The 70,216-nt window shown below is 52.9% G+C and overlaps 1 protein-coding gene across 2 annotated transcripts; it reads right to left on the reverse strand.

The window, feature by feature from the left end:
• Window positions 1–4,485: 4,485 nt before the first annotated feature.
• On the reverse strand, window positions 4,486–43,213 carry VSTM2B (V-set and transmembrane domain containing 2B). Of its 2 annotated transcripts, XM_007996119.3 has the most exons (5): window positions 43,110–43,213; window positions 42,382–42,566; window positions 41,303–41,332; window positions 39,452–39,923; window positions 4,486–5,184 (listed from the first exon to the last, which is right to left on the reverse strand). In XM_007996119.3, the coding sequence occupies exons 1-5, from the start codon at window positions 43,189–43,191 to the stop codon at window positions 5,096–5,098; spliced, it is 858 nt and encodes a 285-aa protein (XP_007994310.2). In that variant the 5' UTR covers window positions 43,192–43,213; the 3' UTR covers window positions 4,486–5,095. The 2 variants fall into 2 exon arrangements, with proteins under 2 accessions (XP_007994310.2, XP_072873375.1); XM_073017274.1 differs by lacking the exon at window positions 4,486–5,184 and having other exon boundaries at window positions 39,291–39,923.
• Window positions 43,214–70,216: the final 27,003 nt, after the last annotated feature.

The raw sequence follows: 70,216 nt of genomic DNA on the forward strand, positions 1-70,216 counted from the left end.
AGCCTGTTTGTGCTTTTCTTACAGATTTCTAGGAATTCTTTGTACATGTTTGATAGTAATCCTTTCTTAGGTGTATTTTGTAAGTCTCTTTTCACTTTCTTTGTGATGGTTTTTGATAAACAAATGCTCTTTGTTATAATGTAGTCAAAATTGTCCGTATTTTCTTTCTTTTTCTTTTTCTTTTTTTTTTTCTTTTTTGAGACAGAGTCTTGTTCTGTCACTCAGGCTGGAGTGCAGAGGTGTAGTCTCAGCTCACTGCAACCTCTGCCTTCTGGGTTCAAGCAATTCTCTGGCCTCAGCCTCTGGAATAGCTGGGACTACAGGCATACGCCACCACACCGGGCTAATTTTTGTATTTTCAGTAGAGACAGGGTTTTACCATGTAGGCCAGGCTGGTCTTGAACTCCTGACTTCGTGATCCACCCGCCTTGGCCTCCCAAAGTGCTAGGATTACAGGCATGAGCCACCACGCCTGGTGCATATTTTCTTTTATAATTACTGCTTTTTCGGTCTCATTTAAAAAATCCTTTCTAACTTCAAATCTGAAGGAGACCACATATACTTTCTACTAAAAGTCCACTTACCATTTCTCCCTTTTAAACAATCAGGTGGAGGGAACACATGTGATCTTTATTGGGTCTTTGCTGGTTGGTGGAAAGTTAAACTCGGTGTGAAGTCATGTTTTCTGTGACTTGAAATATATTTTTGGTGCTCCTTGGGTCTTTGTCATTTAAAAGGGGTCACCTCTGGTGGTGTTTCCAGACTCTACCTCATGTTGTGTCTGCAGCCACAAAGTGGGGCAGGCCCCTCATAAAGGTCGTGGGATTTCCATGTGTTTCTAGGGCCCCTGGCATGAGGTAAAAGGTGTATTTATGCTCTGGTGGGGTGTGCAGGTTCTTCTTGGTTGAGGAAGGTAGGGAGCCCTGAGAGGCAGCAGCTCCATTGTGGGGAGATCGGGCACCCAGTTGGCTGAAGTTTCCCCAGTGCTGGGCTATTCCTGCTGCTGCAGCCTTGGCGGGAAGGAAAGAAATGGTGTTCGAAAGCAGCAGGCTGCTACACACAGGTGTGTGCATGCATGTGGGGCAAATGCACCAAAGCCTCTGGCCACCTGTCCTCCAGAAAAGTGGGAGTTGTATCTTCTGAAATGCAGGCAAAATGAATGCCCAGTGTCGCCCAAAGTGGGGATGGGCCCACTGGAAGAAGCGGTGTAAAAATAGGCAAGAACTCCCTGGGCGCAGTGGCTCACACCTGTAATTCCAGCTCTTTGGGAGGCCAAGGTGGGTGGATTACTTGAGGCAGGAGTTCGAGACCAGCCTGGGCAACACTGTGAAACACTGTCTTTACTAAAAATACAAAAAAAAAAAAAAAAAAAAAAAAAATTAGCTGGGTGTGGTAGCAGGTGCCTGTAGTCCCAGTTACTTGGGAGGCCAAGGTAGGAGAATTGTTTGAATCCAGAGGCAGAGATTGCAGTGAGCTGAGATCACACGACTGCACTCCAACCTGGGCTACAGAGTGGGACTCTATCTCAAAAAAAAAAAAAAAAAAAAAAAAAAAAAAAAGATAGACCGGAGAGTTAAAGTCAGAAAAAAAAAAGTTAGACTGTATCCCTGGCTGGCAAAAGCAGAAGCCCCTTTAGCCATGAGCTCAGCAGCTCACAAATGGCTGTTTGCTGTATTCCAACCAAGGGCAGTCTTGGATCAGACAGAGCTGTTGTTTTCTGAGCCAGAGCTGTAACCAGGAATGTGGGGTTGAGACAGAACTGAAACAGAATGCTGCAGCCTCTGCCCACATCACTTCTGCTCAAATTCTGGGCATTCCTGTCCTTCCTTCCAGGCTATGCCCCCAAATACTGGCTGCTGCCTGGAGGGCACAGGTGGGTCAGCACCACATGAGGGGCTAGAGTCAGGGACAATCCTCATCACCAGGCAGAGCAGGGCTCCTCCACGGAGGTCTGGGCGTGGCTTGGTCTCCCCCACCCCCAAGCCTGGCTGCCCTCCTTCCTTTCTCTGCTGTCACTCAGCCCCAGGCTGGGGTGGAGTTTGCACTCCCTCCGGACTCCTGTCCCTCACTTTGGAGTTAGTTGCTATACAGACCCACAGCTCCACAGTCCCTTCAAGCAGGCGGGGGTACTCTCTGGCTGCACCCGAGCTCCCGAGGCCGCCCACCATGCATTTTTCCCAAACCGAAATAGATCGTCTTGTTCTCCAACCCTAGCCCATGTCTGCCGAGGCTGAAAGCAAACTCCAAAGGGAAAGGCAGTTTTGGGAGTGAGCACCATGCCACGGTTTTTGTTTCTGGAGGGTGCTTCTCTCTTCTGGTTTGTACGCATTCCATAAAACACAGTGCAGGCTGAGCGTTCTTTGTCCTCATTTTCGGAGTCCGTGAGACCCCAGAAAGCATGAGCCCAGGCTTCGTGGATCAGCACTGTGGATTCTTAGGGGTGCACTTAACTTCTTCTTTCTCTGTGTCCAGGGCCCTGGACCAGCGGGACTGCTGGCAGCCGCTCCTTGGGAGCCTGAGTCCAGAGATTGGCCGTGCCTTCCAGCCCGGCAACAGCTCCAGTCTCAGTTCCATTAACTTCTGCTGGAGGCCGGGTTCAGCCTCCCCTTCAGGGAACTTGCTCAGCCTCATGCTCGGCTTCCCACCTAGAAGTGCTCTGTCCCCAGGAGGCAGACATGAGGAAAAATTTTCTGTGTTTGAGGGGAGGCCTCTTTGCACAGAAAAGGTTGGTTTTTCCAAAGCACACCTGCTCCTCTCACCAGGGCCCATCACCCCAGCCCCTCCCCTGTGCCCATCACGGCAGTCCCTCCCCTGTGCCCATTACACCAGCCCCTCCCCTGTGCCAATCACCCCAACTTCTCCTCTGTGCCCATCACACCTGCCCCTCCCTTGTATCCATCACACCAGCCTCTCCCTTGTGCCCATCACACCAGCCTCTCCCCTGTACCCATCACACCAGCTTCTCCCCTGTGCATATCATGTTAAAGTTGGGAGCTTCCAGGCTGGGACCTGACCACCTGTGTTTGTACAGAGGCATCTGGTTTTGATAATGGGGAATGAATCCCCAGCCCTCCGCCCCCTGGAACGATCTGGCACAACATCACCCTTACTGACACATTGTCCCCGTTCCACTGGTATCCGGGAAGTAGGGTTTGCTCTCCAGCACACTGGGCCAGTATTTAACATGACATTAGCTGCTGCAGTATTGAGTTAACTATAAAAGGGGATGATCCTTCTGGACAGAATCACTATCCGCCAGACAGAGTGATTAAATTTACAGCTCGATTGGTGCTGATCAATATAAAGGAATTGTGAAACAAGTTAATGTACCCATCAGAAACAGCCATCCCAACCGTTCTCTCCACACAGGCCTCCCCGGACATCAGCTCCACCCCGGGGTCTCTGTACACGTGGGACTGTCCAAATGCATGATTTCTCCTCCCCTGAGCTAAATACAGTCAGTCAACTACACACTGAGCCAGTCAGGACAGACTGGGTATGCTGCGATAACGCCCGAAGATGAGTGGGTGAAGCGGCACCGTGGACTCCTCACGGGGCTGCACGATCCAGTGCTGGCCACAGGGGAGGCTGTGTTCATCGCAGTCACTCAGGGACCTAGACTGGCAGAACACTTGCTGATGTGAACGCTGTGAGTCGTCACGTTAGAGGACAAGTGCTTTGGAGGGCCTCGCACTAGCAATCCTGTGCCTTGGACTAGGAGCAATGCATGTCCCTTCTGTTCCCAGCTCATGCGCCAGAGCTGCGGCCCCACCTGCCACAGGAGGCCAGGAAGCGCCATCCTGCCGCGTGCCTCACCAGCGGAGAACGGAAGTATTTGGCGAACGACATCAATGACAACCACACTTATTGAAACTGCAGGTGTTAAAATCTGGCTGGGTTTTAAACAAATCCATGGGCTCCAGCTATCTAATGAGATGCTGTCAGAGAATGAAATATACACAGTAGCCCCCACGCAGGGCGTGCCCGTTTCCTTAGGACATGTGTAACCTGCCCCAAACCCATGAGTTTCAGAGGCTCAAAGCAATCTTTAGATGCATGGGAAGGAGTGTGGCAAGTCCTACCTTCTCCCCAAATTCCCCCTTCAAACTAGCAGCAAAGCTAACCACAGTAAATACACCTTGACATACAATCTCCAAGTGGGCGAATGCATTGCATGATTCATTGAAACCAAGTGGGAAGGAGTGTGACTTATTTCACACCTCCTCCTGGTGATCTCCTTTCCTTCAGGACCCAGGCTGGGGGCTGGTCTCACCACCACCTCCATGAGGTGCCCTGTCCCTAAGGGAGGCTGGGCAGGTGCTCCCATCTGCTCAGCGTGGTCTCAGCCAGGTGCCCTGGGCTGTCCTCCACGTCGGGTGACACCCAGCCAAAAGTGCAGCTGGCGTCAGAGCACAGGAGGGGACGGCAGGCAGCCAAGCTGCAGTGGGCACCAACGCTTGACATTCATACATGGCTGTAGAAAGGTTATTTCAAAGTTGTTTTTTATTCAACTGTTCTTCAGCAATATACAATACAATTTATAAACAAGTGTCTGACCTTGTTTCCAATCTTTATTTAAAAATAAATATTATTGACAGTGAATTTTAATTATGATAAGATGTCTTTTTTTAATCAAAATGCCTCAAAAGAAATAATTTAATAAAAAAGAAAAGCCCCCAAAGAAAAAAAGTAAATAAAAAAAATCCTAAACACAATAATCTACTAAAAATATTTCGCTTTGTCAAAAGGCTTTGACCCCAACATTTGTACATATTATCCTAAAGATAACTGCTCAACAGTTCGTGCAAAATGAAGACTTGGAGGGAAAGTGTAGAAAATAAAACTACATTGAAGTAGAGAAATAATCGATTCCCATGCACACTGCATGGGCCAAACTCCAAATTATTTGGAAACTAGATGCATTATTTTAAGTGTTCTACATTTGTGTAACTTCCCCAAAAATATGATTTATTTATTTTCCATGTGGACTTTTTCATGCGTCTCTCAGTTCGTGTCCATTCAGCGACGTGGTCCTCACCGAGGGCCCTGGGCAGGTCATGTGTGGCCTCTGAGATGCTTGGGTTGGCCCTGTCTGTCAATGTCCCACCAGCAGGTGCAGGAACTTATGCAGAGCTAACAGAAGCAGGGACAAGAGCGGGTCTGTGGTGGAGCTACGGCCGGTGCCTGCAGGGGATGAGAAAACAAGCAAGATTAACAGCTGAGTCACAAGAACCTAGGAGCTTACAGCAGACCAGGGACAGTGAGGCTTCCCCAGGCTGGGGCGGCTCACACTCAGCACCCAGCTGGAGGCTGGTGCATGTGGCTGCCTTGGTTTAATGATAAAGCATTTTGTTGCTGCAGTTTGTAATTTACAGACCATACACTTTAGGATCCTAGTGAGATCAGACACAGGCGCCTGGCCTGAAGTGGGGTGTGAGAGCTCTAATTGTCCCAGTCATTACCTTATTTTAACAAAAAGATGATATGAGCTGGGCATGGTGGCTTATGCCTGTAATCCCAACACTTTGGGAGGCTGAGGCTGGAGGATCACTTGAGCCCAGAAGCTTGAGACCAGCCTGGGCAACATAGTGAGACCCCATCACAATAAAAAATAAAAAAATAGCTCTGTGTGATGGCATGCACCTGTATTCCCAGCTGCTTGGAAGGCTGGATTGCTTGAGCCCAAGAGTTGGAGGCTGCAGAGAGCTGTGATCGCACCACTGCACTCCAGCCTGGGAGACAGAGTGAGACTCTGTCTCAAAAAAAAAGAAAAAAAAAGACAATATGCTTCCTTCTCCCCAAATACACACTCCAAAATGTCCTCATAATTTCCGGCCCTGCTTGTCCTCCTCCTCCATGAAGGCTACATGATTGCACACAATTCCGTCCCTTGTGCATCCCAGCATCCCCTCCACAGCCCTGCCTAAACTGCACAGCTTTGCACTCCCATGCACCCTGTCTCGGGCATCCTGATGCTGCTGTGTGTAAGTCTTTTTTCCACAGCAACCTTGTCTGTCCACCCTTTGGGTTGCAGTGTGGAGCTGAGAAATTGCAGGTTGGTGGAGACGAGTGGGCTGGGGTCTTTGAGGAACGACCCCAGCAACATCTGGGTCACTCCCACCTGTCTCTCCAATATGATCATAACCTGGCCCCTGGCCTGCCATGGATGCCGTAACACCTGTGCCTCACCCTGCTTCACCTGGGTTCCCCGCCTGGCTCCCCGTCCGTCTTTAGGGTCTTCATCTGTTGTAAGGCCTCCCGTGCAACTGGGGAAAGCCCACCTGTAAACCCTGGGCTTCTCACCTGGAAAGTGGGATGCTCCCTCCGGGGTTATGAGAGGAGCAAGTGTGGAAGCACCCTACATGCTCCTTGGTGCTGCCAAAACCACAGGGGCACACCATTGCTACTTGCTTAGAGTCAGTGGCATGAGTGGATGCGGTTTCCAGCCCTGCCCTGCTCATTTGCACCATCTTGAGGCCTGTCTCCTCCCTTCTCTTGACCTCACCAGCTGGGCTGCAGCCCCGTGCCTCTGAGGAGAGGTGCGGGACACCCTACCCTGTGTCAGTTTTCAGTAGTGCAGAGGGCTCGGCTGCTTTCACTCCACCACTGCAGCCAGGATGGCTGGTTCCCTCCAGCCTTAATAAACAGAGACTTGAGGCTTCCCTGACAAGGCTGGGCCTGAATGCACAGCTCTCCTCTCTCCAGGTAGCAGCACCCTTAGTCCTTCCTATCCAAGGTGTCTCCTGCTCGTTAATTCTCCCTGCTCTGACCATAGCTGTCTGTGTCATGGAGTTCATGTCCGGGCCCCCATCATCCTCTTTTTGCAGAAAGAGGAGGCTGCACAAATCATCTGGCCTGAAACTCCGGGATTCCACCTGACCACTGTGGGAAACACAGGCTGTGTTCAAACATCTGAATGCAAAGTGGGTGGTGCTGTCCGAGGGACAGGTGAATTGTCCACAGACCATCGCTCCTGCACACAGTTCTGGGGCCTGGGGAAGAAGTATTAGGACACCAAAACTCCAGGTATGCAGATCTTCCTCTCCAGATCTTTATGCTGCAGGCAGACGTCCCTCCTGGCTCTCCTGCAGCACAGCTCAGGCTGGTGTTCCGCCTCTGGGCCCCTTTAGTGGGAAGAATCATCCTGTGGTTGTCACTGCGAAGACTCCAATCTGCTCTCATTCCTTGCTATTAGGCATCACTGGGAAGGACGAAGGGTGGAAGTGGTGATGGATGAGTTGATGGATGCCCAGGTGACTGGGTGGAGTTCACCGAGGCTCAGGTGTGTGGAAAGTGGGGATCCAGACAGGAGATCAGAATACTGCCTCCCGGGTACTTCACCCACAGCCAGACTGGGCCCACGGTCCTCACAGATCTCCTGGCTCTGATTTAATTTATTAATTGATTAAGATGGAATTTTGCTCTTGTTGCCCAGGCTGGAGTGCAATGGTGCAGTCTCAGCTCACTGCAACCTCTGCCTGCTGGGTTCAAGCAATTATCCTGCCTCAGCCTCCCGAGTAGCTGGGATTACAGGCGCCCCATACCATGCTCAGCTAAGTTTTTGTATTTTTAGTCGACACGGGGTTTCACCATGTTGGCCAGGCTTGCCTCGAACCCCTAACCTCAGGTGATCCACCTGCCTCAGCCTCCCAAAGTGCTGGGATTACAGGTGTGAGCCACCACGCCTGGCCTTTGTAATTTTTTATTTTTTTAATTTTTTTGAGATGGAGTCTCACTCTGTCACCCAAGTTAGAGTGCAGTGGCGTGACCTCGGCTCACTGCAACCTCTGCCTCCCAGGTTCAAGTGATGCTCCCGCCTTAGCCTCTCGAGCAGCTGGGATTACAGGTACCTGCCACCATGCTTGGCTAATTTTTGTATTTTTAGTAGAGATGGAATTTCATAATGTTGCCCAGGCTGGTCTCAAATTTCTGAACTCAAGTGATCTGCCCACTTCGACCTCCCAAAGTTCTGGGATTATAGGTGTGAACCACCGCACCCGGCTCCTGGCTCTGATCTTTAGGCTTCTGTAAATCCTGACATGAAGGCAGGTGCAGGTGAGACAGAAATAATCCACAAGAGGTATTTAAAGGTGGATGCACCTGTGCATGGAACTCCAGACACTCAGGATATGCAGCAGCAGGGGAAATGGCTAACAGGAGGGTGAGCCTGGCAACGTTAACCTTGCCTGGTGCCTCATGGGACCGTTGGCATGGAGATTTCAGGAGACATTTAAGATTGCCTCTAAGTACTCCCAACTAGTCATTGGCACTATCACAGCCTCACCTACTCATGTTTAAAAGGTTTTAAATTGCAAGATTTTCAAAACACCGTTGATTGAAATAACCAGCCTGCCACTCTGTGCTGGGCCAGGGTGGAGGCTGCAGTGGCAGTGGGGCTGCAGTGTTGGCTCTTGGAGGCTGAAGCCTGGGGAGGGTTCATCCAGGGCCTGCTGTGTCTCTGCTGGTGGATGTCTGCACGGTGGCCAGGGTTTGGCTCCTGGATGACACTTCATTCTCTCCCTGGCCCAGCACTGATGTTGGGGTGGGAGGGAACCAAGAGAAGTGGGATGGTGCAGTGGGCTGGCACTGGAGAGATGGGCTTCCAAGCCTAGTCCTGTTTCCAGCTTGCTATGTGACCCTGGGCAACATTCTTCACCTGATAAAATGGGATGTGCATATTAATTTAGCTCCATAAATTAATATGTGCATGGCATCTCTCACTGGGTGGGGGTCCAGATTAAGCAATATCATAGTGGTTGATTGCAAAAATGGCTACAAGTCCCCCTTCCCCATCCCAGCATCCCTATCAGAGTGCCCTCCCACACTGACTCTGGGCTTGGCCACATGACTTGCTTTTGCTGATGGAACATTATCGGGTGTGAAGTGAGCAAAGGCCTGAAAAGTGTTTGTGCACTGAGGTTTGCCCTCTCTCATGGCTCCTGGAACCCATTGTCACATGAACAAGCCTGGGCCAGCCTGCTGTAGGATAAGAGCCATGAGAAGTCCTAGCGGACGTCCCTCTAAACGAACCAGGCCTCAATTGAATTAGCAGCTGATTATAGGTGCATGATTGAGCCCAACAGACCAGCAGAAGAACTGCCCAACTGAGCCCAGCCCAAATTGCTGAGCCAGAATCCTGAGCTAAAAATGGCTGTGGTGTTCTGCCAAAGCCACTGAGTTTTGGGGTCCTTCATTATGTATCAAAAGCTAACAATACAAGCATGTAAACAACAGCGCCTCAAACAGAGTCAAGTGCCATGCAAAGAGATGTTACAGAAAAGGGTGACATAGCTTCTTCTCTAAAAGGATTGGAGAATAATCTTTCTCAGGTTGTAGATTTCCTTCTCTCAAGAAGAAAATTTTCTAAGCTAGAACCAGCAGGGCAAATTATCTCCTCAATTACCTACTTATTTATTTGTTTAAAATATTATTATACTTTAGGTTCTGGGATACATGTGCAGAATGTGCAATTTTGTTGCATAGGTATACACGTACCATGGTGGTTTGCTGCACCCATCAACCTGTCACCTACATTAGGTGTTTATACTAATGTTATCCGTTTCCTAGCCTCTCAACCCCCAATAGGCCCCAGTGTGTGATGTTCCCCTCCCTGTGTCCATGTGTTCTTATTGTTCAACTCCCACTTATGAATGAGAACATGCAGTGTTTGGTTTTCTGTTCCCGTGTTAATTTGCTGAGAATGATGATTTGCAGCTTAATCCATGTCCCTGCAAAGGACATGAACTCATCTTTTTTATGGCTGCATAGTATTCCACGGTGTATATGTGCCACATTTTCTTTTTCTTTTTCTTCTTTTTGAAATGGAGTCTTGCTCTGTCACCCAGGCTAGAGCGCCATGGCGCAATCTTGGCTCACTGAAAGCTCTGGCTCCCAGGTTCACACCATTCTCCTGCCTCAGCCTCCCAAGAAGCTGGGACTACAGGCGCCTGCCACCATGCCTGGCTAATTTTCTGTATTTTTTTTAGTACAGACAGGGTTTCACCATATTAGCCAGGATGATCTCGATCTCCTGATCTCGTGATCCACCTGCCTCGGCCTCCCAAAGTGCCGGGATTACAGGCGTGAGCCACCGTGCCCGGCCTGCCACATTTTATTTATACAGTTTATCATTGATGGGGATTTGGGCTGGTTCCAAGTGTTTGTTATTATGAACAGTGCTGCAATACACATACGTATGCATGTGTCTTTATAGTAGAATGATTTATAATCCTTTCAGTATATGCCCAGTAATGAGAATGCTGGGCCAAATGGTATTTCTGGTTCTAGATCCTTGAGGAATTGCCACACTGTCTTTCACAATGGTTGAGCTAATTTACACTCCCATCAACAGTGTAAAAGCGTTCCTATTTCTCCATATCCTCTCCAGCATCTGTTGTTTCCTGACTTTTTAATGATCGCTATTCTAACTGGCATGAGATGGTATCTCATTGTGGTTTTGTTTTTATGTTTCTTTTTAAAAAATTTTTATTTTATTTCAAGTTCTGGGACACTTGTGCACAATGTGCAGGTTTATTACATAGGTAAACATGTGCCATGGTGGTTTGCTGCACCTGGTACTAAGCCCCACATGCATTAGCTATTTATCCCGATGCTTTCCCTCCCAACCTCCCCACCAGCAGGTCCCAGTGTGTGTTGTTCCTCTCCCTGTGTCCATGTGTTCTCATTGTTCAGTTCCTACTTATTAGTGAGAACATGCAGTGTTTGGTTTTCTGTTCTTGTATTAGTTTCCTGAGGATAATGGCTTCCAGCTCCATCTATGTCCCTGTAAAGGACATGATCTCATTCCTTTTTATGGGTGCATAGTATTCCATGGTGTATACATACCACATTTTCTTTATCCAGTCTATGATTGATGGGCGTTTGGGTTGATTCCACATCTTTGCTATTGTGAACAGTACTGCAGTGAACACATGTGTGCATGTATCTTTATAATAGAATGATTTATATTCCTTTGGGTAAATACCCAGTAATGGGATTGCTGGGTCAAATGATGTTTCTTGTTCTAGGTCTTTGAGGAATCACCACACTGTCTTTCAAAATGGTTGAACTAATTTACATTCCCACCAACACTGTAAAAACATTCCTATTTCACCACAGCCTTTCCAGCATCTGTTGTTTCTTGACTTTTTAATAATTACCATTCTGACTGGCATGAGATGGTGTCTCATTGTGGTTTTGATTTGCATTTCTCTAATGATCAGTGATGTTGAGCTTTATATATACATACATATATATATATACACACACACACGTTTGTTGGCTGCATAAATGTTTTCTTTTGAGAAGTGTCTGTTCATGTCCTTTGCCCACTCTTTAATTAGGTTTTTTCTTGTAAATTTGTTTAAGTTCCTTGTAGTTTCTGGATATCAGACCTTTGTCCGATGGATAGATTGCAAAAATTTTCTCCCATTCTATAGGTTGTCTGTTCACTCTGACGATAGTTTCTTTTACTGTGCAGAAGCTCTTTAGTTTAATTAGATCCCATTTGTCAATTTTTGCTTTTGTTGCAATTGCTTTTGACGCTTTCGTCATGAAATCTTTGCCTGTGCCTATGTCCCAAACGGTATTGCCTAGATTTTCTAGAGTTTTTAGAGTTTTGGGTTTTACATTTAAGTCTTTTTTTTTTTTTTTTTTTTTTTTTTTTTTTTTTTTTTTTTTTTTAAGATGGAGTTTTGCTCTTGTTGCCCAGGCTGGAGTGCAATGGCACCATCTCAGTTCACTGCAACTTCTGCCTCCTGGGTTCAAGCAATTCTCCTGCCTCAGCGCCCTGAGTAGCTGGGATTACAGGTATCCACCACCACACCTGGCTAATTTTTTGTATTTTGAGGAGAGACGGGGTTTCACCATGTTGGCCAGGTTGGTCTCGAACTCCTGACCTCAGGTGATCCACCCACCTTGGCCTCCCAAAGTGCTGGATTACAGGCATCAGCCACCACACCCACCTTACATTTAAGTCTTTAATCCATCTTGAGTTATTATTGTATAAGGTATAAGGAAGAGGTCCAGTTTCAGTTTTCTGCACATGGCTAGCCAGTTTTCCCAGCACCATTTATTAAATAGGGAATCCTTTCCCCATTGCTTGTTTTTGTCAGGTTTGTGAAAGATCAGATGGTTGCAGATGTGCGTCTTATTTATTTCTGAGTTCTCTATTCTGTTCCATTGGTCTATGTGACTGTTTTTGTGCCATGCTGCTTGGTTACCATAGCCCTGTAGTATAGTTTGAAGTCAGGTAGCATGATGCCTCCAGCTTTGTTCTTTTTGCTTAGGATTGTCTTGGCTATATGGACTCTTTTTGGGTTCCATATGAATTTTAAAACAGTTTTTTATAATTCTGTGAAGATGTCAATGGTAGTTTAATGGGAATGGCACTGAATCTATAAATTGCTTTGGGTAGTAAGGCCATTTTCACAACATTGATTCTTCCTATCCATGAGCATGGAGTGTTTTTCCATTTGTTTGTGTTCTCTCTCATTTCCTTGAGCAGTGGTTTGTAGTTCTCTTTGAAGAGATCCTTCACTTCCCTTGTCAGCTGTATTCTTAGGTATTTGATTCTCTTTGAAGCAATTGTGAACAGAAGTTCATTCATGATTTGGCTCTATTTTTGTCTACTGTTGCTTGTGTATCACAGGAATATTTGTGATTTTTGTACAGTGATTTTGTATCCTGAGACTGCTAAAGTTGCTTATCAGCTTAAGTAGCTTTTTGGCTGAGACAATGGGGTGTTCTAGATATAGAATCATGTCATCTGCAAACACAGACAGTTCAATTTCCTCTTTTCCTGGATATAGAATCATGTCATCTGCAAACAGAGACAGTTCAATTTCCTCTTTTCCTGTTTGAATACGCTTTATTTCTTTCTCTTCCCTGATTGTCCTGGCCAGAACTTCCAATACTATGTTGAATAGGAGTAGTGAGAGAGGGCATCCTTTTCTTGTGCTGGTTTTCAAGGGGAATACTTTCAGCTTTTGCCCATTCTGTAGAGATTGGCTGTAGGTTTGTCATAAATGGCTTTCATTATTTTGAGGTATGTTCCATTAATACCTAGTTAATTGAGAGTTTTTAACATGAAGTGATGTTGAATTTTATCGAAGGCCTTTTCTATGTCTATTGAGATAATCATGTGGTTTTTGTCTTTCGTTCTGTTTAGAATTGTGTTTCTTGCATCCCAGGGATGAAGTTGACTTGATTGTGGTGAATAAGCTTTTTGATGTGCTGCTAGATTCGGTCTGCCAGTATTTTATTGAGTATTTTTGCATTGATGTTCATCAGGGATATTGGCTTAAAGTTTTCTTTTTCTTTTTTTGTATCTCTGCCAGATTTTGGTATCAGGATGACGCACGCTGGCCTCATAAAATGAGTTAGGGAGAAGTCCTTCCTTTTCAACCGTTTGGAATAGTTTCAGAAGAAATGGTAACAGCTCCTCTTTGTACCTCTGGTAAAATTCAGCTGTAAATCCATCTGGTCCCAGGCTTTTGTTGGCTGGTAGGCTATTTATTACTGCCTCAATTTCAAAACTTATTACTGGTCTATTCAGGGATTCAACTTCTTCCTGGTTCAGTCTTGGGAGGTTATACATATCCAGGAATTTTTTCGTTTCTTCTAGAGTTTTTAGTTTATTTGCATAGAGGTGTTTACAGTATTCTCTGATTGTTGTTTGTATTTCTGTGGGGTCAGCAGTGATATTCCCTTTATCATTTTTTATTGTTTCTATTTGATTCTTCTTTCTTTTCATCTTTATTAGTCTAGCTAGCAGTCTATCTATTTTATTAATTTTTTCAAAAAACCAGCTCCTGGACACTAATTTTTTGAAGGATTTTTCATGTCTCTATTTCCTTTAGTTCCACTCTGATTTTGTTTAACTGTTTCTTTTCTTTTACTAGCTTTGGAGTTGGTTTGATCTTAGTTCTCTAGTTCTTTTAGTTGTGATGCTAGGGTGTCAATTTGAGATCTTTCTAGCTTTTTGATGTGGGCATTTAGTGCTATAATTTTCCCTTTTAACACTGCTTCAGGTGCATCCCAGAAATTTTGGTACATTGTCCCTGTTCTCATTGATTTCAGACAACTTCTTGATTTCTGCCTTAATTTCATTATCTACTCAGGAGTCATTCAGGAGCAAGTTGTTCAATTTCCATATAGTTGTGTGGTTTTGAGTTTCTTAATTTTGAGTTCTAATTAGATTGCACTGTAGTCTGAGAGAATGTTATAATCTCAGTTCTTTTGCATTTGCTGAGGGGTGTTTTACTTCCAATTTTGTGATCAATTTTAGAGTAAGTGCCATGTGTCACCAAGAAGAATGTATATTCTGTTGTTTTTGGGTGGAGACTTCTGTAGCTATGTATCAAGTCCACTCAATTCAGAGCTGAGTTCAAGTCCTAAATAGCCTTGTTAATTTTCTGTCTCAATGGTCTATTATTGACAATGGGGTGTTAAAGTCTCCTACTACTACTGTGTGGGAGTCTAAGTCTCTTTGTAGGTTTCTAAGAACTCGTTTTATGAATCTGGGTTGTCCTGTATTGGGTGCACATGTATTTAGGATAGTTAGCTCTTCTTGTTGAATTGATCCTTTTATCATTATATATGCCCTTCTTTGTCTTTTTTGATCTTTGTTGGCTTAAAGTCTATTTTGTCAGAAACTAGAATTGCAACCCCTGCTTTTTTCTGCTTTCCATTTGCTTGGTAAATTTTCCTCTATCCCTTTATTTTGAGCTTATGTGTGTCTTCACATGTGAGATGGGTCTCTTGAATACAGCACACCAGTGGGTCCTGACTCCTTATCAGCTTGCCATTCTGTGTCTTTTAATTGGGGCATTTAGAGCTTTTACATTTAAGGTTAATATTGTTATGTGCACATTTGATCCTGTCATCATGATGCTAGTTGGTTATTTTGCAGACTTGTTGACGTAGTTGCTTCATAGTGTCATTGGTCTTTGTACTTCAGTGTGTTTTTGCAGTGGCTGACAACAGTTTTTCCTTTCCATATTTAGTGCTTCCTTCAGGAGCTCTTGCAAGGCAGGCCTGGTGGTGACAAATTCCCTTAGTATTTGCTTGTCTGAAAAGGATTTTATTTCTTCTTCGCTTACAAAGTTTAGTTTGGCTGGATATGACATTCTGTGTTGGAAATTCTTTTAAAAATGTTGAATATTGGCCCCAATTTCTTCTGGCTTGTAGGGTTTCTGCTGACAGGTCCACCATTAGCATAATGGGCTTCCCTTTGTAGGTGATCTGGCCTATCTCTCTGACTGCCCTTAACATTTTTTCCTTCATTTCAACCTTGGAGAATCTGACGATTATATGTCTTGGGGTCGATCTTCTCATGGAGTATATTTCTGGGGTTCTCTGGGTTTCCTGAATTTGAATGTTGGCCTGTCTTGCTAGGTTGGGGAAGTTCTCCTGAATGATATCGTGAAGTGTGTTTTCCAACTTGGTTCTGTTCTCCCCATCTCTTTCAAGCACTTCAATCAGTTGTAGGTTTGGTCTTTCTACATAATCCCATAGTTCTTGGAGGTTTTGTTCATTTCTTTTCAGTCTTTTTTCTCTAATCTGGTCTGCCTGTCTTATTTCAGTGAGATAGTCTTCAAGCTCTGAAATTCTTTTCCCCCCTTGGTCAATTCAGCTATTGACATTTGTGATTGTATTGTCAAGTTCTTGTGTTGTGTTTCTCAGCTCTGTCAGGTCATTTCTGTTCCTCTCTAAACTGGTTATTCTGGTTAACAGCTCCTGTAATGTTTTCTCATGTTTCTTAGTATAGCAAAGTTTGTTATTACCCACCTTCTGAAGCCAACTTCTGTCAATTCAACCATCTCAGTCTCTGCCCCATTCTGTGCTCTTGTTGGAGAGGTGTTGAGATCATTTGGAGGAGAAGAAGCACTCTGGCTTTCTGAGTTTTCAGTGTTTTTTCATTGATTCTCATCTTTGTGAGTTTATGGAGCTTCAATCTTTGAGGCTGCTGGCCTTTGGATGGGGTTTTCTTGCTGGGACTTTTTTTGTTGATGCTGTTGTTGTTGTTGCTGCTTTCTGTTTGTTTGTTTTTGTTTTAATAGTCAGGCCCCACTTCTGTAGGGCTTCTGTGGTTTGCTGGGGGTCCATTCCAAACCCTATTCACCTGAGTTTCTCCCACACCTGGAGGTGTCACCAGTGGAGGCTGCAGAACAGCAGAGATGGCTGCCTGCTCCTTCCTCTGGGATCTCCATCTCAGAGGGGCACCAACCTGATGCCAGCATGAATGCTCCTGTATGAAGTGTCTGGTGACCCCTGTTGTGGGGGGTCTTGGTCAGCAGGCATGGGATCTGGTACTGCTTAATGAAACACTTTGGCTACCCCTTGGCAGAGGGGGTGCACTATGCTGGGGGAGGGGATCCCACTTGTCCAGACTACACAGATTCCTCAGAGCCAGCAGGGGAAAAGACTAAGTCTGCTGATCTGTGGAGACTGCGGCCGCCCCTCCCGCTAGGGGCTCAGTCCCAGGGAGATCAGAGCTCTGTCAGTATAGCCCTGGCTGTAGCTGCTGAAATTCCTACAGGGAGGCCCCACCCGGTGAGGATGGAGGGTCAGGGTCGGGCCTAAAGGGGCAGTCTGATCGTGATCTGCCACAGCTGCTGTGCTGCACTGTGGGGAATTCCTCCTGGGTCCAAACCACCTAGTCTCCCCAGCATTGGGAGGGGAAAAACAGCAGACTGGAACTGCAGCGATGACTGCCGCCCTTCCCCCTGGGACCTCAGCCATCTTAGGCAGCAGGCAGCCTCAGTGATGACAGCTGCCCCCTCCCCCCAGAACTTAGTAGTCTTAGGCAGTCTCTAGCTGAGTGGCGTGCTTGGGACCCAAGGCCCTGGTGGCATGGGCTCACGAGGGAGATCTCCTGATCCATGGGTTGCAGAGATCTGTGGAAACAGCATGGTTTTCTGGGTATGGTAGCATGATCACTCACCGCCTCCCTTGGCTGGTGGTGGGTGCTCCCCTTGCCCCATATGGCTCCCAGGTGGGCCACCGCACCACCCTGCTTTTCCTTGCTTTCCATGGGTCTTGCCAATGACCTAGTCAGTCCCAGTGAGAGAACCCGGATACCCCAGTTTCTGGTGCAGGATTCCTCAACCACTTATTTTGAGACATCCCTGGATCTTTGGCAAAAGAAGGGCCTACGATTTGCAACCTTTTACTACCTGATTCATCAGACATATAAACCATTTAGGTTTCCCAAATGAATCGAGGCACACCAAGGAAGACCGGCTTCCAGGCTGGCCCTGAGTAAGTGGGGTCTGTACATCAGCAATGGTTCAGAGCTCTGCAGTCTTGCAGCCCTGTGTCCACCTGCTCCCCAGGCATTGCCTCCCTTTCCAAATGTGACACAAGACCCACAGAGGTGAACGATGCTGCCCAGGGTCACATTGTCTGTTTCATTGTCTAGCACTTGGCCTCTGCTGTCCATTGCTGTCCAGAATGGCAGGTCCCAGGCCCAAATTGACCCTCCAAGGCAGGGCCCTGAGGGTGCGTTCTGGTCAGCTGAGGTAGGATCTCATTCCTATCCCTGTAGCCTCTTTTTTTAATACGGTGTGAAGACATCTGTGTTCCTGGGGGCCGTGTGCTGAGCAGGCTGGCTGGCTTGCAGGCTGATGCATTGATTGGATGCTAATGGTTTCTTTATCTATTCCCTCCTGTCCTAAGGAGTACCAGGAATAGCGCTGGAGCATGTGGAACTTTGTCATGATTAAGCTGCAAAATCAGACTGCTTGAGAGGTGAGGGAAGCCCTCTGATGGAACACTAGCTGATTCATTCCTTATATTAAGCAAGTATCATCATTTTGCTAATCACTCTTCTTAAAGGAACCAAAGCTTCTTTGGCTCAAGATTAAGATAGCAATTAAGATATTAATTTTTATCCTTCAGATAGTGAGCAGGATAAAAGACACGCTGGAACCATTTGAAAGAGATGCTCAAAGAACACAACAGGCATCTCTACCTCCCCCTGCCCCCCACCCCATCATAAGCACACTAAAAGTGCCAGCCCAGCAGCTGCTGACCGGGAAATTCCTCATTTCAATTTATCAAGCAAAAGCAGAATTCCAAATCCCTGCCAGAAAGCAGTATGACAGCTCTCAAGTCATTTTAAGCCTTGTGATAAAAGTAAAGGTGAAGGTTCCTCCAGGCCGTCATCTGACCCAAACTCTGCCCAAGCCTGTGAGTTAGCTTCCTGGAGAGTGGGGAGAAGGGCTGGTAATCCCCATATTGACTGGGACTTCCATAGGCACAGAGTGTCTGGTCTATGCTGTAGAACGGAGTGCAGAGGGGGCCGTTCCTACCCTGTGGGCATTGGGATCATGGTGGGGGGCTCCCAGCTTACCGGTCTGCACAGCTAGCCAGAGCAGCCACTGCTGTCCATGTTTCTAGAAGTACGGATGGCTTCCCTCTGCTTTTGGGGTCATATGGGCCCCGGCTGTGGTCTGCGGCCCTTGTCCTGTGGCTGTGGCTTAGAAGAGAGCTGCAGCCCTCTCCACAGGAACTGAGAGTCTTTGGGCCTGGCTAGGTCCTTTGCCCCTGCAAACCTGCTGGTGGCCTGGGAGCTGCAGCTGGGGGCCGGGGTTTGCAAACAGTGCTGTTTTTGCTTTGTTTTGTTTTGTTTTTGTTTGTTTGTTTTTTTCAGGTTTGAGAAGAGTAAGTAAAATGAAGACACATTTGAGGCCTGGCTCTACATACAAAAATGGACAACAGGCTGGTCTGGCTCTGGCAGCCTGGCTAAGTGGAGGCTCATTTCATAGGCTGATGCTGTAATGCTTCTCCTGTCTTTCACTTGCTCTGTCCAGTATTGCACAGAATATTCACACATTGAGTGCAGGCAGCCACTAGAGAAGAGCTAGTTCAAGGGAAGACATTGTCATCTTCAGACAAAGCCATTCCAACAGTAAGCTTGGATATTCTACCATGAGGACAACCATGGAGGTCTGACGGACAGGCCCCTCCTCTGTCAAGCAGATCAAGGTCACTTGCGCCTGTTCTGCATTTTGTGCCGTCATAGCACATTGATTGATTGACTGATTGACAGGGTCTCGTTCTGTCACCCAGGCGGCAGTACAGTAGTGCAACCATAAGCTCACTGCAGCCTCCAACTGCCAGGCTCAAGTGATCCTCCTGTCTCAGCCTCTTGAGTAGCTGGGACTACAGGCACACGCCACCATGCCCAGCTAATTTGAAAATTTTTTTGGTAACAATGGAGTCTTGCTATGTTGCCCAGGCTGCTCTTAAACTCCTGGCCTCAAGTGATACTCCCACCTTGGCCTCCCAAAGTGTTGGGATTATAGGTGAGAACCACCACTCGTGGCTTATAACAGATCTTTAGTCAGAACAAGGGCTTCTTGGCTAGAAAGGTTAGAGAACCAAGCTGAGGGTCCTGGATAGGGGCCCCTGAAACAAGAGGGCTGTCCCCAAGGGGCAAGAATGGCCTTGATGGGCTGGACTTGAACATCCATTTAGCCATGGGGACACTGGCCTGTCTGCCTGGGGCAGCTGGGAGCAGACCTGCTCTTCCCGACTCCCCACCACCTGCCCTGGGGCCCACTCAGGAGTGCAGCAGAAGGCCATGCCCCAGCTGAAGAAGGAGGCTCCGTCTCTGAGTTTCCTGGGGGCAGGGTACAACGAATTTCTCTGGGTTTGCAGGGGCTTGTGGAATGAGAGTAGGAGAGGGCATTTAGTAGCCATCCTGGCTACAGTCAAACCCCATCCTTTTCCCTCTGGGGAGATGTATATGGTCCAGATGCCAAGGCCAGGGTCAGGGCCAGCATTAGGGCCAGCAGGTGTCTCCTGGGGCAGCACTGGGGCCAGTGTCAGGGGTCTCCTGGGATAGTACTGGGGCCAGTGTCAGGGGTCTCCTGGGGCAGCATTAGGGTAGCGTCAGGGTTCTCCTGGGGCAGCACTGGAGCCAGCGTCAGAAGTCTCCTGGGACAGCAACGGGGCCAGTGTCTGGGGTCTCCTGGGGCAGCCTTGGGGCCAGCATCAGGGTTCTCCTGAGGCAGCCTTGGGGCCAGCGTCAGGGGTCTCCTGGAGCAGCCTTGGGGCCAGCGTCAGGGGTCTCCTGGGACAGCACTGGGGCAGCGTCAGGGGTCTCCTGGGGTAGCACTGGGGCCAGCGTCAGGGGTCTCCTGGGGCAGCACTGCGGGCGTCGGGAGTCTGCTGGGGCAGCACTGGGGGCAGCGTTGGGGGTCTGCTGGGGCAGCACTGGGGGGCAGCGTTGGGGGCAGCGTCGGGGCTCCCCCAGAGGCTAGCCTTTCACTCTTCTTCTCTATTTCCCTGCCTGCCCCACTCCCTGATTTCCTGGTTACAAAACGCTGTATTCTACAGAGTCCAGGGACAAGGTAAAGGCACCAAGTGGCCACCTGAGGGCTGTCTGGTTTGCAGAAGGGTCGAGTTTGGTGCACGCAGAGTCTTACAAATTGTAAATTATAATCTGGCATGTACAAATTGGGAGACTTCTACATAAAAGCAGAGATTCAGGTATTTCCTAGAAAGGCTCCAGAACCAGCAACCCCGGGCCTGCTTTTCCACCAAGCTACAGGACGCTGGGGCGGGCAGGGGCTGGCTGCTCCTCCCAGCAGAAATCCTTCCCCTCATCCCTCCCTGCTAGCCCCCAGCCTGGGCCCAGGGTGAGCTGCCAGTCCCATCCCCGCCTCCTGTGCAGTTGGGCCCCTTTTGCTCAGCCAACCTGGCCCTTCGTGGGTGCCTGAATTCGCACTCTATGTGCCAGGCCTGGCGCAGGACCCAGGAGGCTTGGCTTGCATCCTATCTTTGTCCCTATGCAGTTGTGCGGCCAGGCACGCCCCTTCCTTCATGTCGGGGGCTGGCTCTCCTAGCTCCCACATTCCCGGCTTCCCGATGGGGCCCCTGAGCCTGCCCTACCCTGGGAGCGTCTGGTGGGATCTCCCAGGCTCTGCTGAGAACCTGACTCCCAGCTCTTCCCTGGATGCAGCACTGGCCCAGCCCGCTACAGGGTGAGAACCTCTGCCACCTTGCAAGGAGGCTGCCTCCCTTGCTGACATTTTATGAAAGCCTCTTCATGGACATTTATTCAAAGGGAGTCAGCGAGGAACAACTGAGCACGAACGGAGTTCGGATAGAATCAGTTTCTGCCATAAAATTAATGTGTACTGTAACTGGGGCAGAAATGAGGGGTCACTGATACAGTTGGGCTTAAAGGAAATTGAGATACTTTAGAGTCCAGTGTGGGGTGCGGACCTGCGAAAGCAGACAAGATGTGCACCTGTCCTCCTGCCCTGTCCCTTGCTCCCAGGCCCTGGGCAGTCAGCACTGGGTTTGCAGACAAGCTGTCCTCCTGGGGGTGACGTCATATCCCCTGGGGATGATGCCCAGATGGCTGCCTCCGTGTCCAGGCCGTGGAAGGAGCCGGGGCACTCCTGGGCGAATGTGGCCGGACTGCCTGTTCCCTGCCTGTTTTAGCCATTCCCTACTGTGCCCTCTCTCCCCTGCCATAGCCCCAGTTGAGGCCTCCACCATGCCCAATGACAGCAGTGGCCCCTAAAGCACTCTCCTACCTTCATAACCACCCGTGCCCCACTCCGTCCTTCAGACATACCTGGATACTCTCCCTGAGGTGCAGAACCTTTGATGACTGCGCTCTGCCCACGGGAGAAAGAGCCACTGCCTGAGTGACACAGTTGGGGTTTCTCCATAATCCTCCATCCCCCCACTTCACTCTGGCCACTCCCCTGCTGCAGCCATGTGCTCTGGTTCCCTGCAAGCATCTCCAGGCTGACCCCGCAGAACGACTAGCCCCCTACTTTTCCTTTGTCCAGATGCTGCCTCCTCCAGGCAGCCCTCCCTGAGCACCCAGACACAGAGGGCTTGGCACAAATGTCTGTGTTATTTGTTTAGGTGCCCCTTGCCTCTGCCTTTTTCTCTTCCACTACCCCATAGGTGCCTTCCTCACATGTCCTACCTCTGTTCGTGGAGGAAGCCCACGTGTGAGAGGGCTGGCCTAGGGCCTCCCTCTCTCCTCAGCCCCCAGCAAACAGCCCCACCCACAGCCAGGACATGGTAATTGCCTGGTGTTGCAACTGACGACCTCCAGCTGAGAGCAGGTGGTAGGGACCAGACCAGTCAAGCAGACAGAACATAGCACCTTTAGGATAATGAGGCAAAGGTTGCCAGCTCTTATTAGGGTCAGGTACTGCAGCAAGTACGTGACCTACGTTAAATTCTATCCTTGTAACGGCGGGAGTTACTTTTACCCCTATTTTATAGTTGGGGAAACAGGTCCAGGGAGATAAAGTGATTTACCCCAGGCCTGGGGTTGCCAGATAAAAAACAGGACACTCCATTGAATTTGAATTTCAGAAAAACAGTGGATACTTTTTAGTACAAGTATGTCCCAAATATTGCATGGAACATACTTACGTTAAGATGTTACTGGTGGTTTATCTGAAATTCAAATTTAACAGGGTGTCCTATATTTTTATTTGCTAAATCTGGCAGCCCAACCAAGGCCACATGAGATAAACAGCAGGGCTGGGACTCGAACCCAGGCAGTCTGGCCCCTGTGCACACCTAACCACCGCCACACACACCACCTCTCCGGCCCAAAGAGCCGGAACTCTCCTTCCCTAAGAATGCCTCAGCCCGACCCCGGCCCATGGCTACTTGCAAGGGAAGGAGAATAGGGATGATATTTTTTCCTGAATGTTAACATTCATGGCGGCTTTTAAATGTGGCCAACTTTGTCGCCACCTCCTCTCCAGTTTTCCACCTCTTTTGAGATAATATCCTGTCCCCAATGGCCCTTTAATGACGTCACTTAAAGTGGATGGCAAGCAGGCCTTTTCTCTGCGGTTGGGCAGCTGCTGTCAGAGGGGGCCACTGGCAGGCCTGACTGCAGTGAGCGCTGGGGAGCTCCCCATCAGGGACTGCGAGGCTGCCTCCCTCAGCATGGGGCCCATTCCTCATCTGGAGGCCCCTCGCCCCATCTGGATTGCTAACCTTCGAGGCTGTGGGATGCTAACAGGCACACAATTCTCAGTGCCCCCAGCTGCGCTCGGCCCCTGCAAGAGAATTTTCCCCTTTATCCCTCTCAGCGGCCTGAGGAGGTAGAAGCCACTTTCCCCTTTTATAGGTGAGGTCCAGAGAGTTTGAGTGACTTGCCTGAGGTCACACAGTGGGTAGGTGGTAGAAGGTTATCTCCAGTGACTCCCTGGTACCTATGAATGAGTCCAGGTTCCTTAGCCAGCTGGAAGCCCTTTCACCCAGTGGACAGTGCTGCCTTGCCTGTCTCCACACTCCTTTGAGTGCCTTGAGCTGCAGGTAAACGGGGCTCCCGTGCTGGGGGCTGCATGCACCCAGGCTCTCCTGCCTTCAGGCCTTTGCTCAGTCTGTTCCCTTTGCTAGACTCCCTTCCTGATCCTCTCTGGCTCTCTCGAGCTCACCCATCCTCTCTGGTTCATCCCAGAGGCCCCCACAAGGGGACTCCAACACAGCTCTGAATCCATCTACTTCCTGCCCCTGCCATTACCCCACACCCACCCTGCCCTGGCCCTCCAACCCTCCCCTTTACCGCATCAGCTCTTACCTCTCCCGACAGGCCGCCCTGTATCCACTGACCCCCGCAAGCCAGTCACCGACACCCCAGCACTCTAACGTGGCTGCCCGGAATGCCCTTTTCTTTTCTTTTTTTTAACTTTTATTTTAGAATCAGGGGGTACATGTGCAGGTTGGTTCTACCAAAAAGACGCCTGCACCTGTTAGTTCATCACAGCACTCACTATTCACAATAGCAAAGACATGGGACCAACCCAGGTGCCCATCAACGGCGGGTTGAATAAAGAAAATGTGGTGCATACATATCATGGAATACCATGCAGCCAGAAAAAAGAGCCAAATCATGTCCTTTGCAGCAACAGAGTGCTCTTTTCTTTTCTTTTCTTTTTTGAGATGGAGTTTCACTCTTGTCACCCAGGCTGGAGTGCAATGGCATGATTTTGGCTCACTGCAACCTCTGCCTCCTGGGTTCAGGTGATTCTCCTGCCTCAGCCTCCTGAGTAGGTGGGGTTACAGGCATGCGCCACCAGGCCCAGCTAATTTTTGTATTTTTATTCGAGACAGGGTTTCACCATGTTGGCCTGGCTGGTCTTGAACTCCTGACCTCAGGTGATCTACCTGCCTCGGCCTCCCAAAGTGCTGGGATTGCAGGCGTGAACCACCACGCCTGACCCAGAGTGCTCTTTGCAAATGCAAAGCACAAATTCCTCCTGCTCCCCAAGTTCCCGGGAGTGTCTGTCTCAGGTTGAAGACCTAACTCCTCTGGCCTGGCTACCCCTCTGCCCACACTCCTGCCTGCCTCCCAGTGCCATCATGAATCCACCCTGCCGACCCCCGGGGATCTCCCATTCACTCATTTCTGTCCTCCTCAGACCATGGGTCTCCTTCAGACAGTGGGCCTTCCCTGAGCCAGTCTGGAGGCTCCCTTTGTCCTACAGGCTGCAAACCAAGCTCCGTTTCTTCGGGGCTGTATGTGGATGGCCGTAGTATGTTACCATCTGACCCCTGTCTTCTCTGCTAGAAGGTGTGTCTGAGAGAGTGGAGACCATGGCTGTGTCAGCTGCATATGTCCTCATCACCCGGCACATTGCCCGTACCCTGAGAGGCTTGTAAAATATTTGTTGAATGAATGAATGAATGAATGAATGAATGAAAGTCTTTCTTAGACATCCCAGCTGGTCTAACCATCCATAATGCACCAGACATTGGGCCAGGTCCTTCAAAGGTGGCCTTGTATTTTTAACCTTCAGACAAGGTGGGGCTGACAGGCTTGTCTCCAGTTCCCTCTGGGGAGCCCAGGGCTGCCACAGTGACCTTGACCTGACCTTCCAGCTGCCCAACACTGCCAGCACACATGTCTTTGTCTAACTTTTTCTCAAGATCATTTCACAAATTCACCTTCATTTTCCTTTTATACCAATTTGTTCATTAAAAGCTTTTCATTCTATTATGCCGCATTCAGTTTTGTAAGCCACTTCAAATTCTTCCCTTAGAAGGTAGCATATATGTGAAAACTATTTGTATATTTAATATAATGTACATATATATTGGTAATATATACCCACATGAGAACTATATAAGCTGCTTTTAAATCTTTTAGAGCAGTAGAACCCTATTTTCAACTAATGGCTGCATGGGACCCCAATATGTAAAACCATTAGAAGCAGAATGGCTCTGGTTGAAGTTGGGGTGAGGCTCCTGGGGTTCCAAGGAGCATAGTTTGGGAATCACTCACCCTAGGCTCTCTAAAAGCCCCTTCAAGATCTAAAACTGGGACTTGTGAATGCTGGAGCGCTGGTGTGCCCATTATGCAGATGGCAGAGCTGGGGGATCTGTCCGTATTTTGAATGAGTGGAGCCCACCCCTCCTTGAAGTCTCCTATACTAGCCTCATTTAAACCTCAGTTGTCTGGGGTTACCTCACCTCCCTGCTACAATCTTCCCAACCTTGGAGCCAGGGTGTACCTTGGATCTCCTGGGTCCGGCAAATAGTGGGTAGTCAATTAATGCCTGCTCAAGGAAGGCTGCTCACTGTATGGGTCCAGGCTTCAGCTCCTTGTCCTGCACAGTGGAACTTGGCCTGGCTGGGCAAAGGCAGGGATGGTGGAGCATGGCTTGAGGTCAGAGAGGAGGCTGTAGGTCCCTCCAGCCAGTACACACAGGACCCAACAGCAGTCCTTTCCCATTACAACCCGCCTTCGGGTTCCACCTCAGTGACACCTGGATATTTCTTTCTGTTTCACAGTGAGGACTTTTCCTTAGAAACGCAATTTAACCAAAAAGGTTAACCTATTTTAATTGCCCAGGGATAGTGCTCTGAAAATTCTATAACATGTGCTCATTAAATGAAATTAGTGCAGAGGAGCTGCCCGGGATATGTCACGCATTAAAATATGACGCTGTAGAATAGAATGCATTATGAATTATTGCCTGGTGTATTTTTGTTACATTAGTCTTTAATGTGAATACAGTTGTTTATCTGCCCACCTGGAGACGGGATTTTTTAAATGCCTGAAAAAACATATCTACATTAGTTTGTCCATGGACAAGAATCAGCAAATCTGGGCCAGGCTGCATCCGCCAGAGTACCCAGTGCCCAGCAGAGGGAGGAGGTCTGCTGCTCCCGTCCCTGAAGGCTGAGGGGTGAGGGGAGCTGAAGCAGGCTGGGGCTGGCTGTGTCCACTCACTCTGGCCATCCTTCCTGTCTATGTTCAATGGCCTAGGGACCGCAGGCAGAAGCATGGAATGGCATGGAATTCTGGGCCCTACCACCCCCGGAGACTTTTTTCCTATGGCCTCCTTCCTGGAAGACATGACTTGAGTGTGCGTTGTTCAATTTCGGGAAACTCCAACCTTAGGCATGCCTGCAATCCCAATCCCACCCATCCTGCAAGCTTCAGCTTGTATCTTAATTCTACCCATCTTTCCATCCATGTTTTACATATTTATCTGTTTCTCCTGATTTCTACTCTCCATTTACCCATCCACCCACTCACATCTTCTTTCCACCCATTCATCAGCTATTTATTTTTCCACCCATTCCCAAGTCACTCATCCATCTATCCATCCATCCATCCATCCATTCTACTATCCATTCTCCCATCCATCCACCCATTCACACATTGATTCACCCTTCTTCTTACCCACCCATTCATTCTCTCATCCATCCACCCATTCACACATTAATTCATCCTTCTTCTTACCCACCTATTCATTTTCCCATCCATCCACCCATCTACCCATCCACTCATCATACTTCTATTCACCCATTCATTCTCCCATCCATCCACCCATTCACACATTGATTCACCCTTTTTCTTACCCACCCATTCATTCTCCCATCCATCCAACCATTCACACATTAATTCATCCTTTTTCTTACCCACCTATTCATTCTCTCATCTATCCACCCATCTACCAATCTGCTCATCATCCTTGTATCTATGCATTAATTCTCCCATCCATTCACCCATCTACACATCTACTTATCATTCTTCTACCCATCCACTCATTCTCCCATCCATCCACCCATCTACCCATCTACTCATCATCCTTCTGCCCACCCATTCATTCTCTCATCCATTCACCCATCTACCATCTACTCGCCATCCTTCTCCCTACTCATTAATTCTCCCTTCCAGCCACCCATCTACCCATCCACTCATCATCCTTGTATCCATCCATTCATTCTCCCATATGCCCACCCATCTACCCATCCACTCATTCTCCTTCTACTCATCTATTCATTCTCCCACTCATTCACCCATTCCCTTATCCTTCCTTCCACCCATCCAATAATTCTCTCACCATCCACCCCCTACCTATTCACTCATCCTTCCTTCTACCCATCCATCCATCCATCTACCCATCAACTTATCATCCTTCTACCTATCCATCCACCCATCTACCCATCAACTTATCATCCTTCTACCCACCCATTTGTTCTCCCTTCTATCTATCCATCTACCTATCCACTCATTTTCCATCTACCCATCCATTTATTATCCCATCCATTCATACTTCCTTCCACCCATCTATTAATTCTCCAATTCATCTACTCATCCACTCATTCTTCCTTCTACCCATCCATTCATTCTTTCATCATCCACCCATCTATTCATCCTTCCTCCCACCCATCCCTCATCATTTCACACATCCTTCCCTCCACTCACCCACCAGCTACTTGTTTTTCCACCCATTCACCCCAGCACCCATCCAGACATCCATCAACCCATCCACTCAATGAGTCCAAGCCCCATCATCTCTTGACAGAATCACTGCCTCCAAAGTGGTCTCCCCCATCCATCAAATTCATCCCACCTCTCCAATCTCCACACTGCAACTAGAGTGACTCGTTTTTTTTTTTTTTTTTTTTTTTTTGAGACGGAGTCTCACTCTGTTGCCCATGCTGGAGCCCAGTGACGCGATCTTGGCTCACTGCAAGCTCCATCTCCCGGGTTCATGCCATTCTCCTGCCTCAGCCTCCCGAGTAGCTGGGACTACAGGTGTCCTCCACCACGCCCACCTAATTTTTTGTATTTTTAGTAGAGATGGGGTTTCACCATGTTAGCCAGGATGGTCTCGATTTCCTGACCTCGTGATCCACCTACCTCGGCCTCCCAAAGTGCTGAGATCACAGGCTAGAGTGACCATTTTTGAAAGCATCATGCCCTTGCCACTCAAACCCCATCCCACTGCCCTTAGGATAAAGCCAAAACTTCCTGATATCTTCAAAAGGCCTTAGAGTTTAACCCTGTTGGACCAGTAAACTCTAACTTTTGACTTAATTTTCCCTTTGCTTCCCCATCTTGCTTTCTCTGCACCCACCACAGTAAGCTTCTGTATGGCCTTTGTATTTCCCCAGATCCCTATTGCCACAGGACCTTTGCACATGTGAGTCCCTCTTCCTGGAAAGTTCTACCCTCTCTCTTTACCTGGCCAACTCTTAACTTTCTTCCTGATTATGGCTCAAATGTCACTTTCTTGGTGAGCCTTCCCTGATGGGTCAAATCTCCCTATTTTAGCTCCCATAGCCCACGGGACTTTCCTTTAGAGTACCAGCCATGGCTGCTAATTTCCACTTGCTATATGACTATTTGATCAATATCTGTCTCTTCCTCTGTCACTTTCTCAGGACCTCATTAGTCTTAATCACATTGTACCCTCAGTGACTAGAAAAATTCCTGCACATAAAAAAATGCTCCATGGACATTTGCTAGATGAATGATTGAATGAATGAATGAACTAGTACAAAGTCTGATGAATACAGGGCAGTGGGGAAACAGCAGTGAGAAAGAACCAGGCCTGCTCTCCATGGGCATCAGTCTGAATGGGGCACTCAGCCAGGTGTTGACTGCAGAACAGGGCAGGAACTTCCGGGAGCCCTGAGGCAGCAGCAAGGCACATCTAGGTGCTCAGAATGAAAGAAACTTCTTTGGCTGCAGGGTCAGGAATTCTTCTCCCAACTACCAGCCCACCCTGGCCCCACCTTTCTGAGTTCTTCCCAACTACAAGTCCATCCTGGTAACCCATCCCTCTTGTGCCTGAGCTGAGCCCTGAGTTCATCCTCCTGCATGGCCACCATAACTAGACCATGAGCTCCTCCCTGGGGCAGGGGCTAGGTCTGCCTGATGCTCTGGGTAGCCCCCTGCCCCTTTGCCTGGGTCAGACCAGATACAGCCGACCAGGAATCCCCACCCTCCTCTCAGACTGAGCCTGAGGTAATGTCAGCTCCCTTTCCGTGGGTTTATTAAAGATTCTTCCTCTGGGCCAAGCGGCGTTTGTATGAGAATCAGTTGTAATAAAAGTCACTCTAAGGGAACTGACATTGCAGCTGGGCTTTCCTGGTTTAAAGAAAACTGTGCCTTCCTCCTGAGGGCAGCTCACGGGCAGCAGGCCAGGGTCAGCAGAGGGAGGACTCTCTGTCTCTAGAGCTATCCGATTATAGGTGGGTGGGCCTCCAGCAGGGGTCTGCAGTGGGCTGTCTGTGCTGGGCGGGAGGCAGGCTCACGTGGGCGTGAAGGGTGGAGACAGGCAGGAGGGGTCTTGGCTTCCTGGCCCGGCCTGCAGCTTGCTCACACTCCCAGCACATCCCGGAGGTGACATCTCTGTCCTGCATTCATCTCACTAGCCTGGGTGCCAAGTCGCACCTTTATTGGCAATCTCTGGGCACAGTGAACCACAGCAAGGGAAGCCGGGGTGGATGTGAATATGAAAAGCAAAATGCAGGAACACAATGGGAAGAACCAGGACACATCCTGAGCCTGTAATGCTGGCCTGAGTGACGTCACCCAAAAGGCCCATCCCTGTGGGGCACTCCCTGACACAGGCGGCTGTTCCTCTCTCTCTCACTCTGTCTCTGTAAAGGCCCCAGTGACGGGGACTCCGGGCACCTCCTCTCAGTCTAAACCTACCCCAGGAGGCTCTCTGGCTATATGACATGGTGAAAGAGTTTTCTACCTTCTCCCCGCTTCTCCCATGGAGACACAGCTGTCCAGTGTGGCAAATGCCAGCCTCTCCTCTGAGCTTTTCCTTGTCACCCAAAAGGCCCTATCCCCTCCCATCACAGTGCTCCTGCCACTGGCAGCAGCCTACATGTCAAAGGAGCATGACCAGGCATGACATGGAGCAGCTTTCCCCAGGAGCTCTGTTAGCACAGCCAGGCCTCGGGCATGTGGGCAAATCCGGAGGTTTAATTTGCTGGTGGACCATACGAAACCATGATGAAGCTGTCCTTGTTCACCAAGGAGCTCGTGACTCAGGGCAAATAGCCCCAACCAGGCTAGGATGAGGATGTGGCACCATCCCCATTTTTCCACCTTCGCCCCCTTGAAATGGCGCAGCCAGAGAATGTACAAAAACAGCAACTCTCCGAGCCATTTGCAATCTGATGGCCCTTTCTGTTTCTGAGTTCCATCAGCCCCATCACTGAGATGGTTTGGATGTTCGTCCCCTCCAACCTTATGTTGAAATGTGATCCCCAGTGTTGGAGGTGGGGCCTGGAGGTAACTGGGTCATGGGAGCGGGTTTCCCCATGAATGGCCTGGTGCCTTCCTCATGGTAATGAGGTAATGGGGGAGTTCCTACTCTATTAGTTCACATGAGAGCTGGTTGTTTAAGGAGCCTGGCACATCCTCCCTCTCTCTTGCTTCCTCTCTTATCATGTGACATGCCTACTCCCCCACCTTGAGTTAAAGCTTCTTGAAGCGTCACCAGAAGCCAAGTAGATGCTGGTGCCTTGCTCATACAGCCTGCAGAACTGTGAGCCAAATAAACCTCTTTTCTCTATAAATGACCAGACTCAGGTATTCCCTGATAGCAATGCAAAATCACCATTAGCTCCATCATGCTCATGGCATGTGCAGGAGGGAGGGCAGTCTCATGAAGGAAATTTCAGATCAGAGCACCCTGTCCAGCTTAGTAAGCTATCCTGGATGGTTAACACAATTCCCATGAATAACGCTGGTTACCAAAGCCAACATCCACTGAGTGTATTCTAGGTGCCAGGCCCTGTGCTAAGCTAACATCTTTCCATGGATTATCCCCCAGATCCTGCCAACCGCTCTCTGGCATAGGAATCAGCGTCGTGCTAATGATAACAGATGACGGAACTCACACACAGGGAGTGGGAAGTGATGAACTCAAAAATCCAATCAAGTGGTTGGATGTATCTGGAAAACAAGTATAATGCTCTTAGGGTATGAAGGGCAAGAGTGAGAAGCACATGCTGTGACTTTTGCAGGGCCAGAGCCCTGTAAAGGCCCAGAAATGTGGTAAATTTTTTGGCATTCAAATTCTGGCTTACCTGTGAGCCAGCCAGCTGAACAGTGAGGAACATTTGAAATGTCAGGAGAGAATGCAATGGTTGGAAGTGGTGGTGAGTGTAACTTCCTCCAGAACCATGTTCAGTCTCCACTGGGTGATGCTTTGGTTCTCCCACCAGCATGGGCAGCTGTAGGGAGGACTGACCTGCCTAGGTAATTTTCCTGGCCTCAGTCTCTAACGGGCATCAGATGCTCAACTGGGACTCTGAGGGGGTGCCCTGTCCCTCTCAGTGGCCCTTCTGGCAAGCTGGTGACTTCTGAGCTGGACAGAGCAGAGCCCATGGGTGCGGGACAGTAGGTGGGTGCGGGACAGTAGGTGGGTGCGGGAGAGTAGGTGGGTGCGAGGGGTGGGTGGGTGTGGGGAAAAGCTTCCAAAATGTCCACTTTGACTCCTTATTTCATGCCAACACCAGGACCCCTCAACGTTCCTCTTGAACTACAAAAACCAGAGCCAACTGAAGCCTGTCCAAAGTAGCTTTGATATTTCAGCCCAGAGAGCAGTAACAACAGAACAGAACAACCAATAACTTCCAGAAACAGGATTGCTGGCAGGGACAGGCTTTGCACAAGGTCTGTCTCTCAAGGGCCATCCTGTGGAGGATGCAGGCAGGAGAAGGGGCCTGGGCTATGCTCATACTTTGCGGTCACTGAGGGTACTGCTGTCTGCAAGCAGCCCCCCAGCCACCTCCACCACTGACTGCTTGACAGCAGCTACACCCTAACCCACAGGAGGCCAGACGGGATCCTCCACCTTGGTATTCACAGCACATCTTCCGTGAGAGCACCAAAGCCACGGACAAGCAGGCTAATTTCGCCAGAAGCACCACCCCGGGGAAGGAGGTGTGTCAGCCTTCATCAGGAATAGGCAGGAATCGGGAGTTACAGGGGCTGAGCCTGTTGATTTCTCATCTCAAACTTCCCTGCAGCCCTTACATAAGGCAAAGTGAAACCTTCTCACCGCTCTGGATACAAGTTTCCAAGAGATGCCTGGTGATAGTCAGCAAAGCTTGGAGGAATAAAATAGATAATGCTTTTATTTTTCTCCTGTGCTGCAAAAATGTCTTAAAACCATACTGGCGTCTCCCAGAAAGCTCAGGGGTTTAGACCACAGCCAAGGCCTTGCTCTGTCCACACAGAGCAGAACTAATCAATATCATATTACAAAAGCACTTGACCTCATTTATCCCCACGGATGCTTGGGGAATCCTTAATATTCAGAGCTTTAAGGAGATGCACCTGGCGTGTTTAATGAGCAGTGCCTTGTTGCGGGGTGAGCTCCCGGTGACATTTAACAAGGCTGGCTGCCAGGTCTTTTCTTGGGGGCTGCCACTCCCACCTGGGGAGAGAGTCTGGGCTCTGGCTAAGAGCACAGAGAGAGCGCTGTGTCTTCTGGGGGACGGACTGAAGCAGGAGGCGTTAGGGAGAACTGCAGGAAGGAGGAAAGCTGGTGAGAGGAGAGCGTGGCACATAGTAAGTGCTCAGTAAAAGGCAAATATTATTATTTATCATTAGTATAATCCAAAAGCAGCTGTTTTATCCTGAATTTAGGGTCTTGCTGATCGTAGGAGAGGATTGTTGCCCAGTGAGCTGACTGCTATACAAAGGCCATTCCATTTGGTGTGGCCTTCTCCATCCTTGGGAAGCAGGGAGAGGGCATCTGAAAGCTTTCCCAGGTCTGACCTACGGTGGGAGACTTCAGCCCCAGGTGCTTCTTTCAAGTGGTAAGTCACACACCACATACAGGAAGCCTCTCTTCTGATTGCCTCAGCTGGATTAGTGCTGGCACAGCACAGACTGCTTTGCCCTGGAATTACGTGGGTGCCCTGGCTCCTCTAAGTTTGGGTCCACGCTGCCATCTCTGGTTCCCTCTCATGGCAAGCGTGGGGCTGGGCCCAGCAGACTCCCAGTGACTGGCTGCTGGGGGAGAGGACGGCATGTTGCAGATGATGGTGTAAGATTGCTGCTGTCAGGGATGATGCAGGCGTCGCTTGCCAGCTGTGAGGCTCAGCCATTTCCTTTATGAAATCCTCTAATTTTCTCTTTCAGGATGCTCAGAGAGCCTCGCCCTCTCTTCTCTGGGACATCTCTTACCAGATTTATTTTCTTCTTAATTATAATTCTCATGTCACATCAGAGCTTGGGGGAAGAATGGATTGTTCATTTAAGGCGAGAGACTTTGGGTCCTCTTGGGTCTGGGGAGAGGGGAAAACCAGGTGGCCGCCTCCATGGCCTGCTCAGGGCCCACAGGTCCCGGGCCTGCTGATGCTGTTGGTGACTCTGCTGCATCACGATTCTCCTGGGTCATGTGTGCACCATTCCTTCAGCTCTATCATCACCAGGGTATGGGTCTAGATGTAGTGACTGTCTCCACTTTGCCCATGGCCCACTTTGGTCACGGTTTACGGTTGCCATGGCGACATCCAAGGATGCTCCCCCTTGACGGCTCCCAGCAGCCACAGCCTCTCTACAGCCATCATACCCATGGCCTTGGCTGTCTTTCTCTCATTGTTAATTGAAATATTGAGAGCCAGTTCTCTGTGTGGGCACCCAGCAGCAGCGTGCCACATCCAGCCAGCTCTCTGTGGGGGCCATGGTGCCTTCCCTTGGAGCCAGAGCCCTGAGGCTAATTAGAGGTTCACATGCCACCGCTCTGATCCCAAGGTCCCTGCAGAGGGGAACCTCTGGCCAACACGACAGCCATTTGGTTGCAAACTGGATTATCTTGAGACCACGCTAGATTTCACTGCAGTGCCTTTTCCATTTAGAAGTGTTTGTCTGGAAGATACTCTGTTTGGTCCCTCTCTCTCTTTTCTAGAAATGGTAACCAGCAACAAAGTGTTCACGAAAAATGGGTCAGTGTTCAGATTAATTAGGAGCCAGATTTACGAACACAGCTAAGACGGGGCCCGGCCTCCTGCGCCTGCTCTGCTCTGCTAATCCAGTCCATGTTTATTTTTAAGCACAAATACCAAAATGTCTCTTGACAAATGAGACGTGAAATGAATGAGTTTTTGCACATCAACTTTTAGTGCAAATATGTATTTGGCTGTGTTGGGTACACATGCGGCACGGGAAGGCATTTCTTGCCTGGCTGTGCAGTAGCTAATGGATGAGGGCTGGAGGAAGTCCTCCCCTCTCTCCTTCCTGGCATTACCAAAGTGGCTTATGTAAAAAATAGGGACTTTTTTTCTGACTTCCTTCCAGGAACCATCGCTTAATGGGGGATGATTTGGGGAGATGTGCTGGGACCCGCCTCTGCAGTCGCCAATCTGAAACGGCCAGTGTCCTGAGCCTCTTTTTCCTTCCTTTCTTCCTTCCTTCCTTCCTTCCTTCCTTCCTTCCTTCCTTCCTTCCTTCCTTCCTTCCTTCCTTCCTTCCTTCCTTCCTTCTTCCCTCCCTCCCTCCCTCCCTCCCTTCCTCCCTACCTCCTTCCTTCCTTCCTTCTTTCCTTCCCTCCCTCCCTCCTTCTTTCCTTCCTTCCTTCCTTCCTTCTTTCCTTCCCTCCCTCCCTCCTTCTTTCCTTCCTTCCTTCCTTCTTTCCTTCCCTCTCTCCCTCCCTCCCTCCCTCCCTCCCTCCCTCCCTCCCTCCCTCCATCCTTCCTTCCTTCCTTCCTTCCTTCCTTCCTTCCTTCCTTCCTTCCTTCCTTCCTTCCTTCTTTTTCTGAGACAAAGTTTCGCTGGAGTGCAATGGCGTGATTTCAGCTCCCTTCAACCTCCACCTCCCGGGTTCAAGTCATTATTCTGCCTCAGTCTCCCAAGTATCTGGGATTACAGGTGCCTGCCACCACACCCAACTAATTTTTTGTGTTTTTAGTAGAGACGGGGTCTCGTCATGTTGGCCAGGCTGGTCTCAAACTTCTGTCCTCAGGTGATCCACCTGCCTTGGCCTTCCGAAGTGCTGGGATTACAGGTGTGAGCCACTGCACCCAGCACATGAGCCACTGTGCCTGGCCCTGAGTCTCTTCAGTGCCCCCAGGTCCTCAGCCCACCTTTCTCAACTCTGCTGTGAGCCCCTGAGGGCTGACCTCTATAGCTTGCGCCACCTGGGTGCCCCGGCCCTCAGATTCCAGAAGGGTTTGGCCAATGGGAGGCCCGGACAGGGAATGAAGGGCGGGAGGAGAGTGAGATCCTTGCTGGGTGACTGTGGGTTGGCTCTGTGCCTCCCCTTTTACTCTCTGTGTGCCACCAGCAGCCCCCGTCCTGGTTAGGTCTTCTGATGGCTCCCACTGATGCCAGCCCTGGGCACCTGCACCCATCCTTTGCTGGCTGCCCTAACCCTGTCCACACCTTGATACATATGCTCTTTCCATTCCCCCCAGTGACCCTGTTTGAATGTACCATGTGCCTCTGCCAGCACCCTGGTTGATACCCTCTGCAAACACTCTAGACTATTAACCAAGAGGCAGTGGTCCTTTTTGGACTGCTCCTTATCAAGCTGCTTAGAATTGCAAGACTGGGAGGCCAGGCGCAAGGTCGTCTGCCCCGAGCTCCCTCTGCAGCTCAGGCTGCTGTGGTTCTGAGCAAAGCGGCTGGCTTGTTGCCTCTCAGGGCGCTCAGCAGGACCTGGTGCCAGCAGCCGAGCTCAGGGCACTGGCTGGTGATGCAGCCCTATAGAAAGATTACTAATACCCATCCTCCAAAACACAGTCTGCAGGCTTCACATTGACAGCACACAGCTTGGGTGGCCTTGGGTGACTGGGGCGAGGTGGGACACAAGCCTGAGCATGGCTCCCTCCTTGGCATCAAGGCTGTTCGGGTGTGTTTGTGAATGACAGGTATTGCCATCCACTTTTCCATGCCCAGAGTGGGACACAGAGTGCCTGCAGCAGAACGACTCTCATAAGAGATTCACCTGGAGAGTGGGGGATATAGGTTTTCTGACCTCCCAGCTGAAGGCCCACCTTCTGGCCACCCCAAAGGAGGCTTGGAGAGAGACTGGAGGTTCTTTCTGAGATGTGTCTACACAGTTCCTGGCCTGTTCAGGAGCTGGCAAGGTTTAGGGGGTGACGGAGACCTCAGAGGCCACTGTACTTCTATCCCAGGAGCACTGCTGTCAGGCCCGCTGGGAGCCAGGCAAGCTGTGCTTTCTGGATGGCTGTGGACACCAGCCCCTGCAGAGAAGGCAGAGTGACCCACATGGGCATTAACATATGGCCCTGTGGCTGGTGGATGCCCAAGGCCCTATCTGCTGAGATGGCGCTGGGCACTGTGCCATCAGCATCGAGCTGACCTGAGGACCTCCATATCTGCTGTCCAGCCCACCTTCTCTGGATGAGATGTCCTGGAGCATCTTCACTCTCTCATTCAGCCTTCATGGCCAGCACAGAGACTGGAGATCGGACTAGCTATGGCAGGCAGTCAGATCATCTGTGGCTGGGCCTGCGACTCAGGCTGAAGGCCAGGGGAAGAGGGAGAGTCAAGCAGGAGTGCGCTCTTGACTTTGGTCTCATTACCATTTTGTGAGCACAACCAAGTTCACTCTCAAAGATCTCTTTCACATGGTCTTGACCAAAGTCTTTAACCAATGGCCGGTTCTACTTGGCATTCAAGGCCCTCCATAGCCTGGCTTCCAACTGCCAACCTTTTAGCTTTATCTGCCCATCCCTACCTCTCCACTAGTGCAGCTAATGACCAGGGTGATAATAATGAACATATATGTGCTGCAGTTTCCATACCAAGCTCCCTCTGAGGTCAGAGAGATTATCCTGTTCATTTTACAGATGACTCAGAGGTGGTAAGCCACTTGCCCAAAATCACACAGCCAGTAAGTGGTAGAGACACAACGCACATCTGGACTTCTGCCTTTCAAATCCTCCGGGAATATCCTAGAGGTACGTCCCAGCCTGTAATGCACACATTTCCTTGCTAGGGCCCAAGGGGAGGGGGAAAAAGGATGTTCTCTTCACCAACCAGCATCAGTTAAGCCAATGGCTCTATAAGTCAATAGGCACTGTCCCTGAGCACTGCCTGTATGCTGAACAGAGACGGCTAACTCCTCAAGGAGTCATGCTCCCCTTGCACAGTGAAGAGATGAGGCCCGAAAGCAGCCGCCACGCCAAGAACTACATTTCCCAGCAGGCGGTACATCTGTGTTGGACCATGTGACTGAGTTCTGGCCGATGGAAGAGGGTAGAAGTAATATTTATCACTTCTAGACCTGGCCCTTAAAAAACACCTTGCCATTTTTCCAAACCAGCTTTTCTCTGAGAGAGTTAAGTGCTGCCAGAATGATTTGAGTGGCTATTTTCTCAATCTCCCAAGAACGATACATACTTAGAGTGGTCCTAAATGCATATGAAACAAGTTGATTCATTATACACAACGCATGCCTGAGAGCGTTAGGGCTTCATTCTCTTAGGGCAGTGAGGTGACAAGCGCTGCTTCTGTCTCTCCTCCCTGGTCTGCTGGCTCTATGTCATACCCAGAGTGACTTTGGAAGCCTCTTGCTGAGGCTGGTAGTCTCAGCCTGGGTCCTTGAATGACTGCATGGAACAGAGCCACCACATGCCCCAGGGCACTCCAGGGCAGGATGTGATATGAACGAGGAATATTACATTTGAATTGTGTCAAGCCACTGGCCTTTTGGGGTTTATTTGTCACAGCATCAGTGATATCTTAGTGCAGAGGGTGGAAAGTTCCCAGCTGGGCTGTGGAGGCCCTCTGCAGGTCCCTACTTCCCCAATAGGCTGAGGGACAGTCTTGTGGGGCCCTGTGTAGCATCCAAGAGGGATGAGGCCTTTGGATCAAGCCAATAGCCTGAGACGCACTGAGGAGGCTGCCACAGTAGGTAGAGCTGAATGAGAAACAGAACTGAACTGATGTGCCAGGCAGACTGCAGGGTCAACTGTTGGAGGGCTTGAGAGTTAGCTAGGGAGGCAGGATGAGATGGTGACATGAAGGACATGAAGACCCGGCCCCGCGGATTCTGCAGGTAGTCCAGGAGACTGTAGGTAGACCACCCTTTGAGAACTGCCATTGTAGGGTTGTGACAATGTGTTCCGTCACATCTGGCAGGTTTCACATGCACCTGTCCCCAAAGTCAGGCTCCCAGGGCTGTGTGGCCAGGAGAGATGCTTCCTGTGGGACTCTGCATCAAACAAGACTGAGGAGAGGGGCTGAGGGAGGCAGCAACCTGCTCACAGTCAGGCACTGAGGTGGGCTCTGAGGCCCAGCTTGGAGCAGGGGGAGAGAGTGGGGGATGCCTTGGGAGGAGGGGCACACTGGACAATCCTTTCTACCCTCCATAACCACCCCCCACCACCCCCACCCCCGCCTCTGCCAATGGCTCCTACCGCTCCAGAGCTGCCTACCAGGGGGTAGTCAAGCCATCACTTTCTCCTCCTCCTGCCTTCCCACATCCCACCCCCATCCCCAGTCCCTTCTTCCAGCCTCTCAGCTCCCTAAGAAAGCAAGCCTTCCCCTCTGGGTGCCTTCCTAACAGTGGCTTAGGGCTCAGTCCTTACTGTCCCCACCCCAAAGCCAAAGGAAGGGGAGCTGCGATTTACGGTAAAGTGCAGAGCTGGTGCCTAGGGCCATCCTGCATTTAGCCAAAGAGAGCGTAAGTTACACAGCCAGGCCCCTCCACGCCCTTGGACAAAGTCTGTTCAGTCGAGCACACAGAATAGAAACCAACACAACCCAAGTTTTAACCGCCTCCCGCTCTCCAGCAGGTGCCAGTGCCCCCACCCGGGGATAGCTTATTTCCACCATCGGTGCTGGCAGAGTGCTGGCCCCTTGCCACCATCGGAGCTCAGCCCTCAGGGTCCAGTTCTCCAAACCCAAAAGAGGTCGCCTCCCCACACTACAGCCTCCAGCGTACCCTGAAGTCGCTGGCAGGGCAGCCCCCTCCCCCGTTCATAAATGCACATCATAAATGCTTCCAGAGGCCAGGAGTAAAGACAGAGAAACGGCGGGAAGAAGTCCCTAGGGGAGGGCGCTCCCGATCTAACTAGGAAGAAGTATCCATATACAAATGAGCCAAGGGGGCGGGTCCTGGGTCCGGAGTTCCCCTGGTCGTCCCCGCGCAGCCCCTGCCCTGCGCCATCACCGCGCGTGTGCCCCCTCTCCGCGCGCCCTTACCCGAGCCGTGCCTCTGGCGCAGCAGGACCGCCTGTCCCGATGGCGGCGACGCTGACGAAGCAGCAGCAGCTGCCGCGACGGTGGTGGTGGCCGTGTGGGCCGCGGAGGCTGCCGCGGCCTCGGGGACTGCGGGATCGATGGCGGCTGGAGGGCTCCCGGGCGGCGGGCTCTTGTCGCCGCGGACGGGCTCGGAGGTGGTGCGGCCCGCGGGGCCCGCATTGTTGGCGTTGGCGGCGCTGGCGGGGCTGTGGCGACGCGGGCCGCTGCTCTGGATGTGGGACACAGCCTCGGCGGCCTGCATGTTGGGCGGCGCGAAGCGCGAGAGCACGCGCAGCAGCGCCTGGGCCTTGTGCTCCTGCGTGTCGTCGTCGCTGTAGTCCGACACGCGGCATTCGTACACGCCCTCGTCTTGCAGTCGCACGGCCGACAACCGAAGCCGGTGTGAGATGTCATTGCCCTGGACGCGCACGGTCTGCAAGAGAGCAGGGTTAGAGGCCGGGCTGGGCAGCTCCCAAACCTGCTCTTCTGGCCGCCCTGGCCGTCGCGCCCCCTTGTGCGCGCACCCCAACACTTTCCGGATCCCGGTTTGCCCACCATCATGATCTGGCTTCCCTTTCACCCGCGTCTACCCTGTGGCATAGGGCTTCCAACTCTGCGTGGACGCCGGGCAGCCAGCTCTTTGGACTCTGTCCCCACGCCCCCATCAAGTTAACCAAACGCCCACCTTGCATCTGCCCCGCCCACACAAACCAACCCTGCTTGTCTTCCGGTAGCTGACCCTTCAGAAGGGCAGAGCCCACCTCTCCTTCCTCCCTCCTGCACCTTCAGGAAACCCCAGGCTGGACTCCCAGTTCTGGAGTGCGCAGAAACCCCAGGCTGGACTGCCCCACGTCTTTCCCGCTGCGACGCGCGCCAACCCACAGTCCCGCCCCAGCCGGCCCTCCACACCTCCCGGCGCAAGGAAGGCCTGCCTGAATCGCGTCCTAAGGAAAGCCACCCTGTCACCGGACCCCGCCCTTCACAGCTAACACTCCTCTCCCAAGGAGGCAAGCAACGCTGTGGCTGCTGCCCGGCTCCCTGGCCACCTGCTACCAACCCGCCTTTCCGCGGGATCTCCAGAAGCGCCCCAGCGAAGTGCTCCTCCCCTGCGCCCTGGTGGGGACTTCGGGAAGGAACTGCTCTATGACTCTCACCAAACACCCAGGGAGCCCTCACCACTGAACCGAGCCCACGAGAAGGCTTCGTCATCTCCAGGCCCTTCTACGCTCCAGCTGGGAAGCTTGGGCGCGTCTCCTCCCAGAGTTACCAAGCCCATGACCCGGGCCCCTCGCAGCCTGGCACGACCACTCCCTACCTTGCCCCCCGCAAGCCTGCAACACCCCGCACCCAAACCCGCAATCCAGGCGGAAGATAAAGGGTTGCAGCGGAGGGCGCAGAGCGGATGCTCAGGGCGGGGCGGAGGGGGCGGGAAGCTGGCGCCACGGTCGCGGGGAGGGCGAGCAGCCGCGCGCTCCCGGTGCTGGGAGGAATGCCCGCAGAGCGGAGGCGAGCAGGCGCGAGAGGGCCTAAGCGCGCGGTCCTGACCAAAGGGAGTTTTACAGGTGAGCGCCAAGCCGAATTAGGGGACTCAAGCCTTGGACCCTTGATTTACACAAAAGAGAACCCGACCCTGCAACCGGCGACAGATGGCGCCGGGACAAGCCAAGCAGCCACCAATGCAAGGCTGCGATCGCGGCCCTACTTGCGCGGCCCCACATGCGCGGCCGCCGCGGCTTGCTAAGGGGAGGGAGCTGCGGGATGCGAGGCGGCCAGAAGGGGTCTCCCGCGGCCCGCGCTGGGCTCCACACTTACGCTGATTTTAGTTGCATCCTTATTTGTTACCTAAAATGCAAAGAGGGAGAGAGAGAGAGACATGAGGCTCGCGGCCTTCTGGCTGGGGGAACTCGGATCCGCCTTTAGGCAAGGGCACCCTCCTCCGGCAGGCTAGGACCGAAACCGCCCGGGCGCTGGGGGTTGAGGGCACAAAGGACTTTCCAGGAGGGCACAAAGGACTTTCCAGGAGGGCACAAAGGACTTTCCAGGCTTTCCAGGAGTTTCCCAGGAGGAAGCGGGCTTTGGAGCTAGCATGGTGCCTGACCAACGGGTGGCTGCCCTGGTGTACACCTGCTGGCTGAACTGGGGAGACTGGATGGACACCAGGGTGGGAAGGAAAGCCCCTCTCCTTCCCTCTGGGCATCCTTAGGCCCTGTCCTGTGGCTCAAAATCCTCCCCCAGCTCATTGGGAGTCGTGAATAACTGGAGGGAGGGGCCTGTGTCTGTATGGTACCCAGCGGGAGGCTCAGTGGCAGTAACCCTGGGATAATGTAGGTGTATGTGTGCACGCGTGCACACTAGAGTGTGTAAGAGAGTGTGGGTTTTGAGGCAGACAGGCAGCTTGGGCCTGTTTTCGGCTACAGGGAAGTCGCCCCTCGGTTCCCCTGAGGGCTGGAGGTCCTGCCGGCTTCCCGGTACTCGGTTTTCTGCTGGCCTCAGGAACGCAGCCGCGGGGAGCCCTGGGGTCCTCAAAGTGGCAGAGGGCGGGGAGAGCCTGATGGGACCAAGGGGGCTTCCTTCACCACCCACCAGCCATCAGAGGGCTGCAGTCAGCAAGCACGAGCAAGCGACCTGGCTGAGGTGTGGCTTTTTAGGGGCTGGGCGTGAATGGAGTTCCGGGACGTGGCGGGAACAGCGATGCTGTCAAAATAATTGACAGGTTTGGGGGTAACCACTGCTGACTTTGAAGATGCTTTGAGATGCGAAGGTGGAAGATGGGCTGCGCCACAGGGCGGCGCCCTGCGCTAGCGAAGCCGGCTGCTTCCCTCCCCGGGTTAGCCCTCGCCGCCCCGGGCGCGAGCCGAGCGCGCGCCGGTACCGCGTGGGCGGCGGGTTACCTTGCTCCGGGCGCCCGGCACGCTGAGCGCCAGCTCGTGCAGCAGCTCCCGGGGTGGCTCCTTGAGGTACCACCACTGAATCTCCAGCGAATACGAGGTGGCTCCGCTGGCCCGGAATGCGCAGGGCATTTCGATGTCGTCTCCCTCCCGTACTGTCACATCTTTGGGGACTTCTGTGAATGTAGCTGGGGGTGGGGAGAGAGAGAGGCGTGACCAGCTGTAGGGCGGGGGCCTGGGGCAACCTAAAGCGAGGCGGTCGGTCTCTGGCTCGCTGGCCTTGTGCCCCCCACCCCGCAGCTGCTCCGTGGCACACCGCCGGAGAGGCTAGCAAAGTTCGGGGAAGAGGCTGCAGGGCCGCGGCAGGGACCGGTCACCCGCTGCCTGCTGCTTCCCTCCGGATGGGGCGGGGCGGCAGGGGCGGCTCGTGCTTCTCCCCCGCGCCTGGCCGCACCGCCAGAGCCTGACTGGGGCGCGCCAGCTCCCGCACCCCACAGGCCTCCTTTCCGCAGCCGGGGACCCGGCGGGACTAGTAACGACTAGGGCGCGGCGCTGCTGCTGCGGCGACCCTTCGCTGCTCGCCTACCCCTACCCCTCCGAGCCCGGGCTGCACAGCGGGATTGCTGGAGACCGCGAAGCTTCCCCGTTCGTTCTCTTTCTCCTTCTTCTCGGTGGCGGCCCCAGCAAAGAACCCCCCGAGCCCACCGCGGCAGCAAAGTTCCCGCGCTCACCGTCGGCCACGAAGAGCAGCAGGGCATGCAGCAGCAGAGGCGGCAGGTATCCGAGGGCACCGAGCCGGTTCCGCTGTTCCATCTCCCGCGGGGGACGCGGTGGCGGCGGGGGCCCGGGAGCGTAGAGGCGGCGGCCGCGTGGGCTCGGATCGGCTCCGGCTCGGGCTAGGACGCCTCCGAGCCTGCCATGGCCCCGCGCGGCGCCCCCTCCCCTGGCCGCCGGCGGCCGCCAATCAGCCCAGCTCCCTCGCCGGCTTGCCCGGCGCGGCTCCGGCGGGGGGCGCTGCGCGGGGTGTGCGGGAGACGCGGTCCCACCGGGTGGCTGCTGGTGATCGGTCAGTGCCTCTCTCTGTCCAGTCGTCCACAGGACGGTGGGGATCCGCGGTTCAGTCTCTGCCCCGCGGGCCGGGCAGGGGCTGGGCCGCGCCGGGACCCATCCCTGGCCGAGGGAGTGCGCGCCACGGAACCGCGAGCTTCTGCCTCCCTGTCTCCTTCTGGTTCTGCTCCCGACTGCCACCTCCTTCGGCTCCCGCCGCCGCCCCCGCCGGTTCCTCCGCGGCTCTTTCCGCAGGGCGAGTGGGCGCTCAGCCGCGGCGCGCAGACCTGGCGTCCGACCCAGCGCAGCGCGGGGAGAGCGGGTCCGGCGTGGCGGACCCGGAGCCGGAGAGAGGCGGGGAGAGGGGGAGGGGAGGGGAAGGGAGGGGGCGGTCAGTGGCTAGGCGCCAAGCCTCCTCCGCCGCTGCATCGCCCCCACCCTCCCCTCTCCTGCCACAGCCCGCCCCGCCCCCGCCCCAGAGCGTGCCCCCTCTCTCCTCGGGGGTCGCTCGGAGGGACCACCGTCTTTCTGGTTGAAGTACAGCCCCACCCCGCACCCGTTTGGGTTGGGAGTCCTCCCACCTAAACTCTCCCAGGCTTCTTCCCAGTCTCCACCGCTCGAGACGGCCGCTCATCCCTGCTCCCCGTGTGTCCCGCGGTTCTCTCCGCAGCTCCCAGCCCTCAACTCCTTACCCCAGTTTGGGCAACCAGCTGCCCCGCTGTTTGGCCCAGGCCTGGGCCATGGCGGGTGGGTGGGCGCCCGGGGCCGCGAGAAGGGCGGAACGCTGTGCCCAGCCTGAGACTAGGCTGGGTGGCGGCGGCAGCGCCGGGAGTCTGCAGTGCGCGAGGGAGAAGTGAGCGCACAGCGCCCAGCGAGCAGGTGCCTGTGGCGCGGAGAGCGCACCCGCGAGCTAGCCGGCAGCGGCAGTGAGTGACGGCAGGGGCGGCGGGGGTGGGGTGGGGAGAGCCGGGCACGACTCAGGGCCCGGGAGGTTTCCGGGCGGGGGCGGGGTTCCTGCCCCTGGATCGCTGTTGCCTGCGTCTCCACCCGCTCTTCGCCGGTCGTGGCCCCTTCTTCACCCGGTGCAAAGCGAGATACCGAGGCGCCAGGAGACCGGAACCCATCCCCCGCCTGCTCTGGCGCACCCGGCATCCCGGTACCTCCCCCAGCCTTCACCCGAAGCCTGCCCCCTCCCCAGCCATCTGAGGGAGCGTGGTCTGGTCCCCGAAGGGAAACGCGGGGTGGACATGTGGTTCGGACGCAGCGCGTAGTCATAGTCATAGAGGCGAGTCCTAAGGCTTGCCTTGGGTCTCTTCTCTCTCCTTCCCCCGGGAGTCCCCAGCTAGTGCATTTCGGCACCTCTGCTCCTACCCCGGCCCCTATGCCTTAGCTCTGACTTCAGGGTGGGGTGGGGCAGTCCGGTGGATTCATGTGCCTGATTCCCCGGCTACCAGCCTCCCGGAGGCACCGCCAGAGGATTCCCCGGGAGCCAAGAAGGAAACCCAGAGGGAAAACACTTTCCAGCAGCCACAGTGGTGCAGGCGGCCAGCACAGCAGAGCTCAGAGGGGAGGAGCTGCTGGCCCCCTCCAAGGCTGTCCTCGCTAGCGGGTGCCCCGGGCCAGCCCTTCATGCCTCCAGTGCCTGCCTTTCAGTTTCCTCGTCTATGGCCCAGGAGTCACTCCCACCCGCTGGCTCACTGTGGCTCATCTATCAAGCCCTTGTTTTCTAAGGTCTTCTGCTGGGGGCAGAGGGAAAAAGGGGGTCCTGTAGGACTTCCCTCCTTTCCCTCAAGTTCCTCACTAGGGGCTCCACAGAGTCAGTTGCCAGTTCCTTCTGTCATGGCAGGAGCTTTTCCTAGGAAATCCCATGTGCCCTTAGAAACCACTTTGGACCCCCAAATGTAAGACCCTGCCAGGTCCCATTGCTGTCCTCAGCTTCTGAAGGGAGAGGGCAGACTTGCACCGCGCTATGCAGATTCAGGACCATGGTGGGGTTCCAGGAAAGCAGGCTCACTTGGGGACTGATTCCAAGCAGGGTTCTGAAGGAAGAGCTAGCCCACTGTGCAGTAGCCTACCTGGAGAGGCAGCAGTCTCCTTTCCTGATGCCAGATCCAAGCAGAGGCTAATGCTAGAGATCAGCGATGCCCGTGGGAGAATCCCTGTAGCTAGAGGGAATTATCTGGAAGTAATTTATCCCTGTACCACCATGTGGGGTTGGGTGTTTCTTGCCCACTGCATGAGTTGGTATTGCCCTAAGAGCGACAGATACATGTTTTCACATGCTTTCCATGTACTAGACACTTGCCAGGCATCAGTTCTCAACATGACAAAGAGATCCTTCTCACAGAGAAATCAGATCTCTCTTCCACTGCTGAAACCCCGCAGTGGCTCCCATTTCACTTGGCATAAACATCAGTGGCCTTGCAGTGGCTACCAAGGTCAAACCATCTGCTTTTCTGCTTCCTGCTCACCCCCTTCCTTCATCTCCTCATCTTTTCTGTCTTCTCCATAGTTCACACTCCCCTAGCCACACTATTCTCCTTCCTACAATGTGGCACGCTGGGCATGCTTCTACCCCAGGGCCCTTGCACCAGCCGTGCCATCTGGCTGACATGCTTCTCCCACAGATACCTGCTTGGCTAACTCCATTGTGCTCTGGTTTTTGTCAAGCAGTCACCTTCTCCATGAAGCCCGCCTGGACCACCATGTTTTACACTGCAGTCTACACCGCCTCTCCTCCCACCACCCGGCACTCCCAGGCCCTCACTCTGCTTCCTTTATTTTTTCCATTTCACCAGCCATCTTCCAACACATGGGACCACATCCTTATTTATTGAGTTCCTTGTTGAAGGTCTCTAAGACTCTGCCAGCCTTGTTCACTGAAATATCTCTAGCACCTAGAACAGGGTCTGGCACAGAGTAGGAGCTCAGTAAATACTTATGGAATGAAGGAATGAGCTCATTTTATCTCAATTACAACTCCAGGGGTAGACATTGTGATTTGACCCCATTTTATGGATGAAACTCAGAAGCTTACGAACTTGCCCAAGGTCACATAGTTCGTAAGTGGCTGAGTGACGCATCAACCCAAAGTCTGTCTTACTCTGGGGTCCCAGATATGAACCAAAACACTAAGCTCTTCCCTGCTCCAGGTAAGACTGTGTCCTGATTCCTTGAGTTGGTGTGAAGAGCAAGGCCCTGCCCTTGGCTGATGGGAGCAAGGAGTAGCCTGAGCTACACTTGTAATCTCTTTCCTATCTGTTCAGCTTTGTCTATTTGTTTTCTGCCTTGCCTTGTAGACTGTGATGACAGCAGCTGACCCACCTTCGCTGTTTTTTTTTTTCTCCCCCACAGGGTCTTGTTCTGTTGTCCAGACTGGAGTGCAGTGGCACGATCTTAGCTCACTGAACCTCAACATCCTGAGCTCAAGCCCCTCAGTCTCCAGAGTAATCATGCTGACACGAGGAGGATTAGCCCACCATGCGTTGCTAATTTATGTATTTTTTTTTGTAGAGATGGGATGTTGCTATGTTGCCTGGGCTGGTCTTGAACCCCTGGGCTCAAGCGATCCTTCTGCCTCAGCCTTCCACGTAGCTAGGACTACAGGCATGCACCACCACACTTGGCTAATTTTATGTTTAAACTTTTTGTAGAGGTGAGGTCTTGCTATGTTGCCCAGGTTGGTCTTGAACCCCTGGGCTCAAGCCATCTTCCTGTCTCAGCCTTCTAAGTAGCTAGGACTACAGGCATGCACCACCACACCCAGCTAATTTTTTATTTTTAATATTTTTTTGTAGAGATGGGGTCTTGCTGTGTTGTGCAGGCTGGTCTCAAACTCCTGGCCTCAAACAGTCCTCCTGCCTCTGCCTCCCAAAGCCCTAGGATTATAGGAGTGAGTCACCACTCTGGCTTTCTCTGTGTCTTTAACTGCCAGCTGGGCCTGACCCGTAGTTAGAGCCTAGTAAATGTTCGGACTGGAAACCCTGCTGGGAGCATTGGGGAAGAGGACTTGCCTCCCCTTTGCTGTGGTTTTCCATGGGCAGGGCAGGGACTTTTGTCTCTTCGACTTAGCCCTTTGGCTAGCTGGAGGATTAGTGAGCTAAGACCAGACTGCAGCTCCTGCCATTCAGAAGGCACTGGGTTCCTTCCCTGCCAGTCTCTGCCAAGCCTGGCTTCCCGCTCCCAGCAGGGGAGCCAGTTCCTTCTTACTATATCCTGGTGGGATGTGTTCTGTCAGTTGGAGACTCTAAAGAAGGTGGCTGGGATGGAGCATGCGGGTCACTTCTCCCAAAGGGACACTAAGCTCTGGGGACACAGCCATTCAGCTCTACCTACTGTGTTATCTCTCGGGCTCCTAAAAAAGATGACCTGTTTGCAGTGAATCGTGGTTATGTGAAGCGATGGACTTGAGAGCATTTCATGATCATTTTGTTTCTAGTCCTGATTAGTCATCAATGAGAACTAACACGGTTTTCCCCTCCCTCCACCCACAGCTATAAAATGCCTGTGGAGTCGCTGTGCACAGGGACCTGGAGGCGGATCCTCTTGAAATGTGGTTGATGGGGCCATGGGTTGGCTGCCCTGCCCAGTTGGCTGTGCCCGGGGGGCTTGCTTCTGCCAGGGCCTGGCTACTGTGTGCCCAGCCTCGGAGCTCTCACTCATTACCTATTATGAGCTGTTATTATAGGGCTGCGAGCTGGGGTGCTTGTCAATACCATTTTGTGGATGGATTCACTGGACTCTCAGAGGCACTTTAAAAAACGCTATTTAAAAAGACTGCCCAGCCTCTTGTGAAAGCACCCTTAAATTACAGCCCTAAGTGAGCGTTTTTCCTGGAACTCACTTTCAAAATTTATTTATTTTAATGCTCAGGTCCTCTTGGAGTTGGGGTTTCAGTATTCTTGTCTCGACTGACCTTTCCTGTCCTCCCTGTACCATGTACGGCAACATTGATTTTGGGTAATGTATTTTGATTTTAAGATGCAGCCCATCCATAAACTTTTCTATCAATAATCCCAGCACACTCTGTGTACCCGACAGCTTATAGGAAAATAGCAGATTTATGGGGGCTTTTATTTTTGGCCATTTTAGTCATTCACACGCCACCAGTGTCAGGGATAAAGCCTGAAGTCCGGTCCCAGGAAGACGCCTCTCCAAGGGTATACATCAGGTCATCGAGGGGTGGAGGCCTGGCCCTGCTTGCACCCTGACAGGGACTGCTAGGTACTGCTGGAGAGGGAAGCAGTGATTGATGCCCCTAAGACGGAAGGAGGGGCAAGTGAAATGGCTCACATTTTGGGTTCCTGTGGCCCTTACCTGCCCCACGTCCTCACCAACTTGGAGTGCTGAATTCCAGGAGGAGGGTAGCAGGTGCCAGCCCCTGCATTGCATGGAGACAAGAGAGGGACCCCTGCTGTCACCAGGGCCATCAGGGAGGCAGCCTGCCCTTTCCCATGTGCGCTTGCACTCGGCAAAGCAAGCCTGCTCGTGGTCAGCCAGGGGTTGGCCAGCAGCAGCAACAGGACACACAGCTGCCAGGCCCCAGGGTCTGGCCTGACATCACTGTGTCAGTGCCATCACACTGCATCTTCAGAGCCTTGGGCTGTTTGCTTCCTTGTCACAGGCAGGATCAGTTGGGTTTGGGGATGGTCTAGAGAAGGGAAACACAACAGGAGAAACTCCAGGCAGGGCCTGTTTCACCCCAGACATTTTTCCGGCCAACGTGTCCTGAAGGCTGATCATTTATCTAGCGCGTGTCCCATGATATGCCGGTGCAGGGGATGCTGCCATAAGCAAGACAGACGGGCTTCCTGCCTGCAGGGAATTTGCATTTGTAGCCGGGAGCGGGTGCAGACAGACCCCCAGAGAAGAAACAAAAACTAAGTCTGATATTTTACCCAGTGCTGGGTAACGTGCGGCGCACACCCGCACGTAGCAGGAATTTTGGTGGTGGGGGAAGGTCTGGGGATGTCAGCCAAGCAGACCTGGGGAAGAAAGAATGCTTTTGGCAGAGGACACACGAGTGCCAAGCCCATGGGAGGGGACTTGGGGGTAGAGCGTGGCATGTAAGCGAGGGGGGCTCGGTGGAATAGAAGGCAGGGCAAGGGGCGCTTGGGCTTTGCAGCCACATCAAAGATTCCTGTGCCCAGAAAAGTGGGGCTCAGAGCTAAACAAGACGTGGCCCTGGCTATGAGGCTCAGAGCCTCCTGGGGAATCAAGCTAAGCACATAGTAATCCCAGCCCTGGCAGGGGCGCCCCCGAAGAGGTGAGCAGTGAGTCCTGCCTGGGGAGGCTTCCTGAGCTCCGCCTAAGTGCAGAGTAGAATCTGGCCAAGATAGGTGGGATGGGGTTGAGGTGCATCGGCATCCCAGACAAGTAGCTGCCGTGCAAGGGGGTGGAGGCAGGAGATCTGAGAACTTCACTGAGACAAAGAGAAAACTCCAAGATAACAGGATCAGCAGCAGTGGTGTTGGGGGACAGGACAGGGTAAGGCTTTGGGCTTGGTGACAAGGAGGAGTTCTGACCCTGATGGCAGCGTAGAGGGGCGGTGGGAGATGGGAAACTGCCATCCCCTAGAGGGGCGGTGACTGGGAGCTGAGTGCAGAAGCCAGGTGGTTGCCATGGACCCCTCCTTATTGGGTCCCGGCTCTAAGGAGAGACCATTCGACGTGTCCTCACCTCCCACCTTCCTCTCCTGGCCACCCGCTTTGCCTGCAGAGCTGGCCCCAGCAAACAGCAGTGCATCTGGCGCAGTGAAGGTGGGAAGGTTTCAGAGCAGGCTCCCGTGCCCAAGTCCCGGGGCTAGCCTGCCTCGCCCCACCCTTCCTGGTTCCTCTGCCCTCCCTGGGGTGCCAGCCTCTGGATTCCACAGGGAAAGCCCAGACGCTGTCTTTGATGAGTGTTAACAAAGCAAGATCCTGCCTCATGGCCTGAGCTGTGTATAGCCAAATGGACAATTAAGTAAAAAGCAAAACAAAGCAAAGCAGAACGAAGCAGAGCGGGGTCCAGGGCTGTGGAGTCTGATGGATGTTGGCTCAGATCCTGGCCTTGCCTTGGCCTTTCAGAGCCTCATTTTTCTCATCTGTAAAATGGGTGTACTGGCGTTGCTGCCTGCAGTGGTTGAATGAGAGGATTGGTTTTGAGAGCCGGTCATTCAGCACCTGGGGTGTGGCGCTAACAGCAACAGTCTGCATGTTGATGCACACGCCTTGCTAGCTTTGGTGTTGTGATGATGCAGCATGGGATATTTGAGGGCGTTGCCCAGCCACTCTTGAACCCAGGTGCTTGGCAGGAGTGGTGTTACTAAGGGGAGAGGAGTGGCCAGAACTTGGAGGTGACCGGTGGAACTGAGCACCCCCAAGTTGATTTTATTACAGCCTCTGTGTGTGTGTGTGTTATTTAATCATTTGCCAAGATAAATCTTATAGACCCATGGAGAGTTTATATTTTATTTTTAATATTCTCAATACACTTGGGGTTTTATTTCCCAGTAGATCTATTAGTTTAATTTAGTAGAGGACAGACTGTATACTTAACCAAAAATTGCTTTGACATTATGGAGAATTAAGAGGCTGGGGCCAGACAGATATCAGCAGATCGATCTGTTGGAAATAAACTGTTATTTCCCCATGTGCTTCCTTCACCTTAATGGCAAGGCTGGCGATTAGAAATTATGGAGCTGGCGCGTCATGACCAAGGGTCAGCTGGAGGGTCAGGGCTCTGGCTCCCTTGAGCTCTCCAGACCCACGGAGAGGGCTCCCCCTGGCAGGATACTGTTTAATGGTTCCAGTGCAGATGCTATGGGGGCCTGGGGCATCTGTGGCGGCCTCCCAGTGCCCCATCCTGCCAGCCTTGGTCCCCTGTGTCTGACCAGCCTCCCGCAGGGTTGACCTGATGTCGTCAGGGAAGCAGTGCGAGCTCAGGGCTGGGGGCACGGTGAAATGGAGGCAGCGACGGGGAGGTCGAAGCCTGGATGCAGACACTGCCACTGTCAGATCTGTGCTGAGTCTCTCCAGCACAGCGAGCCTCGGCCCCTCTGCCCAGAGGGCGCTGGGTTCCTTCCCTGCTCCCAGGGCTGCTGTGAGGTCCACCAGCCGATGCCCAGGAAGTAGCTTTGCAAATTGTCATGGGATGCACTCAGGTCAACATTCACGTTTCTGTGTCCCCTGAATTTCTGGATCCCGAGTGGCTCGGGAAATGCCAGTCACACTAAAGGGTGGCTTCCGATCCAGAGCCCCCAGCTTCTGGCATCCTTTCTCCATCTTCCTGGGCCACCACCTAGAGGCTTCTGACCAGAGCATCCCTGAGAATAGGGCCTGGGGCCAGCTGGTGACACTGTGGACACAGGAGTTTCCTGGCCCTTGGTGGCTCGCCTCTGTGCCCTAGGGGTGGCTCTGAAGGGTGAGGGAAGCAGAAAGATCCTCCATCCCACCGACACTGTCCTGGGCTGAGCAGACCCTGAAGATCTAGGGCCCCACCTGGGGCTCCACGGTGGGGCACATGATGTGGACTCTGTCCCACTTCACACCCCCCAGTTGCCAGCCTGGCTTGGGCCTGCACCTGCTCACCTGCCTGTGCACACAGCTCTCCTGGCCAACTCTGGCCAGCTGCAGTCTCTCGTCTTCCAGGAAGGCTGCCTCCTGCTTGCTTCCTCCTAACATGTTGGACTGCCCTTGTTTTTGTCCCTACACCACCAGGAACTGCCCTCGTGTCCAGCTTTAGGCTCTTATGTCAGGAAGGCCCCGGACCTGCTTTCATCTCAGGCCAGCTCCGGAAGTCTGAGGCTGCACCTAGGCTTAGCAGGAGGGTGTACTGGGTTGCGATGTCTGCTGAGGGCTTGGGGGCTGGGGGAGGTGGCAGGATTCGCCACCTCTAGAGTGGCTTTCTGGGTCTCCTTGAGTACTGGAGGTAACTAACACCTTCTTGCACTGTCCCTCGAAGGCCAGCACAGGGCTGGCTCTATGTGCCTGCAGGTCTGTGGCAGAATTGATGGACTCTGGGAGGCCCTCTGTCCATGTGAGAGGCGGTGTGCTCCGGGAGGGGGCTGGGCCCCGGCAGGGTCTCATTTCAGCCCACTCCCAGCTTCTGCCCAGGTGGGGTTACCTGGAAATAAAGATGCCTGCTCTGAGCCCTTCCAGGGCAGGAGCTGTGCTCTGGTCATCCTCATACCTGCCTAGTCACCTTGCCTGGCACATGGCAGGTGTCAGTAGGTGCTGGGCTGCGGGAAGCTGAGGCCATTTCACATCTCCTGGTGGGTCCTCAGGCCCAGGATGTTCTCTCAGAGGAGCCTTGATCTGTTCTGGTCTCATCCTGGGTGGTGGCCTCTCTGCACTGTGGGACTGTGGTCGGCACAGTCATGGGGTTTGAGGACAGTCACAAGCTCCAGATTTGACATCATCTTTGGCTTCAGAGGTCAGTTTATTCCCTCACTGCGGAGAGCACATGTGGCAAATGCACGGACTGGGTCCAGAGGGATGGGGTGGTCCTGCGGGGGCTGTGGCCGTCTAGGTCCCTTCTCCCCTTGGTGCTGATGTGGGGCCTGGGCGGAACTCCCTGGCACTGCTGTGACCTTCATGCCTGACTTGTCCCCTTGGAGTCCCTCCTGCTGATAGACTGGCAGCTGCCAGCGCTGCGCGGTTTGTGAAATGTCAGTGGTTTAATATTAATTCTGGAGGTTTTATTGCCTTTCCCCCTGTTTTCCGATGGGATTTTGATCCAATCAAGGCCGATATAGAGTGACGGTAGATTTGTGTTCCTGTCCGAAGTTGACAAAAGGTCACCGTGCCTGGGGAGCTGGGACTGCCTGGCCTCATGTACATGTGGCTGCTGTCTCCCCAGGCTGTGGAGGCAGGCCACACTTCCTGAGAAGCACAGGGTCAGGTGGACACGGACGGCTCCCCTGGGACCTGCTGGCCGGGCCAGGGTACCTGCGGGATTAAACTCAGCAATCGTCAGCCACAGAAAGCCCTGGTTTTATTTGCAAAACATCTTTGATACTTCAGATCTAACTTAATTTTTCACAGTAATGTTGCAAAATGTCATTTTTCCATTTCAAAAAAAAAAACCTGCCTGTACTCACCAGCAAGTGCCACTTGCTGTCCAGCTCCTTCCAGGACCAGGGGCTGGTGAGAGGGGATAATGGGTCCAAGATTCTTTGTCAAGTTTTGAGCTGGTCCCATGCCACTTTAGACAGGTGGTGTCTAGAGGTTTCACCCAGCTTGGCAAGTCTCTAGGGAGTGCCTGCTGTGTGCACAGAGGTGGGTTGTGGGGAGCACACCTGGATGGAGGACCAGGCCCTGCTGGGCTCAGAGCTCTCTCTTCTTTGCTGTGGAAGGTTAGTCCCGTGTGATTGTAGTGGTGCCATCAGTCTACACCATGTCTTCCAGAGCCCGTTTGGCTGGGGGATGGGCAGAGGGAGACCACGGTGACCAGGCTGAGCAGAGTGACAGAGCTGGGGGAGGCCTGGTGAGAAAGGGAGCAGCAAGTGCACCTGGAGGGTCGGTAGGGGCTAGAGTTCCTCCACACCTGGAGTGCACCTGGAGGGTCGGCAGGGGCTACAGATCCCTCAAACCTGGCGTGCAGCTGGAGGGCTGGCAGGGGCTATAGTTCCCCTACACCTGGAGTGCTCCTGGAGAGTCAGTAGGGGCTAGAGTTCCTCCACACCTGGAGTGCACCTGGAGGGTCAGCAGGGGCTACAGTTCCCCCACACCTGGAGTGCACCAGAAGGGTTGGTAGGGGCTAGAGTTCCCCCACACCTGCAGTGCACCTGGAGGGTTGGCAGGGGCTACAGTTCCCCCACACCTGGAGTGTTGGTAGGGGCTAGAGTTCCCCCACACCTGGAGTGCACCTGGAGGGTTGGCAGGGGCTACAGTTCCCCCACACCTGGAGTGCACGTGGAGGGCTGGCAGGGGTTATAGTCCTCCCACACCTGGAGTGCACCTGGAGGGTCGGTAGGAGCTAGAGTTCCTCCACACCTGGAGTGCACCTGGAGGGTCAGCAGGGGCTATAGTTCTCCCACACCTGTCTCCCTGTCTCTGGGCCTGGGGAGGGACCCAGAGGTTGGCCACCTCTGGGTCTCAGCCTCAAGCACCGCCCTTTCCCATGACTGTATGTCCCCTAATCCTTTCTTCCAGGTGCTGGGGTCCCAGCAGTGTGGCCTCAGGACACAGCATGTATGTAGAGAGGATGTGTATGTGTGTGCACACACTTGTATGCGGACAGTATACCCATGTATGGATGGCATGCCTATTGTCTGCAGACAGAGAGTGTGTGTGCAGATGGGGTGTCCCCTGTGTGTGTGTGTGCGTGCACACACACGTGCCCAAATAATGTCTGCTGGCGTAGACGAGTGACAGCTGATGTGAGCAGACGACACAGGTGTGTATAATGACATGCCCAGAGTGTGTGCAGGCGGTATGTGTGTATACAGAACGTGTGTGCGTGTAGGAAAAAGGCAGCAAGGCGTGTTCCAGCCAAGAGGCCGGCAGTCCATGTGGGGCAACAGGAAAGTGGAGACCTTGCTCTTGGAAGAGACCCTCTCCTTCCTCCTCATCCCCACTGTCCTTTCTCTTCATCTTCCCTCTCCTTTCTCCTCATCCCCCCCTCCTTCCTCATCTTCCCTCTCCTTCCTCCTCATCCCCCCTCTCCTTCCTCCTCATCCCCCTCTCCTTCCTCCTCATCCCCTCTCTCCTTCCTCCTCATCCCCCCTCTCCTTCCTCCTCATCCCCCTCTCCTTCCTCCTCATCCTCCCTCTCCTTCCTCCTCATCCTCCCTCTCCTTCTTCCGCATCTCCCCTCTCTTTCCTCCTCATCCCCCTCTCCTTCCTCCTCATCCTCCCTCTTCTTCCTCCTCATCTTCCTTCTCCTTCCTCCACATCTCCCCTCTCCTTCCTCCTCATCCCCCTCTCCTTCCTCCTCATCCTCCCTCTTCTTCCTCCTCATCTTCCTTCTCCTTCGTCCTCATCTCCCCTCTCCTTCCTCTGCATACCCCCTCTCCTTCCTCCTCATCCCCCCTGTCCTTCTTCCTCATCCCCTGTCTCCTTCCTCCTCATCCCTCCTCTACTTTCTCCTCATCTGCCTCTCTTTCCTCCTCATCCCCCTCTTTCCTCCTCATCCCCCCTCTCCTTCCTCCTCATCCCCCCGTCCTTCTTCCTTATCCCCCTTCTTCTTCCTGTTCATCCCTTCTCTTCTTCCTCCTCATCCCCCTTCCTTCCTCCTCATTTTCGTTCGCCTTCCTTCTCATCCTCCCTCTCCTTCTTCCTCATCCTCCCTCTCCTTCTTCCGCATCCTCTCTCTCCTTACTCCTCATCCCCTTCTACTTCCTTTTCATCCCCTCCCCTTCCTCCTCATCCCCCTCCCCTTCCTCCTCATCCCCCTCCCCTTCCTCCTCATCCCCCTCCCCTTCCTACTCATCCCCCTCCTTCCTTCTCATCCCCCCTCTCCTTCCTCCTCATCCCCCTCTCCTTCCTCCTCATCCCCCTCTCCTTTCTCCTCATCCCCTCCTTCCTCTTTACTGCCCCTCTCCTTCCTCCTCATCCCCCTCCTTTCTCCTCATGCCCCCTCCTTCCTCCTCATCCCCCTTCTCCTTTCTCCTCATCCTCCCTCTCCTTCCTCCCCTTCCCCCATCCCCCCTCTCCTTCCTCCTCATCTCCCTTTCCTTCTTCCTTATCTCCCTTCCTTCCTCCTCATCCTTGCTTTCCTTCCTCCTCATTCCCTATCATCTGCCTCCTCATCTCCCTCTCCTTCCTCCTCATCCTCCCTCTTCTTCCTTCTCATCTTCCTTCTCCTTCCTCCACATCTCCCCTCTCCTTCCTCCTCATCCCCCTCTCCTTCCTCCTCATCCTCCCTCTTCTTCCTCCTCATCTTCCTTCTCCTTCGTCCTCATCTCCCCTCTCCTTCCTCTGCATACCCCCTCTCCTTCCTCCTCATCCCCCCTGTCCTTCTTCCTCATCCCCTGTCTCCTTCCTCCTCATCCCTACTCTCCTTTCTCCTCATCTGCCTCTCTTTCCTCCTCATCCCCCTCTTTCCTCCTCATCCCCCCTCTCCTTCCTCCTTATCCCCCCTCTCCTTCCTCCTCATCCCCCCTCCCTCCTCATCCTCCTCTCTTTCCTCCTCATCCCCCCTCCTTCTAACTCATCCTCACTCTTCTTCCTCTTCATCCCCTCCTCCTGCCTCTTCATCTCCACTCTTCTTCCCCCTATTTCCCCTCTTCTTCCTCCTCATCCCCCGTCTCCTTTCTCCTCATCCCCAGTCTTCTTCCTTCTCATTCCTAGTCTCCTTCTATTTTCCTCCCTCCACCTCCCATGTTTCCTCTCATCTCCTCCTCCTGCTCCCTTCCCTCCCTCCCCTCCCCTCCCATCCCCTCCCCTCCCCTCCCCTTTCCTCCCCTCCTCTCCTCTTCTGGAGTCTCGCTTTGTTGCCCAGGCTGGAGTGCAGTGGCATGATCTTGGCTCACTGCAACCTCTTCCTCCTGAGTTCAAGTGATTCTCCTGCTTTAGCCTCCTGAGTATCTGGGATTACAGGCACGTGCCACCATACCCAACTAATTTTTGTATTTTTAGTAGAGACGGGGTTTCACCATGTTGGTCAGGCTGGTCTCGAACTCCTGACCTCAGGTGATCCACTTGCCTCGGCCTCCCAAATTACTGGCATTACAGGTGTGAGCCACTGCCCCCTGCCCCATTCTGCTTTCTTCTAAGGCACACTTTCCCTCCTGGGACCACAATTCTGGGCCCGACTTCCCTTTCTGCCTCATTTCTCAGAAGAGTCCTCCTTCCCCTGCTGGGCTGCTCTTGGGGGCAGAGTGGATGGTGACCCTTCCCCTCCACGCCAGGCAGGCTTGGGATGGCCAGAAGGACCTGCTCTCCAGGACTTGCCCTAGCTGCAGAAGAGGGGACCCCCTGCCCGTGCAGCCCCAGGGCTTCTTTCCCTCTCCTTCTGCCTGGAAGGTGGCTTCCAAGAGCTCTCAGAGGCCTGGGGCCCAGTAGGTGGATTTGCAGGCCATAAGGGGCAGGAGGACAGGCAGGGAAATGGGTGGAGGGGTCTGCAGGGAACAGGCAGACAGAATGGGGTGGGGGAGGGATGAGCCTGAGATGCTGGTGAATGGCAGGGCCTGGAGCCACATGGCCCTCACGCCTTCCTGGGGTGGGTGCTGCTGGGCTCTGGCCTGTGGCTGCCCCGTGGACAGCAAGCCCTGCGTGGCTGGCTGCCCCAGTGTTTCAGATGAAGCTGGAAACCTAGACATTTACGCAAAATCTAATTGCTATATGTTGGTTCTACTGCAGAAATAAACCCTGCTGGGTCTGCAGGCTGATGTGAGGGCCCAGCTTGCCACCTCTGTTCAGCCTGTGTGGGGCTCCAGGCCTCCTCTGTCCAGCCCCTGCTCTGGCTCCCTGGGCAGGATACTCTGGGTGTGGCATCCAACCAGAGGGCCTGAGCTGGGTCCTTGCCCACTCTCCTCCCAGCCTTATTAAAACCCGTGGTGACAGGCCGAGTGCAGTGGCTGACATCCATAATCCCAGCACTTTGGGAGGTTAAGGTGGGCAGATTGCTTGAGCCCAAGGAGTTGAGACCAGTCTGGGCAACATGGAGAGACCCTGTCTCTACCAAAAAATACAGAAAATTAGCTGGGTATGGTGGTGTGTGCCTGTGGTTCCAGCTACTCAGGAAGCTGAGACAAGAGGATCTCTTGAGCCTGGGAGGTCGAGGCTGTAGTGAGCTGTGATTGCACCACTGCCTTCCAGCTAGGTGACAGAGTGAGACCCTGTCTCAAACAAATACCTGTGGGGACAGCAATAGAAGACTGGGGAGAATTGGGCACCCTCATGCCGGCTGTGGGGACGCTTGTGAGACTTGAGGTGCCTGTGAGCTATGTCCCCCATGGGTTGGCAAACTCACCTGAGTTTTTAATCTATTTCAAGTTTGGGTGAGGATGTTACCCCTGAGTTTGGCCTTTTTTTCAGTCCTGCATCCAAGTTTACCCTCTCACCTGTGCCTGGCACTGGGGCATTTGAGCCCAGGAATAATTGCGGATGGTGCTGGTCGCAGGGAAGCGTCTGGCAGATGGTGCTGGCTGCAGGGAGGCGTTTGTGCATTGCTCTGCCTGGGAGGGCTGTGCACCTCTGCAGGTCAGGTTCTGTGCTCTCCTTTCACCCTTATGCCAACACTGTGCCTAGAATTCCTCTCCTTTTTACAGACAAGAAACCAAGCTTGACGCAGGAAGAAGTAGCTGGAGCCCTAGCCCTGAGGTCCCTGCCACTGCCTACTTAGCTCCTCACTCCTGGGCTTGAGGATCCCAGGCTGGGGAGGAGAGAGGGCTTGGCCCATTCCCAGGTCTTCCTGCAGAGGCTGACAGGGGCCACCACCCATCTCCCTTCCCTGCACAGCAAGGCCTCCCTGCCTCCTGGACAAGTATGTCCTCTGTGCGTGGACTTCCAGGCCACCCTGTCCCGGAAGTGGCTCCCGCTGAGATGCCTCAGCGCCGCCATGTTCTCAAATTCAAGGTGCACATGTTAGTCTTCATCTTGACTTTCTAGCACATTAGGCTGAGTTCTGCTTTCTGAAGCGCTGGGTTTCTGTGACCAGATCTCTTGGCTTTCCTGTAGCGACTCTGGCCACACATTTCCGTCTCTTTGTAAGCTCGGTAGTGGCCACATTTGTTAAACCCCAGAGTGTAGGGGTTCCCCACAGCTCAGTGCCGTGTCCTCTTCTCTGGCTCCAGATGGCGGTGGTCCTTTGTCTTCGTGGGCTTCCATGGAGATGTCACAAGGGAACCTCACAGTGTTCATATGAAGCTGGCGATTTTCCTTCATAAGCCAGCCTCTCAGCAGTGGCGTGAGGCTGGTCTACTAAGAGCCTGGTAGTTGCTTTTTTATTATTATTATTTTTTTGGCTTCGTAATTGGCCTGACACCCACATAGCCCAACAGGAGGGATCCCTGATGCCTTTCCCTTCCTCCCCTCTGTGGTCCGCTGCTGAGACCTGGGCTGTTACCTTTGGGACAGCTCTCAGATCTATTTCTCTTCACCGCCTCAGCCTCCAGCCTCGTCCCAGCCCGCATTGCCTCTCCCATGCCCTGGCACCTGGTGCTGCGCCTCCCCATAGAAGAGGCTCTGTGAACAGTTGGAGGGGCCATCCTGCACTGGAGGACACATCCTTCTGGCTGTGCCCTTCAGGGCTTGGGCTGTATCTGCAGACAGATGTCTCTGATTTCTCTGCCTCTGTTGCCATGGTGCCATTCAACTCTGAGATGCCACCCAGACCCAGGAGGTACCCATGGGCTCACTCTGCCAGGATATCTGTGCCTCCTCCTCCTCAGAGTCATCACTTCCATTTATTTTATTCTTTTAACATTTATTTCAGATTTGGGGGACGCATGCAGGTTTGTCACTTGGGTATATTGAGTGATACTGAGGTTTGGGCTTCTAATGACCCCGTAACCCAAACAGTGAACATAGTACCTGACAGGTGGTTTTTCAACACACACTCCCCACCCTCTTGTAGACCCCAGTGTCTGTTGATCCTATCTCCATGTCCATATGTACCTGGTGTTTACCTCCCACTTGTAAGTGAGAGCATGTGGTATTTGGTTTTCTGTTTTGGTGTTAATTCCCTTAGGATAATAGCCTCCAGCTGCACCCATGTTGCTGCCAAGGACACAATTTCATTCTTTTTTATGGCTGCATAGTATTCCGTGCACTATCACTTACTGAGTACCTACTGTGTACCTGACAGAGAGGAGGTGTGCAATTAAGTGTTTCTTAGATTGATAAGTGAAGGCAGGCATACATATATTAACTTACCCTATGAGAAAGTTACTATTACCATTCTCACCTTGCACATGGAAGTCTAAGTTCTGGAGCCATTTTGTAACATAGTCAAAAGACGTGATGCTGGTCCACAGTGCAGTGGATTCTGAGCCTGTCCCAACAGCCAGGAGAGGCCGCATCAGAGCTGTCCAGGGTCCCCCCTCAGCGTGATCTTGGTATCCTCCAGCTTTTCTCCCCATTGGAGCATTTCCCTTCAGTGCCTCAAGTTGGGGACTGTGTAGACACAGCCATTAGGTTAGTCAGTGCAGACTCTGGTGAGCAACTGGATAATTATTCCCAAAAATATTGACTTGTAATGTGAAGAAACTCCTCTCCATGCCACCCGTCAGCAGAAAATTGCCTCTGGTATTAACATTTCATCAACCGCATAATGTGAATTGATGTAAATGCGTAATTAGAAATAATAGCCTGGGAAAATTTGCTCTTATTTATAAAATTGGGCTTGTTAAATTAAAATGGAAGCTAACGACTTCCATGTACTGTTACAACATGTCCGAGGCTTGGCCTGCTCTGCCTTCGGAGGCTCTTCATCACCTCGGAGGACGCTGGGTGCATCAACAGCTCTGTGGGGTGACCCTGAGCAGGGACGTCCCTGGAGGTGGCATGGACACCACCTGTCCTAAAGGTGGCTCTCTAGCAATGTGAACAGGCCTCACAAACACGTCTTTATCAACACAACAAAAGGCAGTCTACCAGGAAGGAAGGCACAGTGATTTTCTGAGCTCTCATTCTTCCCTAGAGTGGAATGGGGGCCAGCCTGCCAGCTCACCTGTGTGCCGGGGAGGTTGTGGGCTTTCTGTGTGGAGGTAAGGCCCTGCTTGCCTGTCTCACTGGGCCCATCCCACAGCCTCAGACAGTGAATCATGAGCCAGGCCTCCCCACTCCGGACGCTCTGGCCCCTGACTGCAGTAATAGGCTCAGGGGTGCACAGTGTCCCGGCTGGACCTGCGGGCATCATGATGGTGAGCTTGACCAGAGTCACCAGGAAAGTGGCACTCCTTTGTCCCCAGCAAGGCGGGCTGTGAGGATGGCCAGAGCTGCCTCTCCACCATTTGGGGAGTAGCCGGTGCAGAGACCCCAAGAACTGATTCCTGTGATGCAGTCATGCTGGGAGAGAGGTGCACCCTGCGTTCCTCAATTCCATGGACCTTACTACCTTCCTTTTGCATTTCACACTCCAGTTGGAGCTCAGTTTTCTGAAACAGAAAGAGTCCTGACAGTCTCTGTCCAGGTCTTTATCTCCCATTAAAAATCACTCATTAAATAGCAGCTGCTGCTACATTTAATAAGACCCAGCTTACATGATTCCCTGTCTCTCCTAGACGGGCTCACTGATCTGCAAACAGCCTCACCTACCAATCCTATTGGCATGTTGTCTGCCCCTTCCCGGAGGGCCCAGACTTCACCTTCCTGGGATGGTGGGTCCCACGTGCTCTGCAGCTGAGTCCTGGAGGACCTGGTATGCAGGGAGCTTCTGCTAGAACTTGGGGTAAAGTCAGTGGGAAGAGGGCCTGCCTTGGGCTGCCCTGGGGTGTGTGGTAGAGGTTGGTGCAGACATAGGTGGATTTTTTATTTTAATTTAATTTTTATTTTTAAGAGTTGGGGTCTTGCTCTGTTGCCCAGGCTGGAGGTGCAGTGGCATGATCATGGCTCACTACAGCCTCGATTTGCTGGGCTCAAGTGATCCTCCTGCCTCAGCCTCCCAAGTAACTGGGACTACAGGTGCATCCCACCACATCTGGCTAATTTTTAAATTTTTTGCAGAGACAAGGATCTCACTGTGTTGCCCAGGCTGGTCTCAAGCCATCCTCTTGCCTTGACCTCCCAAAGTGCTGGGATTACAGGCATGAGCCACCATGCCCAGCTTGGATTTCTCATCTCCAAAGAAAGGTGTATGATTAATGATAAGGCCCATGGAAGAAGAGTCATTCAAAAGAGACTCTCTCCAGATAGTTTCTGTCCTGTCAGTTTTCAGAGAAGGGCCCCAGGGGTCCTGGGATGGTGCATTTGGGCTCTAGTGTGGCAGAGCTGATCCTAACTCCGCCTCCAGTGCCTCCCCTTGGATGCCTTCCGGGGGCCTTGGGACCCACACTGTGGGTGGCCTCCCACACTGTTTCCTAGGCCATACAGGGCATGGTGGGCGTGGGTCTACCCTCCAACCAGACAGAGTTCTGATGGCTCTGTCTGGCCTTGTTCCACCATGTCCTGCTACCCTCCTCACTTAGGGAGTCCAAACTTTCTTTTATTTATTTATTTTTTGAGACAGAGTCTCACTCTGTGGCCCAGGCTGGGGTGCGATGGCGTGACCTTGGCTCACTGCAACCTCCGCCTCCTGGGTTCAAGTGATTCTGCTGCTTCAGACTCCTGGGTAGCTGGGATTGTGGGCATCCACCACCACATCTGGCTAATTTTTGTATTTTTATGGAGACAGGGTTTTGCCATGTTGGCCAGGCTGGTCTCAAACTCCTGACCTCGTGATCTGCCCGCCTCGGCCTCCCAAAGTGTTGGGATTACAGGCGTGAGCCACCGTGCCTGGCTGGGAGTCCAGCCTTTCAAGGAGACAGGCTGCATCTTCTTTGAAGCTGTCCCTCTGCTAGGACAAAGGGGAAATTCTCCACCTCCCCTTTTTTTCAGTGAAGAAACCTGAGGCCAGATTAGGGAAGGGGCTGGCCCAGGGTCACACAGGGATCGGAGGTGGAGAATGGACTGAGCTGGTGGCTGGGAGTCTTGCTTAGGACCAGGGCTGCCTCCCTGTTCCTGGCTCCACCTGCCCACCCCAGGGAATAGGGGACCCTGAGCAGTCGTCCCTGGGCCTCCCCTGGCTTCTTCCCTCCTCCCATCCCTCCCCCAGGGACACAGGTTCCCTTTTCATGTGGGAAGAAAGCTGCCCACTTGTCTGCAGGAACAGCTGGGCCTTGTCCCCTCAGCTGTGGCTGGGAGCCTGCCGCAGGCTGCACAATCCTGGCTGTGTCCTGGGGGCCCTGGCGCTGACAGAAGCGCCTTGGCTTGGGCCCAGGAGCTGCAGGGGGCTTGGGCCAGTGGGGCTGAGGCAGGGCCCTCTGGGAGCCCATTTCTTCAGGCTTCTGCCTTCTCTCACACCCGGGGGCTGGCACCGGCAGAGGGGAGGGATGCTGAGACTGAGGCCGGAGAGCAGGGCCTGCTCTCTTCTCCTCACTCCTAGGCAATGTGAGCCACTGAGAGAAGCAGGTGCAGATTTGCTTCCCACATAAGCCCCCTCCCTGAGCTTAAGTCCCCCAGGGGGCCCGAGGCTCTTCCACAGGTGCACAGGGGAAGAGCAGAGGGAGACAGTAGAGTCAGGGGTAGGTCCCCATCTGGGCCTTGAGGGTGGCGTTTATTTCTGGCTCTTCTGACTTCAGCCCATGAGCCTGGGCAGCTCCTCCCACTGTGCTATCCCCAGGGCAGAGGCCTTGACATGCCGTTCAAGGCCACTGCGTCCCCACTGGCCAGCCCCGCCTCATCTCTCTCCTTGGGCTGGCCTGCGCCCTGAGCCAGGTTTCTTCCTCGGCCCGTAGATGAAGGGTTTGCTTTGAACCTGCGTTCTATCAAACGCTCTGCAAACACCACCACACACAGCATCAGGAGGCCAGCGCTGTGCCAGTCCTGACTGTGCAGATGCGGAGGTGAGACTCAGGAAAGTCAAGCAGCTTGCCCAGGGCCACAGCTGGCAACAGGTCTTTTTCATGCCGAAGCATGTACTCGGGACCAGTGGGCTCCACCGCTGCTCCACGGCTGCTCCAGGCATCTTGGTTCCAGCTGCCGTTTCTTCTGCCTGGAAAGTTGTTTTCTTTATCCAGATGACAACTGATTATTGAGTTCTTCCCCTGTGCTTATTCATGGTCTTACATTCTAGAGGGGCAGAGAGATGATACACGTGAATACAGAGAAAAATCAGACAGTAGAGAATTGAAAGAGGGGTGTGCTTCGGGCGTGACTGGGGGTGCACTTTAGCAGCAAGGGCAGGGACCGTTACTGGGGACTGGATGACAAGGCGGGGGAACAGCTTTGTAGAAAGCAGAGGAAAGCATGCCGGGCAGTGGGGAGAGCCGTGCAAAGGCCCTAGGGTGCGGTGAGCACAGCGTACCCTGAAAATGGTGAACTGTGGGTCTGGGACTGCAGGAGTGGGTGCAGGGGGTGTGGAGGACGCATGACTGCTGAGGCTGATTCCAGGAATGGGCGTCCGTGTGGCTTTATGTCCCTGGACTCGCTTGTCCTGTCTGGGCATTGGGTCCACAACAGCTCCCTGCTACCCAGGTACCAAAGCCAGAGAGGAGTCATGGGGACAGCCAGACATCTCCACTCAAGTAGCTGAAGGCTTGCCATGATCAGAAGAGTCAACCTGCTGCGTGTGGCCCCAGAGAGATGGGACTGATTGTGGGAGGTGAGTTTGGGAGTGTTTAGCAGCAGCAGATACTTGGGAATGGGAAGAGTCATCTGAGAGACAGCGAGCTGCCCGTCCCTGGCAGAATCTAAGGGAGCTATGCCTCGAGTCAGAAACTGTCGGAACAGCTGACCCCAGGGGACGGAGCAGAGGGAGCTGGGGCACTGAACGGGGTGGGACTGGCTGACCCTGGGGGCTCTTTAGTGCATCTGTGCTGCCTGAGTGGGGAGGGATGTCAGAGCTGGAGGAAGGGTGCATGCTCCGTGCAGACCAGGGCCTTTGAGTGCTTGGGTCACATTGCAGGGCTGGCTCTGAGGTCTGGGCCAGAATGTGCCTGGTGCTTAATAAATTTTGTAGCTTGATTGATTTCATCCTGGCCCTGGAGGAAAGTGAAGGGAAGATTTCTTGATTTGAGAAGACCAAATTAGGAACAGATGTCTTTTCAAGCTATTAATAGGCGGTTGGGGAACAATGGGGCTTATTTTTAAAGGAGCCCATAGCATGCCGGTTGCTGCCGTCCACTGGAACGTTCCGTGTTGGAGCATTTTGTATTCTTGAGGGTGGAGAGTCAACGACTGAGTCCCCCAATGCTCCGCTCAGGTCATGATCCAACAGGTCAAATTTAACCTCTTCCTCTAAACCACTCCATTTCCCATTAGGGGCCCCAGAACACCCCACGATTCTAAGTGGGTACGCCAAGAATGCTTTCTTCCCAGAGAAGGATTGGTTCAAGATGTGCACTAATTGGCCCAAGCCACCCTTTGAGATAGAAGCCTGGGGTTTGGCTCTTAGGCAAATGAGTATAAACCACCATGGAAGCTATTAGTAGCATTGGTAGCAGGATTCACAACTGCAGTTGTTGGAAACGAAAATTGTTGATGACTGTGCATGCGTGCTTTCTCTCTCGATTGCAATGTAAAAACTAACACCACTTAGCTCATCAAAAATAATCCTGGTGAGGAAAATGGCTTTGTTTTAAAAGACCCGCAACATTTTGCCTTAATGTGTTCCTTTGAAGAAAGTAAAGTTAATTATGATGCAGACGAGAGAGTTACCTGACTTGATTTAATGGGGTGGATTGTGTCTGAGTCCCTACCCTACAGTGTGCACGGACATGGGGGTGGAGAGAGTTTTGCTGACTGTTGGTCATTTTTGAGTGAGGCCCAAGCTTCTCTCTGGGGACTGAGCCCCGCTGGGATGCCTGCCCCCTCCCTGTCACTGGGGCTTATCTCAGCCCTGCAGAAGTGCCTGCCTGGAGACACAGTGGACACTGTTGGCATGTCCCCCATACCTCCTGGACACGCACAGCCACCCTGCACACCAGCCACCTTACCCTCGGTTCCTGTGATGCAGCCTGCAGGCTCCCTATAGCCATGGAGGCCTGTGGACATCTGCATCCCGGAAGTGGCTCCAGCCAGTGACGGATGAATGGAGTGGATGGATAAATGCTGCAGCTTCCTCCTGTCTTATGTGGGCCAGCTCGGAGATGTGTCCTGTGCAGTTGCCGGGGGTGTCTTGCAGGCTCAAACCCCCATTGCCCACAGCAGTGACCCGCTCGCCACCACCTCCCGTGTCCCCCGTGTCCTTTCTCCCCCGTCTCACTTCCTATTCCATTCATGAAAGGACTGAGCTTACAGCCGGGTAGGGGGTTGGAGAAGCCAAGAGGATGGGGGGCATCTGGTGGGGTCAGGAGGTCTGGCTGCCACTCTTTGGGCATGGTAGGGTGCCTGGGGCTGGGCACTGCCCAGTGACTTGAAGGGCACATCACCTGCTGGCTTCTCCCTCCGATCCCACTCATGGGGGCACCTGGCACGCTCAGCGGATGAGTGTGTGCTTCTCTGAGGCTGAGGTGTTGAGGGCCCTGCTCAGCGCCCATCTCTCTGGGGAGAGGTGCCTTTGCCCCCACTTTATCTCCACTGCCCATCAGCCCCTCTGCAGTTTGGGATAAGCCAGGAAAAGCACCCTGAGATGGTTTGGGTGTGCGTCCCCGCCAAATCTCATGTTGAAATGTGACCCTCAGTGTTGGAGGTGGGGCCTGGTGGGAGGTGTTGAATCCAGGGGCAGATCCCTCAGGAATGGCTTGGGCCATCCTGGAGGTAATGAGGGAGTTCTAACCCTGTTAGCTCGCTTGAGAGCTGGTTGTTTAAAGGAGCCTGGCCCCTCCTCCCCTTTTCAACCACATGACACGCTAACACCTCCATCACCTTTCCCAGTGATGGGAAACTTCTTGAGGCCTCTCCAGAAGCAGATGCCAGCGCCATGCTTCCTGGACAGCCTGCAGAACTGTGAGGCAAATCAATCCCTTTTCTTCATAAATTCTCCAGCCTCAGACATTCCTCTCTGGTAACACAAAACAGACTCACAGTCCCGTCCAGATGCTAAAGCCTGTGCAGGGTCCACACTCAGGGTCTGTTCTTGCCAGTAAGAAGAGCCCAGGGCTGGGCATGGTGGCATATGCCTGTAATCCCAGCACTTCGGGAGGCTGAGGCAGGTAGATCACCTGAGGCCTGGAGTTCGAGACCAGCCTGGCCAACATGGTGAAACCTCATCTCTACTAAAAAATAAAAAAATTAGCCAGGCGTGGTGGCGAGCACCTGTAATCCCAGCTACTTGGGAGGCTGAAGCAGGAGAATTGCTTGAACCCAGGAGACGGAGGTTGCAGTGAGCCAAGACCATGCCATTGCACTCCAGGCTAGGCAACAAATCGAGACTCCGTCTCAAAAAAAAAAAAAAAAAGAAGAGCCCACACGGAGATGCTCTGAGGCCATGGCCCTGAAATGGGTGTCATGCACTTTGCTGAGTGCTGTCTTCTTGTTGGCACCAGCAGCATCCTTCCTGTTTGGGGGACATCTTCCCTTACTCACCATGCGGGTCCTGGGGGTTAGGGTGGGGCTGGCACCCAAGGAAGAGCACATGCTCCAAGCTCCAAGCCAGCACCTCAGCAGGAGTTTTCTACTGGGGGCCGAGGAAAGGCCTTGCCCCAGTCTTCATCACCCTAAGGAGGCCGGGAGTTTGTGAGCTGGGACCTGTGGCTGCCATAGCCAAGCTCTTCAGAGGAGACAGGTCTGCAAGCGTGGTGCTGACCCTGGGAAGGGCGGATGAGAGATGGAGACCATCCCGGCGATCCCAGACGTCCACAGCATGCCAGCCCTTCCTGAGGTTTGGCCTCTAAACCTACAAACCCTCCCTCTTCCCTGATCTGGCTCAGGCTGTGTTTCTGTCACTTGTTACCAAGTGTCCTGACTGTCATTCCCACATTAAGACAGATTCGTCCAGCCTCCAAGGCCCCCGCTCCTTGTAATCCTGGTGACCGACGGCAGCAGCCCTGCAACCCATTCCATGGCATATCTGCTCCAGTCCCACTACTCAACGAATGTCACTTGTCACCAGAGCATGCTAAGGCAGTCCCCAATCCAACAAGAGACTGAGGCAGTCCTCAGGGGAGCCAGGCTGATGAGAGAACGAAAGGGACAAGAGCAAGGCCCTTCCATTGCATGGGTCACATGGGTCCATCCGAGGGAACGGGGTGGCGGTGAGCTGTTGGTGTCCGGTCAGCACCACGGTGCCCAGAAGTGCTGTCTTGGAGAGCCCTGACTCGGGCAGAGGACAGAACAGGGAGTGCTGGGGCTGCCCTGTGTGTTGGTTCAGCCCATGACACTGATGCCCAGGGCAGCTGGGAGCACAGAGCTGCCCGGGTGTACTGGGACAGTCCACTGCAGAGAGACAGCACCAGAGCCACCCTGGGCACCTGAGTTCTCCAGGTTTAAAGCCTGCTCCTCGCTCCCCATGCACATGTGTCTCATCCAACCTTAAGTCCTGCTTAGGGTTTGGGGAATGGGGTTACCATAGAAACGAGATGTACACAAGTAGCCTCCGTGCTGGGTAGCCAAGGATGCTCACCATTCAAGAGCCACTGAGGTCTTCAGGATCTCCAGAGCTGGAGTGGCTGTATCTGTGGGGAGGCAGTTTGCTGAGTGCTGTCATCCCCGGAGGGATGCCCTTCTGGACGGGCCACCCCGGGGCTCTGCTGCACACTTCCCGGGGAGTCTTCTGAGGGCTGACTCAGTGGTCACAGTGCATCCGAAGGCCTGGACTCCAGGAGCTGCTATGGTCCATTTCCCAAGCCCAAGTTGCTCTCTGCATAGTGAATCTGTGAGGCCTCAGTATCCTTCCTGAAAATCCCCTCTATGTAAGTTCCCAGAGCTGGCTTCTGATGGGTATACCTGCTGAGCCAGTCTTCTAAGAGTCCTTGGCCTCCAGGCGCCTTTGGAGGCTGTCTTAGTCAGGCAATTGGTCCTGGGAGAATGTGTATTCACGTTAACCAGCCTCAGTGGCCGGTCTCTTGCAGATCGCTGTATCTCCTACTGAGGAAGTCCCCCCTGCCATCTGACCACATGCCAACATGCTGCCAAATGTGATGATGATATCACAAACATGTATTTGGGCTGAGTGTTTTAAAGAGGAAGAATCATTCAGAGATCTCACTGATTTTGTCTTCTAAGAATGAGGGGAGGAGTCCTCTGGATCAGAAACGATCTCTTTGCTTCCCATCTCGCTCCACTTGTCTTCTCGTGCCGGAACCTGGTTGTGTCAGGCCTCTCTCATGTCTGGAATCTCGAGCCGTTTCCTGGAGACAGATGGCATTGATTTTGCATTTGTTCCACAATGCCTGTTTCTCAGAAAATATTAACATCAGCTATTGACACGGAACTCCTGAAAATATCAGCCATGAGTCGATCTGTGACTTTGGAAGCTATTTCGTTGGCTGTTCAGCGTGGGGCAGTTTTGAAGAACGCACTATCTTTCAAGCACTTGGGGCATTGTGGAGAATCATGAAACTGTTGCTTCTTTTGGAGTGTGATCATCTTGCTCCTGATATTTTTGACAGTTTGGCTGTGTTTTAGTACCTTCAGCAGGGGAGGAAAAGGACTACCAGCTTCACATGACGGCACAGCGGGAAAAGCACTGAACCAGGAACCTGCAGGAGTGGCAGCTCTGGTGCTGGCCCTGCTGCCATCTCTTCGTGACCTTGGGCAGATCATCTCCCCTCTTTGGGCCTCAGTTTCTCTGTCGGTGAAGGGGCAGCTTGATCCATTCCTTCCCTGCATCTTGGGATCAGTGAGATGGTGGGAGGGTGGCTGGTGCCTGGATGTAGAACTCAACTGCTTTGTAAGGAAGGAGTTGGCTAGCGTGGAAAGTCACCTGGACTTATTGGACCTTGAGCACCTGAGTGGCCTTCTTTACATGCAAATATAAAAACAAAGGGGATGCCATGGCCCTGCAGAAGGGATCCCTCAGGACCTGCTGTTCTGGTAGCTGGGGAAGAGGAGGCTTATTTGCATAGGACCATCAGTCCTCAGCCCCCTGAAGTCACGCCCAGGCCTGGCCACAACAACAGGTTCTAGATTCCAGCAAAATGGTTTGTGACACTGAGCTGCCCATGAGGACTCTATGGGAAAGCTCTTTACAGCACAGGACAGCTGGGGGACCATGCTGGGTCCAATCACTGCACGAACTCGGGAATCACAAGGGCTGTGTCCTCCCAGGGGCTTCTCATCCCCTAAGAC

This window comes from Chlorocebus sabaeus, chromosome 6 (assembly GCF_047675955.1).
Source record: "Chlorocebus sabaeus isolate Y175 chromosome 6, mChlSab1.0.hap1, whole genome shotgun sequence".
In the NCBI taxonomy this organism is placed as follows: Eukaryota; Metazoa; Chordata; class Mammalia; order Primates; family Cercopithecidae; genus Chlorocebus; species Chlorocebus sabaeus.

Bases quoted from the DNA above. Each gene is read 5' to 3' on its own strand.
- VSTM2B (XM_073017274.1), bottom strand. From the start codon at position 43,191: ATGGAACAGCGGAACCGGCTCGGTGCCCTCGGATACCTGCCGCCTCTG. The intron at 42,567-43,109 runs GTGAGCGCGGGA...CCCCACCCCCAG, and splicing joins GCTGCTCTTCGTGGCCGACG to CTACATTCACAGAAGTCCCC. The intron at 41,333-42,381 runs GTAACCCGCCGC...TTTGCATTTTAG, and splicing joins TGCCGGGCGCCCGGAGCAAG to GTAACAAATAAGGATGCAAC.